Source organism: Bidens hawaiensis, unplaced genomic scaffold (assembly GCF_021521415.1).
Source record: "Bidens hawaiensis isolate Kalapana, Puna unplaced genomic scaffold, B.hawaiensis_p1.1 tig00035465_1, whole genome shotgun sequence".
In the NCBI taxonomy this organism is placed as follows: Eukaryota; Viridiplantae; Streptophyta; class Magnoliopsida; order Asterales; family Asteraceae; genus Bidens; species Bidens hawaiensis.
In genome coordinates this window covers 13,643-85,731 of record NW_027496166.1, presented here as the reverse complement: position 1 = coordinate 85,731, position 72,089 = coordinate 13,643, and the positions used below count along the sequence as shown (strand labels likewise).

General features: G+C 36.9%; 1 protein-coding gene and 3 pseudogenes across 2 annotated transcripts in view; 3 read left to right on the top strand and 1 right to left on the bottom strand.

The window, feature by feature from the left end:
- Nucleotides 1-18,661: 18,661 nt before the first annotated feature.
- Nucleotides 18,662-19,798, top strand: LOC143587367 (uncharacterized; annotated as a pseudogene).
- A 2,231-nt stretch (nt 19,799-22,029) lies between these two features.
- On the top strand, nt 22,030-23,314 carry LOC143587366 (uncharacterized; annotated as a pseudogene).
- Nucleotides 23,315-66,466: 43,152 nt separating this feature from the next.
- On the top strand, nt 66,467-67,780 carry LOC143587365 (uncharacterized). The gene is made up of 2 exons (XM_077068670.1): nt 66,467-66,689; nt 66,885-67,780. The coding sequence occupies exons 1-2, from the start codon at nt 66,467-66,469 to the stop codon at nt 67,625-67,627; spliced, it is 966 nt and encodes a 321-aa protein (XP_076924785.1). The 3' UTR covers nt 67,628-67,780.
- A 1,266-nt stretch (nt 67,781-69,046) lies between these two features.
- LOC143587371 (internal alternative NAD(P)H-ubiquinone oxidoreductase A2, mitochondrial-like) overlaps nt 69,047-72,089 on the bottom strand; it is a 3,089-nt pseudogene continuing 46 nt past the window's right edge. Inside the window, exons 1-7 of the transcript XR_013144879.1 lie at nt 71,524-72,089; nt 70,405-70,564; nt 70,255-70,320; nt 70,011-70,174; nt 69,701-69,815; nt 69,430-69,612; nt 69,047-69,342 (exon numbers count right to left, since the gene is read on the bottom strand). The exon at nt 71,524-72,089 is cut by the window's right edge and continues 46 nt beyond it. The product of XR_013144879.1 is annotated as an internal alternative NAD(P)H-ubiquinone oxidoreductase A2, mitochondrial-like (transcript). The remainder of the gene's footprint in view (nt 69,343-69,429; nt 69,613-69,700; nt 69,816-70,010; nt 70,175-70,254; nt 70,321-70,404; nt 70,565-71,523) is intronic.

The window sequence follows — 72,089 nt, the reverse complement described above, 5'->3', positions numbered from 1 at the left end:
AATTAGCAACTTTTAAAACATAAATTTTTAGAATGATAAGTATATGCAGGACCTGATATTTTTTTATCATATGTTTTTTTTTCATAGTTTGTGATATTTATTATTACTAACTTATATAGGATTAGTTTTAAAAGAGTAAGGTTTAATATAAGAGTTACAAGTGACAAAATTTATAGTTATGTATTAGAGAGTATTATAATTATGTATGTATGTTTAAAACATTAAGTGAAATTTTGAAAAATTAGTTATAAGTTATAACAACTTGTAGTTAATATGTAAGTCTTATTAACTTTATATTAAGATTGATGACTTGAGGTTAACCATCTAACAGTATACTTTTAATTTACAAGAATTGCTCTTACATCTAAATTTTAGAACTTTTTACAATACTAGCGCTAAACCCGCGCGATGCTGCGGCGACGACAATATGTTTAAATGATTTTTAGTTGTTACAAGGCATGCACTAATCATCATAAAGATAACAAATATCAAACCTATATGTAAGGCCCCGTTACCGGTTCCTCACATTTGGACGTTGGATTTACTCATCAACTTAGCTCTATTTTATCAGAGTTAATAAAAACATACGCAGAATATAAAAACTTTCATTAAACATTGCATATCAAATCATAAACAATTCTTAAAGCATTCTTCTTGTCTTTCAAAATCAAAACACAACTTATAAAACATAGCAGGTCTTCAGATGCCAGACTTTTATTCTTCTGCCATGTGTCCCGATCACGCCAGCTGTCGCATCCTACTCACCTGCGTGCATACTAAAAGTCAGCTACGCTGAGTGAGTTCTAGTTAATCATACATACATGCAATCATATATACTTACATACTTTCATTCATACTTTTAAATCTTTATTTCATTCTTACTTACCTTTATTTCTTTCGTTATAAAGATCATTACGCCCTACTTTCCTCGAGTATTATTAGGGCTTGGTCCCTCCTTCCTCGAGTATTATTAGGGCTTGGTCCCTCCTTCCTCGAGTATTATTAGGGCTCGGTCCCTCATTCCTCGAGTATTATTAGGGCTCGGTCCCTCTTTGTTACCATACAACCATACCTCATTTACATCCATTCATATATTGTACATATCATATTTTCATTCAACATAACATTCCAACTTGTCAAAACGTGCAATATCCGAAGATCGTTCACGTACTGACAAGCAATCATTCATACTTTTCACATATTCACGTAAGGCATACATTTAACACTTAGGATAAACGTATTAACAAACACATTGAGTATGCACACAGCCCCGAAAACATAACAAAGAAATGGGGCTAGAAACTCACCTGAACACGGTTACGTTCACCGTTAATTGTTAGTCCTCTCTTGAGTCGTGCACGGCTAACTGTATAACAATTACACGTATCAATCGACTATCGCTATCTATATTGTGTTTCTAGTTCACTTATAACCCATAACGAACGGGGGTCCGGGGGCAACGCCCCTGGCGGCGGGGTTCTAGGGGCGGCAAGTCCCTAGCGGGGTCCAAGGGGCAGAGCCCCTGGCTGGGGTTAAGCTGCTAGGTCAGCTTGGAAAAATTTTATTTTCAATAACTGTCTTAACACATTTTCCATTAACATTTTAAATTATTTTCTAAGTTGGGCTTGTCTAGTTAAGCTCAAGATAATGGGCTAGTTTATCTTAAATCAGATATGGGCTTATCATTTATGGACTTAGTTAATTCAGGCCCAACTGTCCACTATCTGGGCCCAACAGAGGACTAGGATGACCGAGAACTCGTATGTTGACCGAGAACCTTGGTTCTTGACCGAGAACCCTCATGGCCGAGAACTTGGTCACCGAGAACTCTTGGTGACTGCATGTTTGACCGAGAACCATACGGTTGACCAAGAATTCTCCCATTTGACCGAAATCTCAGGTCTGATGATCCCTGTTCATATTTTTCTTATCCATAAATCTTTTTTAGGCTCAATAACGATTAAGACTCGTAACCACACCTTTAATCACCTACAACTCAACCTCCTAAACCGTTTTTAGCATAAAGCTGGAACCTTTAACCATAAAAATGTCCATTTAAGCTAGATCTAGGGTTGTCTTGATGAACCGTATATAACCTTGAATCCTTTTCGTCCATTTTAATAATCAAGTTATCAACTTTATTCTCTATCTAGACCTGATCTAGTTTATGTTCAATTTTCAAGGCTAATCGTTCATAAAAATGTAACCTTTAATCGTAGAGAACATACCTTTTTGATGTTTCTAGGTTACGGCTAGTTTGGTTATGAACGTGGACTTGTTATCTTGCTTGTATAATTGAAGATCCAACGTTGCTATGATCGAATTAAGGTTTGGATGGTGGCCAGCGGCTATAGGAGATGTATTTGGCTTAAGTGTGTGTTTTAAGGTGTAGGCAAGAGTGTAGAATGGATGGAAATGGAAAGTTTTAGGGTTTAAGGGGTATTTATACTCCCTTAAGCCCATGGACCTAAGGCCCATCTTTCCTTTTTAGTTCATGATTATCTATTTTAATTAGCTTACTTATCTTTTCTTTAATGATTTATTATTTCCTTTCCAAATCAAGTAATCTCGATTATTATAATATAGAACACTATTACTTGAAATTTTGGGATGTTACACAATATTAAAAAATGATTAAAAAACATATTCATTTTTGAACATATAATTAAATGTACCTTTTTTCTCCTAAATCAATTAAGTGAGGCTTAGCCATTTTGTTGACATCTGTAATTAAATATTAAAATAAGTTGAATTCTCAAAAACCTTTTAAATGAGATAGCATAAAATACAATAATAAACATGGGAACCTCTCTTAAGAATATATAGTAGACAATAAAACTCGAAAAAATGGTTTCATAACCTTCAGTGTGTGCATATATGAAACATCAACCACTGACAAATCAAGATTTTTTTTCCCGTGGGGTTCACTGTTCGGGGTGGGGGGATCCCGCAACCCCACTACTTACGTCGTAAATTTAGATCAGCCCCTGAAATCAAATGTAACATCCCCAAAATTTTGATCCAAATTTGACAACTTAGGAAAGTTGAGGGATTAAAAATAATATATAAACAAGTCATGAGAAAATATTAAATAAGAAAATATAAGAAAAATAAGGAAATAAAAATATTTCCTAAGTTAAAGTTTTCTTACATAAAGAATAAAAGGAAACTCCATCCCACATGGAAGGATGTAAGAAAGTGGAAGCCTCACACATGGGTATAAATAAGAGAAATGGAATTCATCCCACATGGAAAGTGGTAAAGAAATGGAAGCTCTTTAAAAGAAAAAGATTTTCCACAGTAATATACTTTTATGAATATCATGCACCAAGTGGTCCTAGCGGATGGTGCGACGCGCACGTGCATGGGCTCGGGGTAGGACGATGGCGATGGCGACGGCGACGGCGACGGCGACGGCGAAGGGCGTTGGGCGCAATGTGGCGCTTTGATGGCGCACTTCGCACGCTCGCATCGTCGCGAGCCGCTTTGAGAGCCGCCTTAGTATTTTTGGACAACGAGAGTTAGACCAGATATGACAAGTTACTAAAGTACAGGGACTGAAAATGAAAAATAATTTCCAGAGACCCATCGCGCTACGCGATGAGTCTAAGGAGACGGCCATCGCGTACCGCGATGGGCCGTGATGACGCATCAACCACGTGTCACACTCTGGTGACACGTGGCAGCCGGGCATGACACGTGGCAGACGTGTCAGGCCACGTGGCACGATATCAGAAACGTACCCGTCGCGGTACGCGACGGTGTTGAAAAAAGGACCCATCGCGTACCGCGATGGGATCCAAATTTGGCTATAAGTAGAAGGGGGTCACGGCTCATTTTCACACATCACAGCCACTCTCTCTAGATTTACACTCTCTCTACCTTGGTTTGCGTGCCGACACCGTTTTACATGCCACCGACTCGACAATATCACCTCGTAATTCGTGCCAAAAACCCTGTGTTTTCCCTCGATGTGCGTGCCAACCAAAAGTAACTTGACATCCGCCTCGAAGTACGTGCACGACCCGGCGACACCTACATATTGCCTCGATTTGCGTGCCAAGGAAGGTGGATCAAGAACTCCTCGAGAAACGTGCATATAGAGTAGAAGTGCTGCCCGTATAAACTTAGGAATATCTAACTCCGAATACCCGTGCGAGGTAAGGGGTTCTGCCTAAGTTATTATTTTATTATTATAAATGGCTTAGACCATAGTCGAAGGTATAGCCCGAACCTTGATTACGATTAAATATAAAATGACTTTTCTTAAGCAAAGGTTATAGTCAAAATAATATTTCTTTATGACTAAGAAATATAATAAAAGAATTTATAGTTATGAAATTATGTTTCTTCTTGAAGAAGAAACTCAGTATTGACGTTTCTTCCTGAAAAAGAAACGTAACATATAATTGATATAATAAAGAAGAGGACTAGAGGTCCAAATGTTTTATATAAACAAATGATTTTATCAAGGTTGAAGTTATACCAAAATAGACTAAAGGTCTAAAGCTAGATCGATGATCTAGTTATTTATACAAATGTTATTCTTGTACTATAGGTCTGAGGTAACAAAACAAGAAGAAGAGAACAGAAAACAAGAATCAGTAAGAGAAACTGATTATAAACAGACAAGGTGAATACGCCCCAAACCTTTTATATTAAGTCATAATGTTTGCATAGGATTTACGAATCCTTAAAAAATTTGTGTACAATAATAATAAACGGACACTCTGATTAAGAGTATACATGTGTCTGGATCCAAACATACATGGTGACTCGGCATTTTCCCGAGGCCATGCATATCATCAACATGCCTCTGAAGGTCTACGGGACTATTCAGAGAAATGATATTATGTATATAATTAACTGTAGATGGTACTTAGGGTAATTTGATCCCAATGTAGTTGGGTGCCTAATGAGTAGTCACAAAGGTATTATTGTTGATTTCACAAAGGTATTGAAAAGATATTTTTAGTGTCAGCGTTATTCACCAGCTTTGTGCTGACATATTTTCCCACCATGTTACAGGGAAACAAGAAAGGTTAGAACAGACAAACAAGAAGGAATAGAAGATTGGAGTCATAGTCATTAGATGCTATCTGATGGCTCAGATATTTTATTTCAAAATAATATAAAGAGTTATGTTTTATAAAGAGATGTATTTGAAATATCAAACGGGTATTTAAACCCGAGCTTTTAATAAGTTTTCAATATAATAATTTTTATTTAAAGACTTCCGCTAAAATAAAACCCGCAACTCTGATTTATTTACAAAACAGGTACCAACTATTGGTCACACGCCTAGGCCCTAAGTGAGGGTGTGACAGGTTGGTATCAGAGTCATCAATCTTAGCGAATTAGGTATTTGATTATACCTAGGCTTTGATTAAGGATAAGTTTTGAAAACTTATTATATTGATTTTGATTCAAGCAACATAGATACTTAGTTAAAAAGTATCAAGAAATTATTCGAAACTAAATACGGATAAGATATAACAAATAAGATAGGAACGTCTACCTATCCCTAAAATTAAACCTCGCGCAGATGTCCGATCGTCAATCTAGAGAAGAATCCGTTAAGCTTCGATCTGGTAAAGGAAAAGGATTTATGGGAACATCTTTTCTCCCAATTCCTATATCTAGCGATGAAAGTACATGTCAAACAAAAATGGAGGAAGATTCAGATTCCTATGATTCTGACATTCCGCTAGCTCAAATAATTCCCAATCATAATAATATGGAGCAGGATCAAGTAGATCCAAGAAACCAATGACGCCAAAGGAAGAAATAATGACTTATCTGGAAGAATATCCTCGGGAATATTTTAATATTCCGGCAACTCAAGATTCTTACGTTGTTCGCACTTAAAAGGAAGAAACAATGGAAGAGATGGAGGTGGAGGAAAAAAGAAAAGGAGGATATCAAGAAAGATAGCAAGATTTAGAAATTAGTTATCCGTTGGAAGAAATAAAACCTTAGTAATTGTAAAGATTACAATTGTAACAAATAGAATGCACTTTTGTAACTATAATAAGATGAATAAAAGATATGTTTTGAATTCTTTGAATATTAGACTTATCTTTTAAAATTTTATTGTAGTATGTCAAGAGAAGAAAGTGCAAACTCTCACAACAGTCCTCCCAAGAAATCGGGAAACGAAGAAAACATTAATAATAAAGATATGAAATTCCCGCCCAATATAAAGAAGGAATTCAAAAGATGATTAAAGAAGCTATCAAAGACATTTCTATAAACCAAAGTCAACCAAAATCTAACAAGAGAAGTCGAAGTAAGTCTGTTCCTTCAAGAAAGGAAGAAGCTTATGATAGCTCTACGGCTAATAATAATCCAAAGAACAAGAAACGAAAGAAACTCAAAATCGGTGGATCTTCGTTCAAAGACTTCAAGTATTATGGACCAAAGGAGTTTCACAGAGATAAAGGAGCCATCACAACCATGAGATGGCTTGAGGAGATGGAAACAATAGTGATAACAAGTAAGTGTACTGATGAAGAGAAGATTCAGTATTCCGCCTTAATGTTTAAAGGAGAGGCGCATGAGTGGTGGAATGCTCTATTGATGAGCAAAGGGAGAGAAGTAATGTATAACTTAAGTTGGCAAACATTCAAAGGTTTAATATTAAAGAAATTTTGCCCAACTCATGAAATGGATCGAATTCAAACCGAGTTATGGAATCACAAGGTTATTGGCACAAATCTTAGGGAATATAACACTAAATTTCTAGAGTATTGCCGATTGGTTCCACATCTAGTAACTCCTGGATATAATGAAGTAACTCGTTATATATATGGGTTACCAAGAGAAATAAGAGACATGGTACGATCCAATATGCCAGAAACAGTTGATTCGGCTATGGAAGTGGTCGGATACTTAATCAACAATATGATAAGGAATCAAGAAGAAGAAAGGAAGGAAGACCAAGAAACCAAGAAAGCTAAAAATTATGAGAAGTTAGGAAAAGAAGAAAGTACTCCCAAGTCAGCCTGTAAGACTTGTGAAAAGAAACATACTAGAAAATGTCGACTAGAAAATACAAATAATTGTGCATACTGCAAAAGAGCAGGGCACACAATAAAAGAATGTCGAAAGAAGCTAGGAGTATGTTTTACATGTGGAGAAATGGGTCACTTTAAAACTGAATGCCCAAAAAGAAAAGCTAGTCAAGATTAATGAATGACAAGATCACATCAAGGTTGAAGTTATACCAAAATAGACTAAAGGTCTAAAGCTCAGTATAGACTTTCTTCCTGAAAAAGAAACGTAACATATAATTGATATAATAAAGAAGAGGACTAAAGGTCCAAATGTTTTATATAAATAAATGATTTTATCAAGGTTGAAGTTATACCAAAATAGACTAAAGGTCTAAAGCTAGATCGATGATCTAGTTATTTATACAAATGTTATTCTCGTACTATAGGTCCGAGGTAACAAAAAAAGAAGAAGAGAACATAAAACAAGAATCAGTAAGAGAAACTGATTATAAACAGACAAGGTGAATACGCCCCAAACCTTTTATATTGAGTCAGGATGTTTGCATAGGATTTACGAATCCTTAAAAACTTTGTGTACAATAATAAGAAACGGACACTCTGATTAAGAGTATACATGTGTCTGGATCCAAACATACATGGTGACTCGGCATTTCCCCGAGGCCATGCATATCATCAACATGCCTCTGAAGGTCTACGGGACTGTTCAGAGAAATGATATTGTGTATATAATTAATTGTACATGGTACTTAGGGTAATTTGATCCCAATGTAGTTGGGTGCCTAATGAGTAGTCACAAAGGTATTATTGTTGATTTCACAAAGGTATTGAAAAGATATTTTTAGAGTCAGCGTTATTCACCAGCTTTGTGCTGACGTATTTTCCCACCCATGTTACAGGGAAACAAGAAATGTTAGAACAGAAAAACAAGAAGGAATAGAAGATTGGAGTCATAGTCATTAGATGCTATCTGATGGCTCAGATATTTTATTTCAAAATAATATAAAGAGTTATGTTTTATAAAGAGATGTATTTGAAATATCAAACGGGTATTTAAACCCGAGTTTTTAATAAGTTTTCAATATAATAATTTTTATTTAAAGACTTCCGCTAAAATGAAACCCGCAACTCTGATTTATTTACAAAACAGGTACCAACTTTTGGTCACACGCCTAGGCCCTAAGTGAGGGTGTGACATCAACTTTCCCAAGACTCGAGTTTGCAATCTTCATAACAACCAAAGATTTAATGTCCACCCAGAGCCAACCCGTTTGGCTTACAACCCGTGATAACTCGAACACGTTTTAACTATCAAAGTCCTTGATCGTTGACCAAAATCAACAAAAATATTTAAAAAAATTATCTAAACTCCCCAAAATTTATACTTCTTTTAAAGTGAAACAAAATCATTTTATTTCATCCCATGCACATATATATTTGGTAAATCTTACATCGGAACGTCAACATAAATAAATGCGTCGTGATTATAAGGTTGAAATTTATTAAAATTTATAATTCAAAGATATAAAAGAAAAACAAAGAAAAAAGACTATATAGATGAATATATGGGTAAACTTAAAGGGATGGAAGAATAATTATTAATTAAACTTACAAAAGTTGAATATAGTTGAGGGGCTAAATTTGCAATTATATTTGAGGTTTATAAGTGCATATTTGAGTTGTACACTTATGCTTAATTGACTTGTACATTATCATAAACACCTCAAAATAAAATAAAATTTACACTGAAACGTTGACAAAATTAAGCACATTGCATTGGTAAAGTCGGTTTTTATTAAAACATAATATATTAAAAGATATAGAAGAAATAAAAATTTTAAATGAATATGTCAAATAAATGGGTAAAGTTAAGGGGGTTTATTTGTAACTACTTAATAAATTAACAAAGTTTTGTTGAAGTTAAAGGATCATAATTGTAAATACGTTCAAAATTAAATATTCTTAACCGATGTCTAAAATACTATATTACCCCTACATTTTCAAATTTGTATGCATTAAAGATTGTAATTTATGCAATAGTGTTTGTACTCTTAAAATATAAGAGGTCCTTCACTCATGCGTTATTTATAGTGTAGACGAATATAGTTGAGGGGCTAAATTTGTAATTATATTTGAGGTTTATAAGTGCATATTTGAGTTGTAATCTTATGCTTAATTGATTTGTACATTATCATAAACATCTCAAAATAAAATAAAATTTACATTGAAACGTTGACAAAATTAAGCACGTTGCAATGGTAAAGTCGGTTTTTTTAAAACATAATATATTAAAAGATATAGAAGAAATAAAAATTTTAAATGAATATGCCAAATAAATGGGTAAAGTTAAGGGGGTTTATTTGTAACTACTTGATAAATTAACAAAGTTTTGTTGAAGTTAAAAGATCATAATTGTAAATACGTTCAAAATTAAATATTCTTAACCGTATATGATGTCTAAAATACTATATTACCTCTCCATTTTCAAATTTGTATGCATTAAAGATTGTGATTTATGCAAGAGTGTTTGTACCTCTTAAATTTAAAAGGTTATTCACTCATGCATTATATATAATATAGATATAGATATACACGATAAACTAAAAAAACTTTTATCTTTTAACGAGGATGCAACATAGAAAATAGGCATTTTTATTTTTATTTTGTTTATGAATCGACCAAATGTCAATTAAATGTCAAATAAATTGACTCTTTTCTTAGGACGACAACGAGGCGAACCAAAGTACGAGAATTCAACGAAGACCACCGTCCATTAAATATCCAAAATTGGATAATGTAATTTTGCATGGGTAGTTAGTTACTTACCGGTTAAGATACCTAAAACAATATTAACTGGGTCAAGCTGATCCACTAATGTGTGAGTTAATTAAATAATATGCAAATTTATAAACAAAAAAAAGTATGTTATTTATAATATTACCGTCGATGTTATGTTTGATTTGTTTTAAGGTTTTTGCATCATCCTTGGACTTTTTGTATTATCCGGTAGGTGGTTATTGTAGATTTTTTTTGTTAATTAATAAATCAATCGTAATCATATTGGTGGTTACTTCGTTTTTTAGTTAGAAAGGAACACCAACTAACTAACTAGTATTTTTGTCGCAAAGTGTTAACAACTTAATCTTAAAAATATAAAGGTCAAACTAACTAGTCATTTGATCATAAGTCAGTTACATTTTTTGTTGGTAAAAATAGTTTAAGCATAACATGAACTCAGTCTAAAAATAAAAATCTCAAGGTCCAGGGTCAAAACTTCAAGAAATCATATTTGGAAGCAAAATTTTCACTAACAAATAGTCAATAGTAAAAGCATGAATCTCATGAACACTCTGTGTTATTCAATTGGTTCCGTCTTTGGTGTTAGGGGTGTTCATAATTTGATTCGAATTCGAATTCGAAACATTCGAAATTCGCTTCGATTCGAATTCGATTATTAAGATTCGAATTCGTTTTTTAAAAATTCGAATTTGATTCGATTCGTATTCGAGTATAGTAATCGAATACGAATTTATGATTTATTATTCGATTCGATTCGAAATTCGAATTCAAAATAATATATATATATATATGTGTGTGTGTGTGTGTGTGTGTGTGTGTGTGTGATTTTTTTGTTTGGGCCAAATCCATAAATAATAAATGTCCATTACAAAATCTTAAACCCAATAGCACATATCACTATTTTATATCCCACAATATTTGTATTTTAGTTTTGAACTTATTATCATATGGTATTTAACAACTTTAAACTAATATTTTTTTGTTTTATAATTATGATTTTGGTTTTTGAAAATTTTAACATATGTGAACTTGAATCAAATCGAATTTATTCGAATTCGGTTCGTATTCGATTCGAATTCGAGTTTCAAATACGAATCGAATCGAATTTCGAATATGGTATATAATACGAATACGAATTCGAATCGAATAGTTCAACTTTTAATCGAATACGAATACGAATAGTAGCAAAAAAATAAATTATTCAGATTATTCGATTCGATTAACTTGAAAATTCGTTATTCGATTCGATGAACACCCCTATTTGGTGTTATCTTGCCATGAACGGCTAAAGAACGTAACAAACGTCATAAAAGCATTGATTTCATGGGATAGTGACGTCGTTTGGTAAAATTCGCCATTGGACACGTAAATAAGTCAATGACAAAATAACTTTTTCAAGTAGTGCCAAAAAAACACCGTGATTTTTGCTTGAAAATTCCAAATATGTGTGCTTTTTTGTATAAGTTTTAGTTTTCTTTGTTTTGATTTATTTTGACACACATCATTTTGTGACCAATGTTTATTTATTTCAAAATGTAAGGCCATTTAGATAAATGTTTGATCAAAGTAACTATTTCTTACGTTTTCTTACTAAACAACTAAATCCATTTAGTATTCTTAGTCGCAGACTCATAGAGAATTACCTTTAGAATACACAATTCACAAAGTATTCATATTATGTATAGCTACAACAAATTGTTAAAGAAATAGGTTTTGTTAGGATTAGTGAAGGCCTTTGGGCCGGGTTCGTTGGTTAACAATTAGAAGACAAAAGGGGACGGCCCGTTTAATTATGGAGGATGGCCCATTTGATGTTTTCTTGGTCCCTAAGTCATTTAACCTAATTGTTCTCTATATATATATCATGGCCATGTATTGTAATCTTTGCACCGTGCTTAATAAAATACCTTAGTTGCAGCCCGTGGACGTAGGTTGCCTTGACCGAACCACGTAAAATCTCGTCTCTTATTTATTGCTTTCGTTTGAGCGTGTGTATTTGTGTTTCCGTTGGGTACCGACTCTGTTTAATACCTAACAAGTGGCATCATAACTTTGGCTCATTGTTAACACACTGTTTGTTGCACGGAAAACGATTCACATAGGTTTAAGTTTGCTCGATCGGTTACCTCGGAATTTAGCAAAAAAGGAACCGATTATTTTTTCTTTGACAATTGCGATATTCAAGAAAGGGTTTAATTACCTTTTTGTTTCTTTTGGGTTGTGCGTCGTTCAAAGCATAGCCAGTAATTAAAAGTTTTTGGGTTTAAAGCCTTGTTATTAATAAATGGTTTGGTGGCTTGATCTCTAGTGGTGGACTGATGCAAGAAACAAGAAAAGGAATCAAGTTATTTATCTTGGAGGGACGCAACAAAAGGTTATATATATATATAGGGAATGGTTCAAGAGAAAAATAAAATTACTGCAAGAAATGCGAGAAATGAATATAGGCCACTAGTTTTGTTTTAGGTTTTAAAAGCTTCAAGATTAATTAGGAAACTTTAAATGCATCTCTCTCTTCAATTAATATATCTATTAAATTAATATAACTAATCAAATTACTATAATTGAAAAATATTAAGAATTCATTTATTTTCTATTTAAATTTTTATCCTACACAAATACAATTTATTCATACGTAAAAATTTGTTTATATCCAAATTTCTTCCAACTCACTATATAAATAGTCATTAACACGTAGTTACATTGTGATAATTAATATAAAAAACTATTTTACATGTGTTAGCATTAAATATCAACAAAAAAAGTACAATATACACAAAAATATATCGCCTACACTTGTTCTGAGAATAAGAAAACATATAACATATACACAAAATTCATCATCAATAAAATACACACGCAGACGAAAACATATAACCTACACATGAAAACTTTATCCTACACAAATACAATTTATTCATACATTAAAATTTTTTTCTATTTAAAGCCAATTTCTTCCAATTCAACTTATCAATATCTATCAACACATAGTTACATTGTGATGAATAATACAAAAACCTATCTTACATATGTTTGCACTAAATGTGAAATATACAACCTACACAATAACATATAACCCACACTTGTTCTAAGAATAAGAAAACATAACCTACACACGAAAAACATATAACCTACACACGTGTAGGATATGCGTAAATTTGTGTAGTTTATATAATTGTTGATGTCGGATTTAATATGTAAGTTGTATGTTTTTTTGTATATTATACGTTTTTATTGCTCAAAACAAGTGTAGCTTATATAATTTTGTGTATGCTGTATATCTATTGTTTATATTTAATGGACACATTTGTATGACATTTTTTTGTTATTTATGAAAACTAAATTAGTTTTTTTATCTTTTTAATTATTTAAGTTAAATTATGTATGTGTATTAATTAATGAGAGATTAATTATGGTTATATTAGTTGTATTAATTGAAGAGAGAGTGTGCATTTATTGTTACATTTATATCTTTTTAATTTATATTTAAACTTTTAAAACCTAAAATAAAACTAGTGGTTCATATTCATTTCTCGCAGTAATTTCATTTATTTCTTGAACTTAAACATATATATATATATATGTTTAAGTTCAGGAGAGAAGTCATTTTCCTGTGAGAAGTGCGAGAAGTCATTTTAACCAATCACATAATTTTCTTTTAAAATCTGAATATTTTAATTAAGAGGTTATATTAGTATATATATATATATATATATATATATGTTTAAGTTCAAGAAAGAAGTCATTTTACTGTGAGAAGTGCGAAAAGTCATTTTAACCAATCAAATAATTTTTTTTTAAAATCTGAATATTTTAATTAAGAGGTTATATTAGTCCTATACTCATTTTCATTTTTGGTAACAGTTAGTTATTAATGGTAACAGACAAACAATTTATTTTTACCTATTATTTATTTATGTTAGTTTATTTTAATCCAAAATATGAATTATGTCTCACGAATTATGACAATTTAAAATTGAACCGTATCAAATTTCACAGATTACGTAAAATATTCAAAAATCCCAAAATAATCCTCAATTTCTAGTTCCCTACACCATTGTAGTTATTCCTACACTATTAGCTAAGTTAACCTACACACAGCTAACCCAAATCCCCTACACAAATATAGTCGTTCCCTACAAATTTTCAAGTGTCTTCACAAATCATGTTATCTAAAAACACATATATACAACACCTACATATATCATTATACACCTACACACAACGTAACTATAAACAAACCGATCATGATATTTCTACACAGCCTATAGTAATATAAAAAAACACATCAAAAGCCTTCACATATTAGCAATTACCTACACATCCAACTCAACAATCCCACGTCAACTTGCCAAATTGATATTAATAAAATACAACAAAATCAAAATCAAAATCAAAGAAACCCCCAAAAAGTTTTTTTTCTAATGACAAACACTAGTTTTTACCAAATTAGTAAATACGACAGCGACGATATCCAGAGTATAAGTTTTGATATTTTGAAAACGACACAATAATGTTTTTAGTTATAAAACTACAATTACACCATTGATTGTATGAAACCTAACCTTAGTCCTCAAAATTCTGGAAAATTGTATTGTTGTATACAATATTCATGAAATCTAAAGTTGGATGCCAGATATAAAAGACTAATTGAGATAATATGGTTTTTAGAAATCAAAACATTAAAAAAAAAGATCATGGAGGTTTGGTAAGGAAGAATATCGTGAGTGTAATATGTGGAGGATTTTTAGGAGAAAAAAATTAAAAAAACATGATTAAATGTATATGTTTGTTACATTAATTATCTACACACAAAGACCAGTATACCCTTTCTCTCTAAATTAGTACATATTTCTTTTCTAATTTATTACAAAAGTGCCATTATTAATATGGACTATTGATTACACACATCAATGGTCTAGATCTATTTCTTACACTTCTCGCAGTAAAATGATTTCTCTCCTGAACCATATATATATATGTGTGTGTGTGTGTTGTTTTGCTTTGCGAACGAGTTGATCGGGTTCATACTGGGTGAAAACTCTTTATAACCGCTCTTTAGGGTTTGGTGAAGAAATCTTGGTATTCATTGGGTTAAGGTTAGAGTTTTGTGTTTCAAGTTTTTTTTTCTGACTGTGATTATCAACCGGTAATTGGTGAATCGGGTTTTGTGAAGTTTAGAAAGGTTTAGGGTTTTGGGTTAGAGTATTGTTTATTGTTTTTTTCTCTGTTTTCTCGTTTGCGATGTCTGAAATGTTCGAATCGACAAGTTTGACATGACTAATTTTGCATGGTGGAAAATGAAAATAGAGGCGTTACTTGGGTAACATGATTTGGATATGGTATTGGAGGAAAAGCCGGATAAAATGGATAAAGCTAAAGAAGCAATTTGGAACTCAAAGGACAAGAAGGCTATAGGTAAAATTACATCGGCTTTGATGAAGAGTGTAACATTTAATAATATGAAGGAAACCACGGCTCGTGGTATGATGACAGCTCTGTCAAATATGTATGAAAAATCGTCTGCAGCCAATAAGGTGTTCTTGATGAGGGAATTGTTTATGAAAAGGATGCACGAGGGAAGTTCAGTCATGGGTCACATTAATGATTTCAACTCGATCATGTCAACGTTAGCTTCTGTTGGCATGAAGTTGGATAATGAGACTCAAGCTGTTATATTGTTATCTTCTTTGCCTAATAGTTGGTCTGGAACTGTAACGGCCATTACTAGTTCCACGGGGGCCGATGGTTTGACATTTGAGGGGGTCCGAGACATTGTATTGGGTGAAGACGTTCGCCGGAAAAGCACGAGTGGCGGATCATCTTCTGGTATGTTTTACGCTGGCAGGGGAAGGGAAAATAATAGGAGCAGTGAGAGTCGGGGTAGGAGTCGTCTAGAACTCGGAAGACTATGAAGTGCTGGAGGTGTAATGAAGTTGGACATGTTAAGAGTGATTGTCCAAACAGATTACACGGAAAGGCTGCTGAGGTGAACACTGCTGAATAGTTTAATGATGGCGTCAATGATGACAAGGCATTATTTTGTAGTGTTGATAGCATGGTGGACTCTTGGGTCATGGATTCCGGTTCTTCGTTTCATGCTACGCACAACGGGGAGACGATGGTGAATCTAAAGGTTGGTAACTTTGGGAAGGTACTTATTGCTAATGGTGATGTTCTTGATGTTACGGGCATGGGGGATGTTAATTTGGTAACTCCATTGGGAACCGTTTGGAACTTGAAGAATGTTAGGGTTATTCCATCGTTGAAGAGAAGACTTATCTCTATTAGTCAACTGGATGAACTAGGCATGGAAGTAAAGTTCGGTGGAGGTAAATGGAAGGTAACTAAAGGTAGTCTAGTTATTGCTCGTGGAAACAAATATGGTTCATTATACATGGTGGAAGTGCCTACTGAGGGAAGTATGTCCGTCTCTCAAAAAAACTCGGGTTCGCTGAGTCGAAGGGGCAAAATAAGGTTCAATTTGCAAGAGTAGAGCCTGGTGCCAAAGTGATTCAAGTTGAGCGGGGTCGGAGGTCTAAAACAGGTCAAGGCTTTGGTGACAGTGGGAGCGCGGGTTGTGTTCCGGGAACAGTTACAAAACAACGTTGGGTTTTGAAGACCGTTATTCCGATTGATAAAATCTCTTCTGAGGAACTCTTGCTGAAAGAGGAGAGTGATAGTGGTTCTCGGGTTATCTCTGGATCTGGTGGATCATGCGTATCATTTGAGATAGAGGACGGATCAGTTTTGGCTGATGAGTTGGGGCTCGGTGGAGCTTCAGCTGGCCCTTCTGGTACTTGATGTTGAAGGGGGTTGCTGCAACTAGGTGGTAAGTCTTAACTTGTTTATGGGAACTAAAAGCTTGGAAGACTTGTTAATAAAGATTACTGATATTACTGATAACTGGGTTGCTTTGTACTTGAATGGCGGGCTAGAGTTTATCGCAAGGCCTTCAAGTGGGAGATTGTTAGGATTAGTGAAGGCCTTTGGGCCGGGTTCGTTGGTTGACAATTAGAAGACAAAAGGGGGCGGCCCGTTTAATTATGGAGGATGGCCCATTTGACGTTTTGGTCCCTAAGTCATTTAACCTAATAGTTCTCTATATATATCATGGTCATGTATTGTAATCTTTGTACCGTGCTTAATAAAATACCCTAGTTGCAGCTCGCGGACGTAGGTCGCCTTGACCGAACCATGTAAAATCTCGTGTCTCTTATTTATTGCTTTCGTTTGTGCGTGTATGTTTGTGTTTCCACTGCGTACCGACTCTGTTTAATACCTAACAGGTTTATTTATGGCCCTCGACATTCTTTATTAAAATTTATTCTTTTATTTATACTTTTCTTATTTGATCATTGATACTTGGGGAAGATAGATTTATATGTTGACAACCGAACCATACTGTAAATAGCGAAAACGGACCAGGCCGGGCCGGTGGGGGTCAGGTGGTCCAAGATTGGTGTGGGTTGGGCAAGACTGGATTTAAGTGTCTGGCCTAAACGAATTATATGTCTTCTGATTCACATTTGAGATATTGAATTACTGGGCTGGTCATCGCATAAATGAAATGGATACAATAACAATGGACCCCAAACAAGGCCTTGTACATATTTCCAAATTCCAACATTAAGAACGCCATTAAGTTTAACAGTCTATTAAAAACATTAAGTTTAACAGTCTATTAAAAAGTTAGATCTACAGCTAGTTTTGCCATTGGTAGATAGGGTGGTTTGTTTGGAAAGGTAAGATATATTTATTAACTGTGACATAACATGAGAGAATGACTTTGCTCGTGAGAGATCAAGGCATCTATATCCATGGAAATTTGTAGGATATCAGAGGAACACACAAAGTGAGGAACTAGGAGCTAGTTTATGAGGGTATGTAGCGGTGGTCTTAGGGTAGCAAGCACAACCAAACACGCGAAGGTGCTCATAGGTTGGTTTTTGGCCAAAAAGGTTGGTAGTAAGGTCCAACTTATACACCGCTAGGCGCCAAGGACCAGCTTTAAACTACACATTGTTATCATAAGACAAAAATCCTTTCGTTTGGTAAGGTCTGACTTATATACCACTACAAAGTTTGTTCCACCTTTTACGAGTGACAACTAACAATTTGCATCAAATTTATTTAAGTTTTGCAGCTTTGGTCTTTCCAACCATATAACTTCAAGCATCGACATTTCATTCATCATAGTAGAATGCAAATCTATATTTAATTATTTGTATAACACATATATAAATATAATTTTTCACTAATTTGATCTAACCACATGCTATGGGTTAACCGCAACATGAAGGGGGAGGTTCAAACTTCAAAGTAATGATATTACCCCAGTTGTCCATGACTCCACGGTCCATCGTTGCTTTATCGGGAGCCAATTGGGATTCATCTCACATGAAGTGATTTATGAATTGTTAGATAAAGTTGATCATTATTGCTTAAATCTTGTAGAAAATCGCTATAAAATTATGAGTTTAATTAGCTAATTTATCATTAACGCTTTTTTTTATGCATAAAGGTCTTTTGCCTAGTGGTACCAAAATGTTGAATAAAACTTTGTTTGAAAAAAAAAGTGTAATTTAACAATAGAGTTTAAAATTATGTAAGTGATGCTTTTAAACCAAACTTGGCCAAACACGACCTTGCACCCCTTCAATATTTCAAAATTAGTTCAAGACTCGCCTAGTAGACATATATATATACAACTTGGACATTATCAATATCTTATATATATCATTTCAATTTCTTTTGTACTTTGCAAAATAAAATTTTAAAAAGCTATGAAGATGATATGCATTAAAACCCTACTCATAATTTTAGTTTTACATGCAATGTTGGCGCCAATGGTGACTGAAGCTGCAACTGGTAACAAGGTTAAGCAGCCTCCTAAACCCGTCAAACCCATACAAGAGCTTTTAACCTGCAAGAGCCATAAAAGCAAGTGTTTCATGAAACGTATCAAATGCCCCATAGAATGCCCGAAAGTTAAGCCAAAGAACCCGAAAGACAAAGCTTGCTTTCTTGATTGTTACTCACCCAAATGTGAAGCAGTGTGCAAAAGTAAGTGAACATAAATTTCATATTTTCAAGATTTTAAAAAACGTAACATTTTGGCATATCTACTTATGTGTTATTATTATAAATGAATGTGATTTTAGTTTTCATTTGAAATAAATAGCTAAAACCAAGGAAAACATAACTAATTAACGATGATATAATTTTATATCTAGAAGTTTGAAGTTTGAAAGTTAAATTATCTGTTTGCATTGGATAGCACGTAAACCAAACTGCAATGGACGCGGAGCTGCTTGCTACGACCCAAGATTCATAGGTGGAGATGGAATCGTATTTTATTTTCATGGAAAGAGAAATGAACATTTCAACTTGATATCTGATTCCGATCTTCAAATCAATGCACGTTTTATTGGACTTAGGCCTCAAGGTAGAACCCACGATTATACATGGATCCAAGCATTGGGTCTCAAGTTTGGTCATCATAATTTTACTCACAAGAACTGAAAAATGGGATGAAAATGTTAAATCACCAAAAGTTATCACACGATGGAATGGAAGTTATCATTCCAGAGGGCCATTCATCGGAATGGAATTCACCCAAAGGTGACATACAAGTGGAAAGGACTTCAACAACCAATAGTCTAACCGTCACTGTACCTGATATTGTAGAAATATCAGTTAATGTGATTCCAGTATCAGAAGAAGATAGTAAGATACACAACTATCAGATTCCTATAAATGATAGATTTGCACATTTAGAAGTACAATTCCGGTTTTTCGGGTTGTCATCTAATGTGGAAGGAATTCTTGGTAGAACTTACCTTCTTGATTTTCAAAACCCAGCAAAACCAGGAGTGGCAATGCCGGTGGTAGGGGGCAACGACAAGTACAAGGCTAGTTCACTCCTCGCGACAGATTGTGCCTCGTGCGTGTTCTCTCCTGATAATGTCAAGAATGAAAAATGACTCGCTGACGACATAATATGACATGCTAGACTGCAAAGATGGACACAATGGAATTACATGCAAGAAATAAGTCTATCAAGTTCTTTAATGTGTTCTCTCAATTTATGGTTCTTATTATATCTATATGATTGTAGTGATTAAATTGTATTTGAAATTAACGTGTGTTTCTTTTTTTCTTTTAAAAAGTATCATTATTTTTGTTTGTATTGATTGACACAATGAGATCAAATTATAAAATCTTTTAAAAGTTACATGCTTGGCGTTTTATAATACGGATTCCATTGAATAACAGAAGGAGAAAATTATGAAATGGGAATTAGTTTTGTTATTTTATCTAGAGATGTTCATTGTTTTGGGTTGGGTTTCTTTGGTTATGGAGTAATATTTTTGATCGAAGCAGAAAACTAAACCCAATCAAATCCAAGATTTGCATACAGAACTGAACTCTATTTGTGTCCAGTATCGCTTTCAAACTAAAAAAATATCTGAATTTAACATTCTCGAGATTTCTTGGTTCAACATTCTCGTCTTTGTGATGGATAAAGGTGTAACAAGGTATATGTAGGAAAATCTGTAGCCCAATATATGCAACTTTGATTCCACAATATTAACCGAATTGAGTTTTTCATAACAAAATTGAACCAAAATCTAATTATTTGATTCGTTTTCGTTTTAAACCCAAAGTCAAAACCAAATATGTCACGTGGTTCACTTGTGTACTATGTTTCGTTTCTCTTTATTCGGTAGGTAACGAGTGATGTAAAAGTTAATAAATTGTTGTTATTTAATGATTTTTAGTAACAAAATTATACTTTAATCTTGCATTTACAAAGATTTAAACCCACAACCTCACATTTACTTACAACTAAGTTTTTTTATTTAAATAATTATAAATAATAAAAATTTATAAGTTATTACATTTTAACTCATTTTATAAAAGTTCTCAACCATCAGAAAATACAAAAATTGAGTTAGTTGTCAAATAATTTATAAATAAAACGAAAGGAAAAAAAATAAATAAAGAAAGTCAATAGGGTAAATTATATACCGTTCAAAAAAAGGGTAAATGATATATTCACGAGTCGACCATAAAAATAGGGTCAGGATTTGCAAAATATATAATTATATTTAAAAAAATGTTAATTATATTTAAAATTAAAAATAAAATCCTTGTCACCACTTTACATCAACATAAAAGAAAAAAGATATCATCATTAAAAAAGTAAGGCTAAAAAGCATGTCCTATAATTTAAATAAAGCGGCTAGCATCAACATAGCCCAGGGAAGGGACCCTGGGCAGGGGAACAGCCTGATAGCTAACCTCTCTTCTTTTGGTGAATATAAAAGTTGAGTAATTAATTGGATTTTGTTTTTCACTTACATATTTTACTTAATATTGTGATTGTATACTTTTTGGTAGAAGATGCATAAAATAAAACAAAAGAACTTGTGTTTGTGTGTGCATGTGTTTGTCCTGCCACACATTTCATCACACTTGCTTTTTTGATTGGTTAGTTAATGCATCAGTGTCTATGTTGCACAACTTTTTTTTTATTATCCAACCTCTTCCATGTCTTAAGTGTGGCTTAAGCCCGTCGTTGATTCGTTATTTTCTTTCCTTGTCTCCTTGTGATTTATCAACACCCTTTTCCTATTGCGTTGAAACGTTTTAGACTTTTAGTTACACAAATTTTCTAAAAGATAAAGAAAACACCTTTTTTAATCAAAACTTCTAAACTTGTAGTGAAATTACTACGAATTTTCTCCACAAAGCAAAATGACTCTTGGCATTTTTACAAATTTATTTGTTTACATTTCTCTAGTTTAGTTGATCTTGAAACTATGGTGTTCTTCCTTAACGTTGAATATTTTACCAACTGGATTTCATTGGTCATTTGGTCTTGTATCATAATTACAAATAGGCCACATACTGTTGACAAAGTTTGATACTTATTTTTTTGGGCATGAATCCAATTGTCATAGCATATTTAAGAAATTTGGTAATAAAACATAATGTAGGGACGTATTTACCATATATATAACACAATTGACTTCAAGAAATCTTTAAAATCAAATTTGGCCAAACACAACGTTGAACATTTCAGTATTTCAAAATTAGTTCATGGCTCACATATATAGTAGGCTAGTAGAGTTGTAATATAGAGCCTGGACAACATCTAATTCTTATGTATACCATTTCCTATCTTATTTTGTAACTTCCAAAACCAGAAATGAAGATGTTAGCGGTTAAAACACTAGTCGTGATTTTACTTTTACATGCAATGTTGGTGTCAATGGTAACTGAAGCTAAATCTAGCAATAAGGTGAAGCGTGTTAAGCCTCCGAAACCAATAAAACCCATACAAGAGCTTTTAACTTGCAAGAGTCGTAGAAGCAAGTGTTTCATGAAGCGTGTCAAATGCCCCGTAGAATGCTCAAAAGTTAAGCCGAAGAATCCGAAAGACAAAGCTTGCTTTCTTGATTGTTACTCACCTAAATGTGAGGCCGTGTGCAAATGTAAGTAATAAAATAACTTTTATATTCTCAAGATTTTAAATACGAGTGTCATTTTCTTTTTTGTTTATGTCCTCTAACTATAAGTGACTCGATTTTAAGTCTTACTTATTTGACATAAGGAATTATAATCAAGGAAAAACTTAAGTGAGCGATAATATAACTTTACATCTAGAGGTTGGAATAATAAATTATCTGTTTGCATTGGATAGCACGTAAACCAAACTGCAATGGACCCGGAGCTGCATGCTATGACCCAAGATTCATAGGTGGAGATGGAATTGTATTTTACTTTCACGGAACGAGCATTTCAGTCTGATATCTGATTCTGATCTCCAAATCAACGCACATTTTATTGGACTTAGACCTGAAGGTAGAACCCGCGACAATACATGGATCCAGGCATTGGGTATCAAGTTTGGCCACCATAATTTCACCCTTGAGGCCACAAGGACCGCTAAATGGGAGGATGATGTTGATCACCTAAAGTTATCGTACGATGCAACAGAATTGCACATTCCAGAAGGACATACATCGGAATGGAATTCACCCAAAGGCGATATACAAGTTGAAAGGACTTCAACAACCAATAGTCTAACCATCACTATACCTGATATTGCAGAAATATCAATTAATGTGATTCCGGTATCAGAAGAAGATAGTAAGATACATAATTACCAGATTCCTTCAAACGATAGCTTTGCACATTTAGAAATACAATTCCGATTCTTTGGGTTGTCATCAAGTGTTGAAGGGATTCTTGGTAGAACTTATCGTCCAGAATTTGAAAATCCAGCAAAGAGAGGAGTGGCAATGCCGGTTGTTGATGGTGATGACAAGTACAAGACTAGTTCACTCCTATCATCAGATTGTGCACTTTGTGTGTTCTCCCCTGATAATATGAAGGATGAACATGATCCGCTAATGATGAATTATGGCATGCTAGAATGCAAAGGTGGAGCGAATGGAATCACATGCAATAAATAAGTTTATTTGCATTATTTTACACGTCTTTTGGATGGTTCTTATTATATGATTGTATTGATTAATTTGTGTTTAAAATGTATGCGTGTATTGTTTCTATCATTTTGTACTTGGAAATTGATTGGTGAAATCTTTGAATCAATGTCTCTTTCATTATTAGCTCTGTTTCATCTTTTAACAACATTACCAGATTCCTTCAAACGATAGCTTTGCACATTTAGAAATACAATTCCGATTCTTTGGGTTGTCATCAAGTGTTGAAGGGATTCTTGGTAGAACTTATCGTCCAGAATTTGAAAATCCAGCAAAGAGAGGAGTGGCAATGCCGGTTGTTGATGGTGATGACAAGTACAAGACTAGTTCACTCCTATCATCAGATTGTGCACTTTGTGTGTTCTCCCCTGATAATATGAAGGATGAACATGATCCGCTAATGATGAATTATGGCATGCTAGACTGCAAAGGTGGAGCGAATGGAATCACATGCAATAAATAAGTTTATTTGCATTATTTTACACGTCTTTTGGATGGTTCTTATTATATGATTGTATTGATTAATTTGTGTTTAAAATGTATGCGTGTATTGTTTCTATCATTTTGTACTTGGAAATTGATTGGTGAAATCTTTGAATCAATGTCTCTTTCATTATTAGCTCTGTTTCATCTTTTAACAACATTCGCTTTAAAATGGGAATCTTTGTCATGTGTCGGTTTCATGATTTTACAAACTGAAAGTTGAGTGTGTGAGTTTGATTTTGGCAAAGAACTAGATATTTATGAAATTCATGATATGTTACTTAGATTTTGAATAAAAATTAGTTCAAGAATTCCATAATGCCACAAATGTTATAAGATTGTCAAATTGATGATGATTCATATTGCCTTTCAAGTTGTTCCACTTTTGATTTTTTCTACCATATATTCCGTTGAATATATAGTTCATGGAGAAAAACATGATATAGTAACAACATTTTATTATTCATTATTGTTTTACTGTATATATTTAAACATTCTTTCTTTATGTATTTTTAATACATCCAAAGTTTCAATACTATTTCACTGTTATGTTATAGACACTTGATGCTCTTCATACCAATTACAGAATGTAAAACTTGAGTGATCTTCAAGTTAGAGATCATTGTGAAGGACTTAACCAGTTTTTATAGTCATGTTACTCTTTTTAGTGATCTCAAATAAACTTTTCACATTCAAAATTCACACTGTTAATGACTAAAAATTGAAATAATATCACTTTAATGATCATCAGTGCAGATTAAATGATAGATTTATATGTTTTTATTACACTGACATAAATAAATTTTTATTAAAAATAGAAAAATATTTGAGCAGGAAATTTTGGCTAATAATGAATCTCTAAGTGACACGTATCCGAGTTATTTTACTTTATTAGAATAGATAGATAGATATCACACACATACTAAATATAATAATAATATTATCAATCAAACAAACAACGACAAAAACCCGTCGCCCCAACCCCCTCTCCTGTCGTCCCTCTTATCGCCAGGGGGGGGGGGGGGTTCCTCTCTTTTGTCGCCCAAAATCGCCCCATTTTACCGCTTAATACACATAGCCTAATAGTTTTAGATGCCTATAAGAAATCACGTCAGCAGTTATATCAGATTTGTATAGTTTATTTTAAAATCATTCACGTTAGCTCTTACATTAAATTTCCACTTATATCCTTTAAAGCATTTGTTTTCTATTTTTCTTCTAAATTTTACATCCTTTTGAAATGTCCTTTTAAACATCACCTTTTACATTTATTTTTGTAACATCTTTAAAATTTTGGTCCAAATTTGATAATTTAATAAAGATAAAGGACCAAAAATATTTTCAAGATAATAAGAAAATAAGATAAGGAAATAAAATCATTTCATGTTAAGAAAATAAGAAAATAAAATTTTTCATAAGGTAAATCATACCATATTAAGGAAATGGGAAACAGAGAATCCATCCCACATGAAAGGATGGAAGGAAATGGAAGTATTCCACATGTGTATAAAAAGGAAATGGAATTTCCTTCCACATGGAAAGTAAGAAGAATTTGGAAGCTCTTTATAAGGGATGCGGTTTACATAATAAAATTCTTTTATGCTTAGCATGCACCAAGTGGTCCTAGCGAAGGGTACGAGCACCCGACGAGCACGGGCTCGGGCAAGGACGATGGCGACGGCGAAGGGCGATGGGCGCAATGTGGCGCTTTGATGGCGCACTTCACACGTTCGCATCGCCGTGAGCCGCTTGAGAGCCGCCTTAGTATTTTTGGACAACGAGAGTTAGACCCATACGTGACAAGCTACTAAAGGCAATGGACCAAGAATGAAAAATTGTATCCAGGAACCCATCGCGATACACGATGAGTCCAAGATGTTTTGGACAAAAATCTGCTAAGGATAATGTATCCAAATCTGTAATTGTGAGGTTTAGTGCTACGATAATAATGACTATATGAATGAAATAAGGATGAACACCGTGATTTGTTGCGAGGAAAAACCCCTTGATCTTGATTAGATCAAAGGAATAAAAACCCCGGATGATGACAAACCGTCTATCCCCACTTTATTAATATCGAAAAATGTTACAAATGGTGGAGATATTGATCAGTGTTACAATGAAAGCTAATTGTGCGAGCTGTGATAGAGAGAATGCTCAGGTGTGTGTGTATACAAGTATGTTTCTAATTGACCGTCAATCTCAATTATAAAGAGAAAAGAAAATATCAACTAACTAGAACTCCTACATTTACGCCACTATTCCCACTAGCCGTTTGTTCTTCATTGACCACATGCGGAAGTCGTCCAGTAGTGCAAGAATAGGATGACTTAGTCCTCCAGCCGTTATATCTATCAAACACAACACCATCCAAATACAATTATTAGTAAACATATAATACCAAAAATCCTTAATCCTTTCCAATATGGAACATATCATAAGGATAAGTGATCCATAAATCAATCAAGGATAGAGGATTCTCAGCATAAATTCCATGCCCTAACAATTGCCCCAAAAATGGCGGGTGTTTATGCTTTACAGCTGGAATTTTGAAATTTGAAATCCCTGTAAAAGATTAATCGATCAGAAGGTTGCCAGAGATAATTATTATCAAAACCCTTAATATTAATCATAATCACCTATATATGTGATCCCTTCAATTCATTTATAACCACATACTCCAGCCGTCTATCAGGTATCCTTCTCTCTCCCTATATTCTTATAATATTCTTTAAGATGTCCGTTGCTTCTTCATCTTCCCCCCTCTAAATGTTCTGACCAATCCTCCGATTCCGAGCTATCGGAGATGCAGTCTCAAAATCTGATCAGCAACCCGTCGATGGAGATCTACAAGTTTACAGATCCTGAGATCGACGAATTCCGGCCACTTTTTCCACCGGAAACCATTTTTCGGCCATATGACTCGTCAACTCGATACGAAATTTATTCTCAGACCTGGGTGTGCTTTTCGGCTTGCCCCTTTCTCATTGGTTATACATATCCTTTTCCTCCTTTTACCTAAAACTTCTTCGAATCCACCGGCTTGTCCTACATCTAGGCTATGCCCATGGTTTGGAGGATTTTAGGAACTATCGAAAGAATCATATAGGAGAGGAAGATCGATTTTGGCGTTCAAGAGTTGGCAAATCTGTATACCCTTATTACCCATGGCTCAAACCGGTTTTTGTTGAAATCTAAACCTCGTCAACCCAATCCAATTTCAAAAGTAACCCTAAACGATTCCTTTTGGAGGAATCAATTTTTCTTTGTGAATCGAGACTCCATACCCGGTGGGACTTATTTACCTTTGACTTGGGTTAAGAAGGGTAGGATCTTGGATCCTTAAACAGAGAGATAAACCGTGATAACTGTTCTAAATTTGAATAGTTATTCTTTGTTTACAGTTGAGAACTTCGCTTCATTGGCCAAGCTACCTGGAATGGAAGAAAGGGTGAAAAGATTCCTTGCCCTGGATACCGAAGTAAGGACTTTTCAAGCAAGATTCGTCGAAGCTTTTTACGACATCTCTTCAGATTTCAACATGTCAAGTAAGATTAACACTTGAATAATAAATACAAATAAATAAAATAAGATAGAATACTTATATGTTTTTTGGTTTGTGCAGGTGCTCAAACATCCCAAAAGTCTACCAACAAATTCTCCTTGGAGGATATCGACAACATGATCACTCCTCAAAGTATCAAGAAGGAAGCTTTGAAAGCAGCAACCACTTCCGAACCAAGAACCACTACTACCAGGGCCAAGTCAGCAGCTTCCAAGAGAAAGAGATCCTCTGAGCCCGAGACCCACTTCGATATGATCCTCACTGTAAGTATCCTCTATCCTGATTTCTTTGAATTTGAGGATCCAAAATGCTTCTAACTTTTACATAACTATTGGTTACAGACTGTGAATGCTTGCAAAGATCACTATGACAAAATTGTGAGCCAGATGAGCGATAGCCTCTCGGGGATGGGAAGTGCAGCGGTCGCAAAGGATAAAGCCATGGCTCAGCTCACCAAGGACAAGAAGCGGTTGGAGGATTATTTATCCACCGCCGAAGCCCAACACTAAGAAGAGGTGAAGCAGGCCACCGAGGAGGCAAAGATGTGGGCTGCCAGGTCGGTGCTGCAGGCAAGGATCAAGATGGCCACGGAAGCCAGTGATCCTGCTTTTGACAAAGCTGTCTGGGATGTGAAGAAGTGGTAGGTGGCTCTGGTGGCTTTAAGTGGTGAAGAGGATGTGGAGATGCCGGATGGGAATGAAGCTGGAACTAGCGGAGCCAAAGAGGTGGTGGAGAATGAGGAAGGAGCAGGTGCAGCAGAAGGTGACGAGGCTGCTTGAACGGGCGATGAAGGATAATGAAGGCAAGGCCTGAGCCTGTTCTTGTTTTTTCTTTTATTGATGTTTTTATGGATAATGTAGTTGTAATGGATAATAGTAATTAGGTTGAAGGATCAGTGATCCTTAAGACAATTTCAAGGGGTAGCAAAGGTGGATGGATCCTCTGTTTACAGGGATGAAGCCTTTGATTCCCATGTATTTATTTTCCTGCACTCTATGAATGGTTAGTAACACCTACTTAACCCGGGTGGATGGTCCATCTTTCGTATGGTGAAATCCGGATTAAGGATTTTGGGTAAGTCCAGGTGACTTCTGATTAATAATAACTTAAAACTTTTGACTACTTGCTTGTTATTTGTTATTCTGAAAATATGTTCAATATAGCTTTAGTCTTGTTGAAAATTTTAAGCATTATCCTTAAGTATAAAGCTTTAAGGATATATTATCCTTGTAAAATAATTTAAAGATTTTAAATCCTTAAGAAAAAATGTTTATAAGGGTCTTAGCCAAACAAATGTAAATTGACAAGTAGAAATCGTTCCATAAGGTCTTATTAGACCTAAGTTACCATAAGTAATGATCCTTAGGTGATCCTTGTAAAAGTAAGCTAAGGATTTCGGATCCATAAGTCTTGATCCTCATAATTGAACTTAGGACAACTTTCAAAGACAGTAGCAATGGCAAGGAGACTAATCCCGATATTCTTTCCCTAGCAATTGGAGGATTCTATTGATCCAGGACCTGTATGTAGACCAGGGCCTCCCCCGTTTCAGTTAAGGCCAGAAAGAATTATCTTACCTTTCTCTTCTGTCAGTTCCTTTCAAAGAAAACCAAGGATGAAGCTAGAATGTGGAGTACGGACTTATCATGCTTCCCAATTCCACTAGCATAAAAGAGTTTATTCAACTCCTGAGAGATTCTATAGTTCCTGAGCTACCCCATGATGAGAATGAGGGAAGAAGTCCTTAGCTATTCCTTTGGCCTATAATAAGAAAGGTCCATCAAGACTCAGAAATTACCCTCGAACTTTTCAATCCCTCTAGTAGAGAATTCTTAGCCTTCGTCTTAGAAACTGAGCTCTCACAAAGCAAGTCATTACTTATTGTTTACACACACTTTCTATTTTACTTAGCCTACTTCTTATCTGTTGCAAATAACTTATAAGATTAATTGGGGTTAGACCCATCAAACTGGGGACAACCCCACAAATAAACTGGGGAAAGCCCGTGTAACTTGTGACAAGCCCGTGAGCTGGGGACAAGCCCGAACTGGGGACAAGCCCAAACTGGGGACAAGTCCAAAAACTGGGGACAAGCCCAAACTAGGGACTGGCCCAAGATACGGTTGCTAACTGGGGACTTTCCCAACCCGGGATTTAGCCCAAACGTGAGATAACATGAAAATGTTATAAACCGGCAGTATAGTACGTCTACCATAAATCATAGGATCCTCCATATAGCCGAAGACAATGAAATTGTCAGCCACTTAGTGTGTACTGGTCCGCTGCCCCAGACTATACGTTGGATAGTGTGCACTCCAGGTGAGAGTGCAGAAACTCTAATTTATAAGAAAGGTGAAAACCTTTAAAACTTGGAAGATATGACCATCGGGGGTCATACCTTAATCGTGGGCTAGGCCAAGGGAAATAGTAAAGTACCTTAAAGGTGAAGGAGATGTGACCAACATCTTGATCATTGAATATCTTACTAGTATCCTGCATTGTTATTTAAAACTTGGAAAAAACAAATGTGAATATGCTATCCTTAAATTAATAAAAACCTTAAATGAATAAGTGATCAGATAGATATTACCAATTTTAGAATCCTTGATCCTATAAGGATATTCGATCCTCAGAGGATAAATGATCCTGATCAGAAATAATACTTCTTAAGGTGGATAGCATTCCATGCTCTTGGTAACCTGTTGTCTTCCATAGTGAGCAAATGATATGCCCCCTTTCATGCTTCCGACTCGATCAGATAAGGGTCTTCCCACTTGGGTGCTAGCTTTCCATCAGCCGGATTGGTTGTATTTGGAAGGATTTCCTCAAGACCAAATCTCCTTCTTGAAATCTTCTGATCCTTATACTTTTGTTGTATGCCCCAGCTACCCTATGTTGATATGTTGCCATTCTGATATTGGCCAGGTCTCTGAGTTCTTCCATAGTATCCAAGTCTTCGAGAAGGATTTCTTTATTGGCCTCAAGATCACGAATGCTTGTTCTGCTTGTAGGAACCACCATCTCTATAGGGATTACTGTTTCTGATCCAAACACCAATGAGAAGGGTGTTTGGCCTGTTGCATTCTTGGGTGTTGTCCTGTCAGCCCAAAGAACATAAGGTAGCTCTTCGGCCCACTTTCCTTTCTTGGATCCTAGTTTCTTCTTCAAATTGTTGATGATTATCCTGTTACTTGATTCCGCCTGGCCATTAGCTTAAGGATGCACTGGAGTAGAGGTAATCATCTTGATGCCCCAATTGTCACAAAAGTTACAGGTTCTTTTTCCGATAAACTAGGAACCATTGTCAAAAATAATTTCTGAAGGGATGCCAAATATAGTAATAATATTTCTTTTAATGAAGGATATCACCTCTTTTTCGCGGACTTGAACAAAAGCTTCTGCTTCTATCCACTTTGAAAAGTAGTTAGTCATTGCAAGCATGAACACTTTTCCTCGTGGTGCCTTAGGTAGCTTTCCCACAATATCCATGCCCCACTTCATAAAAGGCCATGATGAGGATATAGGATACATAGGTTCTGCTGGTTGATGTAGGATGTTTCCATGCCTTTGGCAAGCATCACATTTCTTTGAGTATTCCATGGCGTCTCTCTTCATGGTTGGCCAGAAGTATACTGTTCTTAGAATCCTAGAAAACAGAGCTCTATCTCCAGTATGATTACCACAATCTCCTTCGTGAAATTCATTGAGTACCTCTTGAATTTCAGGATCTTCGATACACCTCAAGTAGGGTCCTATAAGAGATTTTCTATACAAAATATCGTGTAATATAATGTATTGTGATACCTTAAGTTTGAAGGACTTAGGATTCTCCGTGTTTGGAATCTATCCAGTTTGAATGTACTTCTTGATTGGCAGGATCCAAGATCCTTGATTATTCGAGGATAATGGATCCCAAAGTACAATCTCTTTGTGAGTCGCTATCTCCCCAACTTCTTGTTCTCCTATTGCTGGCGAGAGTATATAGATGATTGAGATCTTCGTGTCTTTTGGAATTGATTTGGTGGAAACAGTCAGTTAAATATTAACTAAACTAAACAAGTAATAAAAACTAGACTTAAGACTCAACTACACAAAACACCGGCAAGTGAACCGGTCAATTGTACTAAATCTAAGTAAGTCCGGAATATCAAACCCACAGGACTCTAAAAATTTTGTTAATTAACTAATTAGACTCGACTTACGACACGACTATTTATTATTAATGTTTAAAGGGGGTTTTTAAAACTAAGATTAAACTAAGAAAGCAAATAAACAATTAAACAAAAAGCAAGAAATTAAACACAAGATCGAAAGCAATCAGAGAAGGAATCTACCTAGGTAAGAATCCCATGTATCAACAATCATCAAGCAATGGACACATAACATGATTATTGAAACTGATTTCTAAACGTATTCATCTAACAAACCCTAAGGACCATTGACTGAATCAAACGAAATCCCAAAGAATGAATATTAGATTATTAAGCAATCAGTTATATTGACTTCCTTACGGTTATCAAATAGGGTTAATTAATAGTATCTAAAGCAAGCAATCTTACGAAACACAAAACTCTAGATAACTTGATAAACTTAATATGACATCATGAACATGGATCAACACAATAAGCAAGAATATTGTCACTACTATCCTAGAATGCAATTGACCAAGACACATGAACAATTCCTCACCTTACAGCTATTGGAATTTAGCAGAACATTCAAAACCCTAACCAACTGTCAACTAGCTTCTATGATCTAATGGGCCCATTCAATCACAATAATCAAAACACCAAGTAATGATTAAACATAAACCCTAAATCTAAAGAACACAATCAAGAGATATAAGATCTATGTGAAGCTATACTTAACAATCAATCAAGATAATAAACATTTATATGCATCGTGAAAGCAAAAACAAGTCTTTTACTATTAAAATAACGAAACCATAATCAAAACATTAGTCCAAAGCAAGAATCAAGTCAACACATGTTCATCAAACTTAGGTAGACATGAAGTCTAGCCTAGAATCATTATTGAAAACAATCCTAAACAAGTATTAAAAACAAAGAGGAAAGACATGATAAATAACGAACAAGGAACAAAAGTTAGAGCGATAAACCCTTTGTGATTGATCCTTGAACACCCGGATGAAAGCTTGATGATCCTCCTTGATTCTTAGCCTCAAAACCTTCACAAACCCTTGGAAAATCGGCTCTAATAATGTCTAACTCGGCTAGGTTTGCAAGAAATGTTTATATAAGCGAGTAACGGGCTTGGACTTGCAAAGATGGCTGACCAGAAGGCCTAGGCGCCCCGTGAAGGCATATTGCCTTCTGCCTTAGCGCGACCCGGCGCCCTCCTGGGGTGGGATTTCGGATTTTTCTTATTTTTTTTGTTGTTTAATCTTGTTAAATCTTGACAATTATCTTCCTTAAACTCCAAGTAACACTTAGAACCTTCTAGAACTTGCTTCCCTTGTTTCTCCAAGCCACCACATATATGAATACATAACAAAACATTAGTGAAGTAATCATATAATCATTAACGAGCAAAACGAACTCAAACATATTATGAAATGATTGAAAGAATTGGATTTAACATGCAAGACACCAAAAGATTAAAAACACGATAAATATCAAATAAACTTGACTCAAGACCTTAAATAATAAAAGATTAACGAAACATGAATCAAACCGAACTCAAAACATTAAGTAAACATAACTTTACAAGGGAATCGAGATGTATAAATAGACGTATATCAGGAATCTTCAATATGAAGCTAAATTTGTCAAAGCATCTGCCCCAGCATTCTCTTCCCTTGATACCTGTATAATACTAAACAATTCGAAGGATTTTGCTAATTCCTTCACAATATCTAGATATTTGATTAGTTTTTCACCTTTAACAACATATGAGCCATTAAAGTGGTTAGCTATTAACAATGATCTATATATACTTGAAGATACCTGATCCTCATGCGTTTAGCTAATTGCAAACCTGCGATCAGAGCTTCATATTCTGCCTCATTATTTGTCGCTTGGAACTCACAGGCTATAGACTGGGGTAATATGTCCCCATGTGGCGATTTCAGTAGGATACCCAATCCGGTTCCTCTTACATTGGATGCTTCATCTATGAAGAGGATCATTGGTTCCTTCTAGTTGTTGGACTTCTAAATCAGCTTCCTTTTGCATATCACCGCTGAAATCAGCCATAAAGTCTGCCAGTGCTTGCGATTTGATGGCTGTTCTAGGCTCTTACTTAATATCATATGCACTCAGCTTCACAGCCCATTTGGCCTTTCTTCTTGACAATTCTGGTTTTCTAAGCACATTCTTAACATGATAATTAGTTCTCAAAATAATAGTATGCATTATAAAGTAATGTCTCAATTTAGTAGAAGCCATAATAAGTACAAGAATTAATTTTTCTAAATGAGAATACCTGGCTTCCGCATCCAAAAGACTTTTACTTACATAATAAACGGGATGTTGTTCACCTTCATGATCCTTCACGAGGACGGCACTTACTGCATTTCCTGAAACAGCTAGGTATAGATATAAGGATTCTCCATCCACAGGCTTCATCAAAGCTGGTGCCGAGGATAAGTAATCCTTTAAGGCTTTAAGCGCAACTTCATGCTTCTCCATCCACTCGAACTTCTTGTTTTTGCTAAGAATGTCTTAGAAATCTGTGCACTTCTCAGAGGATCTGGAAATGAATCTGTTGAGAGCGGCTATTCTCCCCGTTAATCTCTGGACATCCTTAGCATTCATATGGGATTTTATATTGATGATGGCTTCTATCTGTTTGGGGCTTGCTTCTATTTCTCTTTTGGTCACCATGTATCCTAAGAACTTCCCTGCCTTAACACCAAAATGGCATTTTGACGGGTTCAGTTTCATATTGTATTAATCTAGGATATTAAAAGCTTCTTCTAGATCTTTGAGGTGATCCCCTTCCCTTTTTGATTTCACCACCATGTCATCTATGTAGACCTCCATAGTCTTGCCTAACTGATCCTTGAACATCATGTTGACTAATCTTTGATATGTTGCCCATGCATTTCTTAGTCCAAATGGCATAGCAATATAACAGTATATGCCGGTAGGAGTCATGAATGTTGTATCTTCTTGATCAGATGGTTCCATCTGAATTTGTTGAAATCCAAAAGAAGCATCCATAAAGGTGAGCATCTCATGTCCTGCCGTTGAATCCACCATAGAATCTATATGTGGTAACGGGTATGGATCCTTAGGGGCATGCCTTGTTTAAATCAGCAAAATCGACACACACCCTCCACTTTCCATTCTTTTTGGAAACAACAACCACATTAGCTAACCATCGAAGATACTTAACCTCTCTTATCATACCGGCCTTAAGAAATTTTTCAACTTCTCCGTGTATGATCGTGTTTCTCTCAGGAGCGAATTTCTTTCGCTTATGATGGACAGGGTTAACAGATAAATCAAGGCCTAATTTGTGAGTAATTACCTCCTTGGAAATACCTATCATGTCTGAATGTTTGAAGGAAAACGTGGGCTTTCTTCGTTTTGGGAAGGATATTATATCCTCCTCGATCTCACTAGGGATACTGTATCCTAGGAACACTTTCACATCTGGATCCTCGGGATCCAAGGACACCTCCTTTATGTCTTTCTCTCGAGCTTCCAGCACGTCCCTAGGATGTTGTTGTGGTTGCTATACTATCGTTTGTTTAGCTGTTGGCTTCATTGATGAAGAATAGTAGTTCTTGGCTTCGACTTGGTTGCCATCTATTCTTACTACTCCCCAAGGAGTTGGTAGTTTGATGCATTGATGGTAAGTAGAGGCTACTGCCTTCATCCCATGTAGCCAAGGCCTGCCCAAAATAACATTGCAACAAGAAAGGTTATCTATAACAAAGAATTTTTTGTAAGAATTTAACCCTTTGATGTATATAGGGAGTTTGATGTCCCCCAATGTTTTCTTGGTTTCGTCACTGAAACCAACTAATAACTATGTCCTTGGGATGATCTCAGAGTCCAGGATATTCATCTTCTGAAGTACATCATGTTGGATGATAATGACCGAGCTTCCGCCATCAACTAGGATCCTGCAAACATAATGGTTAGCAAAAACAGAGTAACAATCAAACCGTCATGATGTGGATCCTGGATGTTTGATTTATCTTCTTCATCAAAGAAGATCCTTTTGTCAGTCGTCAAAGTGGTGGATATGACTGGTCGTTCTCCATTCTCCAACTTAGTCTCTTTGGCATGCCTTTTTGCTGAAGAGAAAGAAGTGACGCAGATATCTGAGCCACCGGAGATGAAGTTGATAACTTGTGCATATAGTGGGGGTGGAGTTGCTTTTGAGGACTTCTTCAGGATCCTGGATCCTGGACTTTTTTCTTCCCAATAGTTCCTTAAAATGGCCCTTGCTTAGGAGGTAACCAATTTCCTTCCTCAAGCCGATGCAATCGTCCGTCGTATGGCCAAAATCCTCATGGAAGGCGCACTATTTGGATTTGTCTCTGAAGGTCGTTGACTTCTCGTTCTTTCGAGGCCACCTTGCCTTCTCTCCTAGATCCTTCATGGTACAAATCAAGCCATGAGTATCTATAAAGAAACAATACTATGATATGCTTGGGTAATCTTCATCATCGTATCCTTCTTCAACTGCCCGAACGTTTTGATTGTTGAACTTGGAGTACGGATTCGAATTGTTGTTTCTATATGAGGATCCTTTATTCTTGTCAGGGGATTCTTGCTTCGTTTGAGCCCCTAACTGTTCCTGGATCCTTTTGTCATCTTCCAGCCGTATGAACCTCAGTGCTCTGTTCCTTACTTCATCCAAAAACCTGCAAGGAGTCATCACAAGATCATTATAAAAAGGGGAGACCCTCTGAAGTCCTATCTTGAATGCTTCAACAGCAGTAGCCATATCAAGATTGGGGATTTCCAGAGCTTCCCTGCCAAACCTTGTAACAAAATCCTTAAAGGATTCATCACTAGGTTGGATAACTCGGTATAAATCACTAGTTAACTTCTCAAATTTCCTACTATAAGAAAATTGACTGTTGAACAAGTTAACTAAATGAGAAAATGAAATAACGGAGTAAGGAGGGAGACTTAGCATCCATTTGAGTGCAGATCCTATTAGTGTGGATCCGAAACCCTTGCACAGACAAGCCTCCTTGAGCCTCCCAGGAACTGGATTGATTTCCAACCTTTCCCTGTATTGAGCGACATGCTCCTCAGGATCGGTGGTCCCATCATAAGTCTTCATGTTGGGGGTCTGAAATCGCTTTGGGATTTTAGCATCACAAATAGGTGGAGCAAATCTGGATAATTTGTGACTCCCTTCGGATATTTCAGGGATCGGTCGGACCACCCCTAGTACGCTGGATATCATATCCTTGAGCTTTTGTAGTTCCTTAGCCATAGCTTGGTTAATTATGCATCCAGCATGGAACCTTGGTTAGCATTTAAGGACATAAGATCATTCATGTTACCTCCTTGCTGCGTGAATGTCGGCATTCCAGAAGATTGGCTGAGGTAAGAAGCGTCTGCAATAGGAGTTGGTCCACCATAAGCTATGGTCTGCATAGGAATTATATCTCCTTCATGGACTTGAGAGGACCGTTGATGTTGAACCCCCGAGGATCCTTGATCCGGGAAAAATGATCCTTGACTATGGATGAAGGATCCTAGTGGTTGGGATTTGAAGGATCCTTGAAGATACAATCCGGAGGATCCTGGTTGGAGGATCAATGGCCCTTGCTGAAAGGTTGAGGATCCTTGAGTTGGTTGACCCATGGACCCCTGGTGAAGGATAGAAGATCCTTGCTAGAAAGTTGAGGATCCTTGAACCTGTTGACCCATAGACCCCGGGTTGAGGATAGATGATCCTTGCTGGAAAATTGAGGGTCCATAATCCTGTAGATTCATGGCTCCTGGTTGAAGGACGGATGATCCTTGAGTAGGTTGGGCCAAGGATATTGGAGTGTTAAAATCCAACATCCTAGGCATTAGATGAGTTTGATCCTCTACCAGCCTCTTAGTCCTCTTGAGGTCTTCTATCTCCCGAAGGATCCTCTGGTTAGTCTTGTTTTGTTGCGCCATGTAGGCTTTGACATGCTAAAACATATTAGAAACATCATTGTTAGTATTAACTACCGGAGTGGCAGCAATAGTTTTCGAGCTCTGGAAGACTGGTAGTTGCGTCTTGTTCCCAGCAGCAGTAGCCCTTGTTGTCCCCGTGATTGGAGGAGGAATCAGTGGCAAAGTTCTTAAGGAGAGAGGAACCGAAGATGGCATGGTTGATGAAGCAGAGGTTGATTGAGAGGCCATTGGAAGTGATATATGTAGTGAAAAGTTGAATATTGATAGGACATTTTCTGGATTATAGCACCAACTGCCCCACGGTGGGCGCCAAATTGTTTTGGACAAAAATCTGCTAAGGATAATGTATCCAAATATGTAATTGTGAGGTTTAGTGCTACGATAATAATAATGATTATATGAACGAAATAAGGATGAACACCGTGATTTGTTGCGAGGAAAAACCCCTTGATCAAGACCAAAGGAAAAAAAACCCCGGGTGATGACAAACCGTGTATCACCACTTTATAAATATCGAAAAAGGTTACAAATGGTGGAGATATTGATCAGTGTTACAATGAAAGCCAAGTGTGCGAGCTGTGATAGAGAGAATGCTCAGGTGTGTGCGTATACAAGTGTGTTTCTAACTGACCGTCTATCTCAATTATAAAGAGAAAAGAAAATATCAACTAACTAGAACTCCTACATTTATGCCAATATTCCCACTAGCCGTTTGCTCTTCATTGACAACGTGCGAAAGTCGTCCAGTAGCGCAAGAATAGGATGACTTAGTCCTCCAGCAGTTATATCCATCAAACACAACACCATCCAAATACAATTATTAGTAAACACATAATACCAAGAATCCTTGATCCATTACAGTCTATAACATATCATAAGGATAAGTGATCCATAAATCAATCAAGGATAGAGGATTATCAGCATAAATTCTATGCCCTAACACAAGAATAAGGCCATCGCGATACGCGATGGTCCGTTATGACTCAGCAACACGTGTCGCATCCGGGTGACACGTGGCATGGATTCATCATTCCACGTGTTTTTCTCCTGCCATCACAATACGCGACGACTTAAGGAAAGGGTCCAGCGCGTATCTCGATGGGACCCAGTTTCAGTTATAAATAGAGGGGTTCACGGCATACACTCATACACACCAAAACCTGTCTCTCTAAAATAATTTCTCTCTACATTGTTTTGCATGCCAATCTCGTAGTACGTGCCAAGCTCCGAAGTTCTGACATTTTAAGCTTCGATACGCGATATAGAGTAGGAGTGCTGCTCGATAAGTTTTAAATATCTAACTTCGAATACCCGTGTTAGGTAGGGGTTTTGTTTAAGTTATTATTTTAATACTATAAATGACTTAGACCATAGTGTGACAATCGTCAATTTCAGGTTAACCCCGTTAACTCAACTCCGTCAATTCAAACTTTAAGATCGTTGAATCTATAACGCACACTTCATTACATTTAAACTAGGGTTTAAATGACGCTTAACACTTACTACATGTGTAGTCTTTCGGGATTTGCACCGAAACGCAAACGAGTTGACGCGAACGATTGATAAATAAACGACAAACGTCAAAACACTAATTATGTGAGTATTATGTGTTAGATATATGTGTGTTACTTGATTGTTATGTGGAATGTTAAACATGAAACAAGAACCAACTAGTTTAGGCTAGAGATGTAACACTTGAAAGATTAGGGACTAGAGTGTAACTTGTATTATTATAAATATATCCTTAACTAAACCCTAACCTATTATTATTCTTTCTTCAAAAACCCGATCGGAACAAGCTCCCACCCCACCCTTGGCTGCCGTCACTTCCATACACACATTCAAGCCTTAATCAAGTGTTTAATCCAAGAACTAGGTGCTAGGAAGGTATAATTGATCATCCTTTATCTTCTTGTTGTTTGATTTTGATGTTTAATGGGTTAATCAAAAACCCTAGGCAGCCGATTTTCTTATGTATGTATGAGTTAACATGGTGGTTGTTGAATTCATGATGATTGATAACTAGTATTGATGTTGTTGCTTGATTGATTGTTGTCTTTGATTTGAGTTAAAACACAAACCCTAATCTTGTATGTATGGTGTAATTGAGTTGCATGGATAGTAGTATTAGTGTCTAGCATGTTATATGATTGATTTGTGATCCATGGCTAGTGAAATTGTTGAGTTTTGATGTGAACAGAATCTGGACAGAATGTATGTACGATGTTCAAGTGACTGTAACGAAGTGTAAACGTGAAAATTGGTTGAGATTGTGGGTACTGCAGTAAACTAGGTTGAGTCTAGTTTTCATAAAGTATAAATTCGTAATTTTTGGATAAGTGGAAGTATACTTTTATGATTTTACAAAAACGTGATGCAAAGCTGAGCTGTTAGACCTGCTGTTAGGTTATGTTGTAAATGTTATATCTCATGAACTACGAGACCAATTGGGTTGGTTCCACTTCTGGAAGTTGACTCATTGAGTTAGGAACCAAACCCAAGTGGTCTTGCATTTATTGGATTTTTCGTTTAACGGGAATTGCAAATAACATTCTGTTGCACATGAATCTGACTGATATGAGTTTGCTGTAATGTTTTGGTCATTATAAGAAAAATATGTGGAATAAAAATAAGATAAAATATGTTCTGGAAACCTAAGATATGTATGCTTCTGTGGTGATTTTTGGTGAATTAATTGAGACGTTATGATCGGTGAACTAGTGCAATCTTTCAAGTAGAAATTCTGTCATAACGAAACTAGCTGCTGAATTGTGTAGGAATGCATGAAATATGATAGTTTTTGTATAATTGTTGTATTTTGACCAAAATACCCTTGAGGGGAATAGTTGTTAGTTGATTGCCATGAATTGACCAAATTGCCCTTATGGGGAATAATGGTTAGTTAATCTTTGTTTGTTGACCAAAATGCCCTTACGGGAATAATTGCTAGTAAAGTATGTTATTAGTACGTGACACGAAAGTAATTGCTCACTCATGTATCGTATCACAATTGTACTTGCTTAAGTCACACACAATTCACAAACGAAACACGAAATCTGTTACGTGCATAGGTATTATGTGCCGAGTCTAGAGACTCGTTAAACGTACCGATACTTAGAAAATCTCTTTGTTATTTAGAACGCTAGAGAGTTTCTACGACGCACATCACTTGGTGATCTAGATCGGGATATTCTTCGCAAACAGTGAGTTTCACTTACCCCGCTCTTTGAACTGTTTTCAAACGTTTTTCACTTGGGGGAGATAACATACTCCGATAAACATATTTTCTGAGATAAACGCATATTTAAGATTTTGTTATAAATTATATATCACTTGTAAAGGCTAAGCGGCAAACGTAACATTTGAAGTCCCACACATCGGACCGGTTAATATTTGGAATAGCGAGTCACTGTTGAGTAGTACTACTGGGTTTGACAAACCCCACCCGACGTTAAGCTCAACTGGAGGTTGAGTGGGTGTAATTTTGGCTAACACTTACCATGGTCTGGATTGACCTGGTGACGGGCACTTGATAAACAGTCAGCTTCGGTCGCGAACCACTTAGCGATACTTGTTGTATAGATTAGCTACCTATCGATATATAATTTGACATAACACTATCTGGTAATGCAAAACACTTAAACGTTGTAACGTGGTTACACAACACTTAAACGTCGTAACGGGGTTACGCAACACTTAAACGTCGTAACGTGGTTACGCAAAACACTGAATCGTCGTAACGAGGTTACGCAAAACGCTAAACGATTTATCTTATTTAACTTGTGAACTCACCAACCTTGTGTTGACACTTTTAGTATGTTATTCTCAGGTAGCCGAGGCGGGCGCGCGGTTTAGGAGCATGCATTAATTGAAAACATCTTTATTCTGCAAACTTAATTTTAACAGTTACATTTGGTTTTAAGTCGTCCTGCGTGACGCAACTTTTGAATTAAGGTTTTACGCTTCCGCACTTACTTTCATTTAAACGTTTTTCTTTGGTTTGATTATAACTAATGATTCCGATCCTGCCAGTTCACACCCTCTGACGGTAAAACTCCGTTAGGGGATTTTGAGGGTGTGACAGATTGGTATCAGAGCCATTGGTTATAGCGAACTAGAAGCTGCATGCATACTAGACTATAACCGCGACGACCCATTAGTTAAAATGATACGCACTGCATAGGTTTGTGTAGTCTTGAAATCTTATTTCTTTACCTCCTTCACTCATACGCGCGCATATACACGGCTTACCTGTAAGGATGTCGACGCCATCGTCATCATCACCCGACCCGATGTCTCACGCCCATGGAAAGGAACCGCATCTTCCCAACTCATCGCCACCCCAAGTAGTCCCGGAACTCGAAGCTCTTGCACCGAAGAGGTACCGCTTATCCGGAGGCATGTACGAAAACGAAGTTAGCTGGGATTGGTACCCTAATATGATCAGACGTATGGTCTATCGTGAACAAGTTCCCCCGTTACCACACCCGAACCATCCTGCTTATCCCAACACCTTACCACCCATAACCGAACCTGTGGAGCGAGTTCTCGCAGCTGTTGTCTCTTGTTTAGAGCGTAACGTGGGTTTTATGCGCTCGGCGAGAGCGGATAATTCCCGGACTGATAAGAGATGGAACCGAAACTGAAGAGGAAATTTCCCGCCTGACAGCGGCAATGAAGGAAATGCAAGAGGCTAGTGATCAACAAATGAAGATTATGAGAAAGAGGCAAGCCGAGATGATAGACTTGTAAGAGCAACTCCAAGTAGCAAGGACCCGAACCGATATAGCTTTAGAGCGTTGCGATGTCTTACAAATGCAAATTGCTCAGAACGCAGCCGAACCTGAGGCAGAGCCCGAAGAGGAACCCGAAGAAGATCCCGAAGAGGAGCCTGAGGAGGATCCCGAGGAGGAACCCGAAGAGGAACCGGAGGAAGAACCGGCTGAGCCAGAGGCACACTCAGAGGTGTCCTCAGACGATGTGCAAATGTGCAAATTCTTGGATTGGAACTGGCTAACGCTATGAACTGAGAGGAGTTCAAGAATATGATGCGAGAAGAGTACTGTCCGAGAGAGGAGATTGCAAAGTTGGAATCTGAGTTTTGGTCATTGAAGATGGTGGGTTCAGAAATCGAAGCCTACACCACCCGTTCTCACGAGTTGGCTGTGATGTGTCCACGGATGGTAGACCCGCCGAGTAAGAGGATTGAAATGTATATTGATGGGTTAGCACCGCAAATTCAGGGCATGGTGACGTCTTCCAGACCAGCCACGATTCAACAAGCGATTCGGTTAGCTCACAAACTAACGAATCAAGCAGTGACCCAAGGTGCGCTACCACCTAGGGGTTCAACCATCAAAGCCCGTGACAACCCAAGTACTGACAACAACAGCAACAGCAACCCGAGCAGCGGAAAAAGAAAGTTTGACAACACCAGATCCTCATCCTCGAATCCCCCACAGCAACAACAACACTACCGCAAGCCCGAATTCACTCGAAGCTTCAACAATCAGGGTCACAACAACAATAACAACGGTAGCGGGCAGGGTTCGAGCGGATATGCTGGGAAATATCCGAAGTGCAACAGGTGCAACTATCATCATGCTGGCCCGTGTGACCGTGTCAAGTGTCTGAGATGCGGAAAGATGGGTCATCAGCCCAAGGAATGTAGAGGAGACCTAGCGGCGAAGAGTTCTCCTAAACCACCGATGACGACTAAGGGATGTTTTGAATGTGGACAGGAGGGTCATTTCCGGAAGGATTGCCCCAAGCTGAAACAGAATGACAATAATGGGGGTAATGGAAGTGGCAGTAATGGTGGAGGAAATGGCAAAGGAAGAGCGTTTGTGATTGGATCGGGTCAAGCCCGCAATGATCCGCATGTGGTGTCTGGTAAGTTCCCTGTAAACGATTGTTTTGCTTCTATTTTGTTTGACACTGGAGCTGATAGGAGTTTTGTGTCAAAAGCTTTTAGCCAACTTTTAAACCTTACTCCAACCCCGTTAGACGCTAAGTTTCCTGTTGAATTAGCTAACGGTAAAACTGTAATAACAACTCATATACTTGCGGGATGTAAGTTGAAACTGTCAGGTCATGTCTTTGACATTGACCTTATTCCTTTTACGCTTAGTAGCTTCGATGTCGTTGTCGGCATGGACTGGTTATCCGAGAACCGAGCGGAGATTATATGCCATGATAAGATAGTCCATATTACCACCCCTTCCGGCGAGATCATTTCGGTCCGAGGCGAGAGAAGCGGCATGACCACCAGCGTCATTTCCCTTTTGAAGGCACAGAAGTATCTACGAAAGGGTCATCCGGCAATTTTGGCGCAGATTGTTGAGAAACCCGCGAAGGAGAAACGAATTGAAGACATACCGGTTGTGCGAGACTTTCCGGAAGTTTTCCCGAAGGATTTGCCCGGACTCCCTCCTATTCGTCAAGTCGAATTCCAAATCGAGTTGACACCCGGTGCAGCACCCATAGCACGAGCCCCGTATCGACTCGCACCGGCGGAACTTCAGGAGTTGTCCACTCAGTTGCAAGATTTGTTGGATAAAGGTTTTATCCGACCTAGCTCATCGCCATGGGGAGCCCCTGTCTTGTTTGTCCGAAAGAAAGACGGGACTTTCCGAATGTGCATCGACTACCGGGAGTTGAACAAGGTGACGGTCAAGAACCGTTATCCTTTACCCCGAATTGATGATTTGTTTGACCAGCTTCAGGGATCGAGTTACTACTCGAAGATCGATCTACGATCCGGTTACCACCAGCTGAGAGTGCGCGAAGAAGATATTTCAAAGACGGCTTTCAGAACACGGTATGGTCACTACGAGTTTTCGGTTATGCCTTTTGGCCTAACCAACGCACCAGCCGTATTTATGGATCTCATTAATCGAGTATGCAAGGCGTACCTCGACAAGTTTGTGATTGTTTTCATTGATGATATTCTCGTCTACTCCAAGAACGAGACTGACCACGAAGAGCACTTAAGGATAATTCTGGAACTACTGAAGAAGGAACAACTGTATGCTAAACTCTCGAAATGTGAATTTTGGCTTCGCGAGGTTCACTTTTTAGGGCATGTGATCAACGAGAATGGTATCCATGTCGATCCCGGTAAGGTAGAGGCCATCAAAAACTGGGAAGCACCTAAGACTCCGACTGAGGTGCGACAATTCCTAGGACTGGCCGGCTACTATCGGCGTTTCATCGAGGGATTTTCAAAGATTGCTCAACCCCTCACCGCTTTGACTCACAAGGGCACTAAGTACAACTGGGGTGACGCGCAAGAATCCGCTTTTCAACTGTTGAAAACCAAGCTTTGTAGCGCCCCTATTTTAGCCCTCCCCGAGGGAACGGAAAATTTTGAGGTGCACTGTGACGCATCTATACAAGGTCTCGGTTGTGTGCTGATGCAACTCGAGAAGGTTATAGCCTACGCCTCTAGACAACTACGGGTTCACGAGAAGAACTACACGACCCATGATTTGGAACTCGGAGCTGTGGTGTTTGCTCTTAAGATATGGAGGCATTACTTGTACGGTACCAAGTTTACCATTTACACCGACCACAAGAGTCTCCAACATATCTACGATCAGAAGGAGCTGAACATGCGACAGCGTCGTTGGGTCGAGCTGCTTAAAGATTATGATTGTGCCATCAAGTACCACCCTGGCAAGGCCAATGTGGTGGCCGACGCCCTCAGCAGAAAAGAAACGGATAAACCCAGACGGGTGAGAGCATTGCAACTCACGATTCATGCCAGCTTACCCGATCAGATTCGCGATGCGCAACTGGAAGCTTTGAAAGATGATAATCTTCCATCGGAACTCATGCGGGGCATGAGCAAGCAACTTGAAACCAGATCGGACGGGGTCCGATATTTTGAGAACCGGATTTGGGTTCCACGATACGGAGAGTTGAGAACTCTAGTGATGGACGAAGCTCACAAGTCCCGATATTCTATCCACCCTGGCTCAGATAAAATGTATCATGATTTAAAGGCACTTTATTGGTGGCCGAACATGAAAGCCGACATTGCCACCTACGTGAGCAAATGTTTGACTTGTGCCAGAGTCAAGATAGAATACCAGAAACCATCTGGCCTTCTGCAACAACCGGAACTCCCAATGTGGAAATGGGAACACATCTCTATGGACTTTATTACGGGTTTGCCTAAGACACCGACGGGATGCGATACCATCTGGGTGATCGTTGACCGGTTGACTAAATCGGCACACTTCCTAGCGATTAAAGAAACAGACAAAATGGAAAGACTGACTCGAGTATACATGAAAGAAGTGGTGTCTAGACACGGAGTGCCTGTCTCGATCATTTCCGATCGAGATTCTCGTTTCACCTCGCACTTTTGGAAGTCGCTGCAAAGCGCACTGGGCACCCGTCTCGATATGAGTACAGCATACCATCCTCAGACGGATGGGCAAAGTGAACGGACTATTCAGACCCTGGAGGATATGTTGCGTGCATGCGTCTTAGATTTCGGAAAAAGTTGGGAACCCCACTTACCCTTGGTAGAGTTTTCGTATAATAACAGCTACCACGCATGTATTAAGGCAGCGCCGTTTGAAGCGTTGTACGGACGGAAGTGTCGATCACCACTCTGCTGGGCAGAGGTGGGTGATAGCCAAATCACTGGTCCGGAACTGGTACTCGAAACCTCGGAAAAGATTGTTCAAATCCGAAATCGCATGGCAGCAGCACGGGATCGCCAAAAGAGTTACGCCGACAAGCGCCGAAAACCTCTCGAATTTCAAGTGAACGATCGGGTGTTACTCAAAGTCTCACCTTGGAAAGGTGTGGTTCGCTTTGGTAAGCGAAACAAACTCAACCCACGATATGTTGGTCCGTACCGGATAACTGAGCGCATTGGTCCGGTGGCGTACCGACTGGACCTACCAACAGAACTCAGTGGCGTACACGATGTATTCCACGTATCAAATTTGAAGAAATGCCTATCTGATGAAACCCAAGTAGTCCCTTTGGAGGAACTACAAGTTGATGAACAGTTACGGTTCATTGAGGAACCAGTCGAGGTTTTGGATTGGGAAACCAAAACGCTCAAGCACAGCAAAATTCCAATCGTTAAGGTTCGTTGGAACTCGAGACGTGGACCGGAGTTCACATGGGAACGCGAGGATCACATGATGAAAAAGTATCCTCACCTTTTTGAAGGGCTAACCAAACACCGAAAACCGCGAAGCCCGGCAAACCGTCAAACATCACCGGAGGTATGAACTAAATTTCGGGACGAAATTTCTTTCTACTACGGGATGATATGACAAACTGAAAATTTTCTTATTTTTTTTTCAGACACTCATCATGACTTGACTCAAATTTTCGGGACGAAAATTCTTTAACATGGGAATGATGTGACAATCGTCAATTTCAGGTTAACCCCGTTAACTCAACTCCGTCAATTCAAACTTTAAGATCGTTGAATCTATAACGCACACTTCATTACATTTAAACTAGGGTTTAAATGACGCTTAACACTTACTACATGTGTAGTCTTTCGGGATTTGCACCGAAACGCAAACGAGTTGACGCGAACGATTGATAAATAAACGACAAACGTCAAAACACTAATTATGTGAGTATTATGTGTTAGATATATGTGTGTTACTTGATTGTTATGTGGAATGTTAAACATGAAACAAGAACCAACTAGTTTAGGCTAGAGATGTAACACTTGAAAGATTAGGGACTAGAGTGTAACTTGTATTATTATAAATATATCCTTAACTAAACCCTAACCTATTATTATTCTTTCTTCAAAAACCCGATCGGAACAAGCTCCCACCCCACCCTTGGCTGCCGTCACTTCCATACACACATTCAAGCCTTAATCAAGTGTTTAATCCAAGAACTAGGTGCTAGGAAGGTATAATTGATCATCCTTTATCTTCTTGTTGTTTGATTTTGATGTTTAATGGGTTAATCAAAAACCCTAGGCAGCCGATTTTCTTATGTATGTATGAGTTAACATGGTGGTTGTTGAATTCATGATGATTGATAACTAGTATTGATGTTGTTGCTTGATTGATTGTTGTCTTTGATTTGAGTTAAAACACAAACCCTAATCTTGTATGTATGGTGTAATTGAGTTGCATGGATAGTAGTATTAGTGTCTAGCATGTTATATGATTGATTTGTGATCCATGGCTAGTGAAATTGTTGAGTTTTGATGTGAACAGAATCTGGACAGAATGTATGTACGATGTTCAAGTGACTGTAACGAAGTGTAAACGTGAAAATTGGTTGAGATTGTGGGTACTGCAGTAAACTAGGTTGAGTCTAGTTTTCATAAAGTATAAATTCGTAATTTTTGGATAAGTGGAAGTATACTTTTATGATTTTACAAAAACGTGATGCAAAGCTGAGCTGTTAGACCTGCTGTTAGGTTATGTTGTAAATGTTATATCTCATGAACTACGAGACCAATTGGGTTGGTTCCACTTCTGGAAGTTGACTCATTGAGTTAGGAACCAAACCCAAGTGGTCTTGCATTTATTGGATTTTTCGTTTAACGGGAATTGCAAATAACATTCTGTTGCACATGAATCTGACTGATATGAGTTTGCTGTAATGTTTTGGTCATTATAAGAAAAATATGTGGAATAAAAATAAGATAAAATATGTTCTGGAAACCTAAGATATGTATGCTTCTGTGGTGATTTTTGGTGAATTAATTGAGACGTTATGATCGGTGAACTAGTGCAATCTTTCAAGTAGAAATTCTGTCATAACGAAACTAGCTGCTGAATTGTGTAGGAATGCATGAAATATGATAGTTTTTGTATAATTGTTGTATTTTGACCAAAATACCCTTGAGGGGAATAGTTGTTAGTTGATTGCCATGAATTGACCAAATTGCCCTTATGGGGAATAATGGTTAGTTAATCTTTGTTTGTTGACCAAAATGCCCTTACGGGAATAATTGCTAGTAAAGTATGTTATTAGTACGTGACACGAAAGTAATTGCTCACTCATGTATCGTATCACAATTGTACTTGCTTAAGTCACACACAATTCACAAACGAAACACGAAATCTGTTACGTGCATAGGTATTATGTGCCGAGTCTAGAGACTCGTTAAACGTACCGATACTTAGAAAATCTCTTTGTTATTTAGAACGCTAGAGAGTTTCTACGACGCACATCACTTGGTGATCTAGATCGGGATATTCTTCGCAAACAGTGAGTTTCACTTACCCCGCTCTTTGAACTGTTTTCAAACGTTTTTCACTTGGGGGAGATAACATACTCCGATAAACATATTTTCTGAGATAAACGCATATTTAAGATTTTGTTATAAATTATATATCACTTGTAAAGGCTAAGCGGCAAACGTAACATTTGAAGTCCCACACATCGGACCGGTTAATATTTGGAATAGCGAGTCACTGTTGAGTAGTACTACTGGGTTTGACAAACCCCACCCGACGTTAAGCTCAACTGGAGGTTGAGTGGGTGTAATTTTGGCTAACACTTACCATGGTCTGGATTGACCTGGTGACGGGCACTTGATAAACAGTCAGCTTCGGTCGCGAACCACTTAGCGATACTTGTTGTATAGATTAGCTACCTATCGATATATAATTTGACATAACACTATCTGGTAATGCAAAACACTTAAACGTTGTAACGTGGTTACACAACACTTAAACGTCGTAACGGGGTTACGCAACACTTAAACGTCGTAACGTGGTTACGCAAAACACTGAATCGTCGTAACGAGGTTACGCAAAACGCTAAACGATTTATCTTATTTAACTTGTGAACTCACCAACCTTGTGTTGACACTTTTAGTATGTTATTCTCAGGTAGCCGAGGCGGGCGCGCGGTTTAGGAGCATGCATTAATTGAAAACATCTTTATTCTGCAAACTTAATTTTAACAGTTACATTTGGTTTTAAGTCGTCCTGCGTGACGCAACTTTTGAATTAAGGTTTTACGCTTCCGCACTTACTTTCATTTAAACGTTTTTCTTTGGTTTGATTATAACTAATGATTCCGATCCTGCCAGTTCACACCCTCTGACGGTAAAACTCCGTTAGGGGATTTTGAGGGTGTGACACATAGTCGGGGGTATAGCCCGAACCTTGATTAAAATTAAGCATAATGTAACTTTTCTTAAACAGGTTATAGTCATAATGTTGTTTCTTCTTGATTAAGAAACGTAAGCATATACATACAAAGGGTATAGTCAAAATAGTATTTCATTATAATTAGGAAATATAATATTCATATAAAAAGGGTATAGTTAAATTAATGTTTTTTCTTGAAGAAGAAACTCAATATAAATGTTACTTCCTGAAGAAGAAACGTAGCATATAATTGGTAAATAAACAAAAGGACTAAAGGTCCAAATGTTTTATTGTCACACCCTCAAAATCCACTAACGGAGTTTTACCGTCAGAGGGTGTGAACTAACAGGATCGGAATCATTAGTTATAATCAAACACAATATTTAAAGTTTTCAAAACTAACAAGACATCAAGTCTTAAACGATATGCGGAAGCGTAAATTGTAAACCAAAAAGTTGCGCCACACAGGACGACTTAAAAACTCAAGTTATCAAGATAAAGATTAAAAGAAGTTTTTAAAAGCAATGGTGTTTAGCGAATGCATGTCCTATACCGCGCGCCCGCCTTGGCTACCTGAGAATAACATACTAAAAGTGTCAACACAGGGTTGGTGAGTTCACAAGTTTATGTAAATAAAGCGTTTGCGTTTTAGCGTTACCCGGTGTCTCATGCCCCTGGAAGGAACCACAGCTACCCGACTCATTACCACCCCGAGTAGTCCCGGCACTAGCAGCCCCTGCACCGAAGAGACATCGCCCATCTGGAGACATGTACGAAGACAACGGTAACTGGAATGGGTACCCGATTCTGATCGAGCGTATGGTTTACCGTGAGTAAGTTCCACCACTACCTCTCCCGGGCTGTCCTACATCCTTCAACACGCTACCACCCATAACCCTACTGATGGAACGCGCTTTCGCAGGTCTCACCTCCTGTTTAGAGCGTGAAGTGGGCTTTATGCGCTCGACAAGAGCGAATGTTATTGGATTGATAGGGGATGGAGCTGAGGCTCAGAAGAGAATTTCCTACCTGACTGAAACTATGAAGGAAGTTCAGGATGCTCATGTGCAGCATATGAAAGTAGTGATCAAGATACAATCAGAGATGATAGACTTGCATGAGGAAGCTAGAGACGTAAGAGGCCTTGCAGCAGAAGCTCTAGCTCGTTGCGAAGTACTAGAGGCGCGAATGGCCCCTAACGCAGCAGGACAGGAAGAGGATCCTGAAGAAGATCCCGAGGAAGAACCCGAAGAAGATCCCGAGGAGGAACCAGATGAAGAACCGGCTGAGGAGGAGGCACACTCGGACGCATCCTCAGACGATGACATCTAAGGAGGATAACACCTAGATGGAGGGCTTGTCTCCATCCAAACTTATATTTTTCTATAATTTTAAGGATTGATTTTAAATACTTATTAGCGGATACAATGGTTTTAATCATGAATTATTATTTGGATTATTATATGGTTGTGATGCGATGTTTTTATTTCTTTTTCTTTCTTTTCTTTTCTACCTTTTATTACGTGTATGGTGTGTTGCATATGAAACAGGGAGTTCATGTCTAACATTTTATGCTGTGATTCTAGGAGATGTCTGGAAGAAACGCTGGTGGTGGTCGCGGTAACATCAACATGACCACGGCGGAACTCCAAGCCTTACTACACGACCATGTGGCGGCAGCTCTAGCTGCGCATGTTCATAATCAAGCCGGAGGTCCAGCCGGAGTCTGTACTTTCAAGAACTATCTGGACTGCAAGCCCAATTCTTTTAACGGCACTGAGGGAGCCAAAGGTTTCCTGCGTTGGGCCGAGAAGTTAGAGTCAGCTTTTGAGATGTGTAACTGTCCACCAGCTAGCAGGGTCAAGTTTACTGCCGGAACACTGCAAGATTCCGCCCTCACCTGGTGGAATTCTAATGTGCAGATTCTTTGTTTGGAATTGGCGAATGCTATGAATTGGGAGGAATTCAAGAACATGATGCGAGAAGAGTATTGTCCTAGAGAGGAAATCTCGAAGTTGGAGTCGGAATTTTGGGCATTAAAGATGGTGGGTTCTGAGATTGAAGCCTACACCACCCGTTCCCACGACTGGCGGTGATGTGCCCGCGGATGGTAGATCCGTCGAGTAAAAGAATTGAGATGTATATCGATAGTTTGGTACCCCAGATTCAGGGTATGGTGACGTCTTCTAAACCAACCACTATTCAGCAAGCGATCCGAATATCCCACAAGCTGATGAATCAAGCAGTGGCATAAGGTGTGTTACCACCTAGAGGTTCCACCTCTAAAAACCCGTGACAACACCAAGTCCTCATCATCGAACCCTCCACAGCAACAACACTACCGTAAACCCGAACCCACCTGGAACTTCAAATACCAGGGTTCCAACAGTAACAATAGTGGCTGACAGGGTTCGAGTGGCTATGCGGGCAAGTACCCAAAGTGCAATAAGTGAAACTATCACCATGCTGGCCCATGCGACCGTATCAAATGTCTGTTATGCGGTAAAATGGGTCATCAGGCCAAGGACTGTAGAGGAGAACTTGCGGGAAATGGTGATTCTAAACAGCCTGCAACAACAAAAAGGGTGTTTTGAGTGTGGCCAAGAGGGTTATTTCAGGAAGGATTGTCCTAAACTGAAGCAGAATGAAGGCAACGGACGTAATAACAGTAACGGAGGAGGTACTAATGGTAGAGCCTTTGTCATTGGTTCAGGCCATGCCCGCAGAGATCCGAACGTGGTTACCGGTAAGTTTCCCTTAAACGATTGTTTTTCATCTATTTTGTTTGACACTGGAGCCGATAGGAGCTTTGTGTCAAAAGCCTTTAGTGAACTCTTAGACTTAACCCCAACCCCGTTAGATGCTAAGTTTCCTGTTAAATTAGCTGACGGTAAGTCTATAGAAACAACTCATGTACTAGCGGGATGTAAGTTGAAACTGTCGGGTCATACTTTCGATATCGACCTCATACCCTTTACGCTTGGTAGTTTCGACGTCGTTGTCGAAATGGACTGTCTATCCGAGAATAGAGCTGAGATTATATGCCATGATAAGATAGTTCAAATCACTACTCCTTCCGACGATATCATCTCGGTACAGGGTGAGAAGAGCGGCATGACAACCAACATCATCACCCTCATGAAGGCGCAGAAATATTTACGAAAGGGTCATTTGGCAATTTTAGTCCATGTTATTTAGAAACACGCGGAAGAGAAGCGGATCGAAGATATACCGATTGTCCGAGATTTTCCCAAAGCCTTCCCGGAAGATTTGCCAGGACTCCCACCCATTCGACAAGTCGAGTTCCAAATCGACTTAGCCCCTGGTGCGGCACCTATAGCACGAGCCCCGTATCGGCTCGCACCGGTGGAGCTTCAAGAGTTGTCCACTAAATTACAAGACTTGTTGGATAAAGGTTTTCTCCGACCTAGCTCATCACCATGGGGATCCCCTGTACTATTTGTCCGAAAGAGGGACGGGACTTTCCGCATGTGAATCGACTAACGAGAGTTGAACAAAGTGACGGTCAAAAACCGTTATCCCCTATCCCGAATTGATGATCTTTTCGACTAGCTTCAAGGATCGAGTTACTACTCGAAAATTGATCTGAGATCTGGTTACCATCAATTGAGAGTGAGCGAAGAATACATTTCAAAGACGACATCCAGAACTCGGTACGGTCACTATGAGTTTTTGGATATGCCTTTTGGCTTAACCAACGCACCAGTTGTATTAATGGACCTCATGAACCGAGTATGCAAGGCGTACCTCGAAAAGTTTTTTATCGTTTTCATAGATGATATCCTCGTCTACTCCAAGAACAAGACCGACCATGAAGAACACCTGAGGTTAATCCTGGAATTGCTAAAGAAGGAACAATTGTACGCAAAGCTTTCGAAATGCGAATTTTGGCTTCGCGAGGTTCACTTCTTAGGACATGTGATCAATGAGAGTGGTATCCATGTCGATCCCGGCAAGGTAGAGGCCATCAAAAATTGGGAAACACCTAAGACTCCGACTGAGGTGCGACAATTCCTAGGATTGGCTGGCTACTACCGACGTTTCATTGAGGGATTTTCAAAGATTGCTCAACCCCTCACTGAACTGACACACAAGGGTACTAAGTAAAATTGGGGTGACACACAGGAGTCTGCCTTCCAACTGTTGAAAACCAAACTCTGTAGCGCACCTATCTTAGCCCTCCCCGAGAGAACGGAAAATTTTGAGGTTCATTGTGACGCATCGATACAGGGTCTTGGTTGTGTGTTAATGCAACTCGAGAAGGTTATAGCATATGCCTCTCGACAGCTACGGATCCACGAGAAGAACTATACGACCCATGACTTGGAACTCGGAGCTGTGGTGTTTGCTCTTAAGATTTGGAGATATTACTTGTACGGTACCAGATTCACCATTTACACCGACCACAAGAGTCTCCAACATATCTACGATCAAAAGGAGTTGAACATGAGACAGCGTCGTTGGGTCGGGCTACTTAAGGATTATGACTATGCCATCAAGTACCACCCTGGCAAGGCTAACGTAGTGGCTGATGCTCTCAGCAAAAAGGAAAGCGATAAGCCTAGACGAGTGCGAGCATTACAACTCATGATTCATGCCAATATACCTGATCACATTCGTAATGCTCAACTTGAAGCTTTGAAAGACGATAACCTCCCATCAGAACTCATGCGGGGCATGGATAAGCAGCTTGAAACCAAATCGAACAGGTTCTGATATTTCGAAAACCGGATTTGGGTCCCCCGATACGGAGACTTGAGAAATCTGGTGATGGACGAAGCACACACGTACCGATATTCCATTCACCCTGGCTCAGATAAAATGTACCATGACCTAAAGACACTTTACTGGTGGCCAAACATGAAAGCAGACATTGCCACCTACGTGAGCAAATGTTTGACTTGTGCAAGGGTCAAGGTAGAATATCAGAAACCATCTGGTCTGTTGCAACAACCGGAACTCCCAACGTGGAAATGGGAACACATTTCCATGGATTTCATCACGGGATTACCCAAAACACCGAAGGGATGCGATACCATCTGGGTGATCGTTGACCGGTTGACTAAGTCTGCGCATTTCTGAGCGATCAAGGAATCGGACAAAATGGAAAGACTGACTCGCATCTACATGAAAGAAGTAGTGACTAGACACGGAGTGCCTGTCTCAATCATATCTAATCGAGATTCTAGTTTCACTTCGCACTTTTGAAAGTCACTACAGGGCGCACTAGGCACCCGCCTTGATATGAGCACAACATACCACCCTCAGACGGATGGGCAAAGTGAACGCACCATTCAAACCTTAGAAGACATGTTGCGTGCATGCGTGTTGGATTTCGGAAAAAATTGGGAACCCCACTTGCCCCTGGAAGAGTTTTCGTATGATAACAGCTACCACACAAGCATTAAAGCAGCGCCGTTTGAAGCGTTGTACGTACGAAAGTGTCGATCACCTCTTTGCTGGGCAGAAGTGGGTGATAGCCAAATCACTAGTCTCGAACTAGTACTCGAAACCTCGGAAAAGATTGTTCAAATCCGGAATCGCATGGCAGCAGCACGACATTGCCAAAAGAGTTACACCGACAAGCGCCGAAAACCTCTGGAATTCCAAGTGGATGACCAAGTTCTATTGAAAGTCTCACCTTGGAAAGGTGTAGTTCGCTTTGGAAAGCGAAACAAACTCAACCCACGATACGTTGGCCCATACCGGATAACTGAACGTATTGGTCCGGTAGCATACCGATTGGACTTACCAACGGAACTTAGTGGCGTACACAATGTTTTCCATGTATCCAACTTGAAGAAATGTCTTTCTGACGAAACACAAGCAATTCCTTTGGGCGAGTTGCAAGTTGATGAACAGTTACGCTTCATCGAAGAACCAGTTGAAGTTTTGGACTGGGAAACCAAGACACTCAAACACAGCAATATTCCCATCGTTAAAGTTCGTTGGAACCCGAGACGTGGACCAGAGTTCACATGGGAAAGCGAGGATCAAATGATGACAAAGTATCCTAACCTTTTTAAAGGGCTAACCAAGCACCGAAAACCGCGAAAGCCGACAAAACGTCAGAATACAACAGAGGTATGAATTAAATTTCGGGACGAAATTTCTTTCTACAGGTGGATTATGTGACAAACTGAAAATTTTTGTTTTTTTTAGACACCCATCGCGACTTGACACAAATTCAAACTTAAGATAACACGAACTGTAACGCATATCTCATTACATTTAAATTAGGGTTTAAATGACGCATGACAATCACTATACAAGTAGTCTTTTGGAATTTCACCGAAACACACACGAGTCGACTCAAACCGTTGGTGAACAAATGATAAGTATCATAAAGAAGTTGATAATTATGTGTTACGTTTATGTGCTACTTGGTGTTTACATGCATAATGTTAATTCATGTGGAAAATAAACTAACTTGTACTTGAAATTGATTAACTAGAAGGTTAGGGGGGCTAAGTGTAATATAATTAATATTATAATCAGATTATTACACAACCCTAACTCCCCACCCTCCCATATACAATTGGCCTCTCTCTATCTCTTCTCCCTCTTGGCGATCGTAACCCACACACACACACATACAATCTCTTTTTCAAGCTTGTTTTGAAGGATTCAAGGTTCTAGATAGGTAATTAACATCCCTTCTTGCTATTCTAATGATTTAATTATGATATTGGGCATGCTAATTAAAACCCTAAATCTTGAAAGTGATGATTTAAGATGAGTTAGGGTTTAATTGTGTGTTTATTGATGAATACTAGTAAATTGATAACTAGTTGTATGATTATTGATTGTTAATTGCATGTTTCTTGAAATTGAACTTTGAAGTAAACCCCTAATTATGTATTTAAAGTGAAATTGAGATGCATGGTTGGTGGATTATGCATCTAGAGGGTTGTATGTATGAGTTATAGTGCATAGGTTAATTGTATGTTGAGTTTTGATGAAAACTGATGCTGGACAGATTCTTGAATTCGTGTTTAAATGACTGTAACTCGATGTTAATGTTGTGTTTGGAAGTGATTATTGACTCTATGATGTAGTAGGTCGACTCTAGTTTCTAAAATGTCTGAATTTGTAATTTTTGGACGTGTAAAATTTAGTTTTTTTTTTATTTTACAAATCTCTTGTGAAAGCCTGATTCAGGAAGTCTGCTGGTAGATTGTTTTGCGATTAATATATCTCATAAACGACAAGACCAATGGGGTTGGTTCCACTCCTTGAAGTTAATATTTTGAGTTAGAAGTCTTACCCAGTTGGTATTGCATTAATTGGATTTACCATGTAACGGGAATAACAAATAATATTCTGTTGCGCATGATAATGACTGTTGTGTGTTTACTGTGATGTTTTGATCATTGTGAGAAAACCGTATATGAAAAAATATAATAAAAATATTTTTAGAAACCTAACTCAAGTGTGCTTCTGTGATGATATTTGGTGATTTATTGGACGTGTATTGATTTATTAAATAGAGTAATCTTGTCGAGTAAAAATCTGTCTGGATAAATTAGCTGCTGAATTACTTAAGTTAACATGAAAAGTGTATAGTTGATCGATGTTTTGCTATGTGTATGACTTAATTTCTCTTGTGGGGTTTAGTTTACTAGTAACGTACAATAATAACACTTGACACAATATTTGTTCACGCATGTAGCTTATCACCAACGTGTTTGTGTAGTCGCACTTGTTTCACAAACGAAACACGAAACGTATCTCATGCATAAGTTTTATGTGTCGAGTCTAGGGACTCACTCGTAGTATAAATACTTAGAAAATCTCATTTTTGTTTTTAGAGCACTAGTGAGGATTTTCTGTGACGCACACATTTTCTCGGATCTTTTTGTTATCTTTGCAAACAGTGAGTTTCACGGCCCCTTTTACTATTTTTAACGCTTTTATTAGGGGGAGATAACAAAAAGATCCGAGAAAAGGTATGCGTCACAGAAAATCCTCATTAGTGCTCTAAAAACAAAAAATGAGATTTTCTAAGTATTTATACTACGAGTGAGTCCCTAGACTCGACACATAAAACTTATGCATGAGATACGTTTCGTGTTTCGTTTGTGAAATAAGTGCGACTACACAAACACGTTGGTGATAAGCTACATGCGTGAACAAATATTGTGTCAAGTGTTATTATTGTACGTTACTAGTAAGCTATACACTTTTCATGTTAACTTAAGTAATTCATCAGCTAATTTATCCAGACAGATTTTTACTCGACAAGATTACTCTATTTAATAAATCAATACACGTCCAATAAATCACCAAAAATCATCACAGAAGCACACTTGAGTTAGGTTTTTAAAAATATTTTTATTATATTTTTATCATATACGGTTTTCTCATAATGATCAAAACATCACAGTAAACACATAGCAGTCATTATCATGCGCAACAGAATATTATTTGTTATTTCCGTTACATGGTAAATCCAATTAATGCAAGACCAATTGAGTTAGACTTCTAACTCAAAATATTAACTTCCATAAGTAAAAACAACCCCATTGGTCTTGTCGTTTATGAGATATATTAATCGCAAAACAGTCTACCAGCAGACTTCCTGAATCAGGCTTTCACAAGAGATTTGTAAAATAAAAAAAAACTAAATTTTACACGTCCAAAAATTACAAATTCAGACTTTTTAGAAACTAGAGTCGACCTACTACATCATAGAGTCAATAATCACTTCCAAACACAACATTAACATCGAGTTACAGTCATTTAAACACGAATTCAAGAATCTGTCCAGCATCGGTTTTCATCAAAACTCAACATACAATTAACCTATGCACTATAACTCATACATAAAACCCTCTAGATGCATAATCCACCAACCATGCATCTCAATTTCACTTTAAATACACAATTAGGGTTTTACTTCAAAGTTCAATTTCAAGAAACATGCGATTAACAATCAATAATCATACAACTAGTTATCAATTTACTAGTATTCATCAATAAACACACAATTAAACCCTAACTCATCTTAAATCATCACTTTCAAGATTTAGGGTTTTGATTAACATGCCCAATATCATAATTAAATCACTAGAATAGCAAGAAGAGATGTTAATTACCTATCTAGAACCTTGAATCCTTCAAAACAAGCTTGGAAAAGAGATAGTGTGTGTGTGTGTGGGTTATGGTCGCCAAGAGGGAGGAGGGAGAGAGAGAGAGGACGATCGTATATGGGAGGGAGGGGAGTTAGGGTTGTGTAATAACCTGATTATAATATTAATTATATTACACTTAGCCCCCCTAACCTTATAGTTAATCAATTTCAAGTACAAGTTAGTTTATTTTCCACATGAATTAACATTATGCATGTAAACACCAAGTAGCACATAAACGTAACACATAATAATCAACTTTTTTATAATACTTATCGTTTGTTCACCAACGGTTTGAGTCGACTCGTGTGTGTTTCGGTGAAATTATGAAAAACTACTTGTGTAGTGATTGTCATGCGTCATATAAACCCTAATTTAAATGTAATGAGATATGCGTTACAGTTCGTGTGATCTTAAGTTTGAATTAACGGAGTTCGGATTAACGGAGTTAACTTGAATTTGACGAGTGTCACATTTATATAAACAAATAATTTTATCAAGGTTAAAGCTATACAGAACAGACTAAAGGTCTGATGCTAGATCATCGATCTAGTTATTTATACAAAGGTTATTTTCGTACTATGGGTCCGAGGTAACAAAACAAGAATCAGAAAACAGTAAACAGAAATCAGTATCAGAAACTGATCACAAAAAGAAAAGTTGAATACGTCTTAAACTTTTACAAACTCTTTTAGAGTCAGAATGTTTACATAGGATTTTCAAATCCTTAAAACTTTGTGTTACAATAATAAGAAACAGACACTCTGATTAAAAGTATACATGTGTCTGGATTCATTCATACATTGTGACTCGGATTTCCCTGAGGCCATGCATATCATTAACATGCCTCTAGAAGTCTACGGGACTATTTAGAGAAATGATATTGTGTATATGATTAATTGTACATGTGCTTTGGGTAATTTTATCCCAATTGAGTTGGGTGCCTAATGAGTAGTCACAAAGGTATTATTGTTGATTTCACAAAGGTATTGAGAATATTTTACAACAGAGTCAACATCATTCATCAGTTGTGTGCTAACGTATTTTCTAACCAATTTTAAAGGAAAACAGAGAGGTTAGAACAATCAAACAAGACATGATAGAAGATTGGAGATGTAGTCATTAGATGCTATCTTGTGGCTTAGAAATTTTATATCAAAATATTATAAAGAAATATGTTTTCTAAAAGATAAGTATTTGAATTATCAAATGCATATTTAAACCCGAGTTTTCAATAAAATAATATTTTATTCAAGACTTTCACTTAAAAAAAACATATTTATCAAATAAGATTTATAAACATTAAATGGATATTTTACCCAATATTTTATATTAAAGACTTCCGCTAAACCAAACCCGCAACACTGATGTATTTACATAATAAGTACCAAATACTGGTCACACGCCTAGGCCCTACGTCGAGATTTGGTAATTTTTCATTGCCAATATTTTAATTTATAATATTTAAAATAATGGAATGTATTTATAACATATATAAATTACATAAATTACCTATTCTAATCAAAGAAAATAGTTGTTTCGGTTTTTTTTTAGAACTTGAATTTGATTGTTATATATAAAAATGAGTAATTTGAGAATGCAAATAAATTTATCGTCAATTTGTTGCGAGTTCAAAATGTTGAATCGAAAATGTCAAACAGATGAAAGCTAGAATTTTAAACATGAATCAAGTTTAAAATATATTTTCATTGACATTTTTGAAAATAATTAAAAGATTTGGAATTTGGCAAAGTGACTATTTCCCTCGACTATGAAAAAGTATGCTCAAATGAAGCAAAATATTCTCAAAATTAAATGAGTTAGCATGTTATTTTTATGTTGTTATTATGACAACGTCTAGAAGCCCCACCCCTCCCCTCAAACTTATTAAAATTATATCCATGTGTAGCTCATAAAAGCATAGTTCTTGAAGAACAATCGTTGTTACAATTTAATGTTCTCGTATCCTTATATGGGTGGTAAATTGTTAAACTTATCAATAAATGTAATGCTCCATCCATATTTAGGCTGAGTAGTCATAAGTACTATTGTTTTAGAAGGCTTATTTCCGAATTGATTCATAACCAAGATTCTATATATATTTATATATATATATATATAGCAATTCTGTAATGATACTCATCATATATATATATATATATATGAATTAGGATCATGTGAGAACCATATTTAAATTGAGAACTTTGAGAACCATTTTAAATCACAAAAAGAACCTTTTTTAAAAATAATAATAAATTATAAAACAAAAAAAATGCAAAAATAACAAAAGTAAAAGAATCAAAAAAAATTATTTTTTATCCTGGTTTCATAAAAAACATAAAAAAAATATTGGTTTAGCAAAATTATACACATATGTATAATACTTATTTTTTTAATTTTATACATAGTTATTTTTTAGCACATATGCACAATTAAGATCAATGATGATGTATTTATGTGTACATTATGTAAATCGTGATTAAATACAAATATACATGTAATTAAGTTTTTTTTATTTTTTAAAATTTTTTTATGAAACCGGGATGAAAAATAAAAAATTTTGGTTTTTTTACTTTTTAAAAATTTTTGTTTTATAACTTTTTAATATATTTTTAAGAGTTTTTTTTGTGGCTCAAAATGGTTCTCAAAGTTCTCATTTGCAAAAAGTTTTATTAGGATCCTCACTATATATGTACATATATAGAGAGAGAAAAGATGCAATACAATAATCCTTAACATACCTTAACGTACAAGAATACCTATATTCACGAAATTGATCCATAAAATCGCATCTCTAACATCTCGGAACCATCAATACATACCCAATTAATCATCGATTCACCGAAAAAACAGAATTGGATAGTTAATCGATCAATCTTTTACTTTTTTTTTCACGAAACCCGTTTTTGAGCGTTTTAGTTTTTGGCTGAGCGTTTTAGGTTATCGACTGTACATTTTGAGCGTTTTAGCATTTTTGCCTTACGGAGCCTTTAAACGCATCCTAGTTATCTCTATTTTCGGGGAAAACCCACCCGCTCAAAGGCCCACTGGTGGTAAAACCCGAACGCTCTCAGGATCGAACTAGAGATCACAAAGATCACAATCTTTCTTCATTGAGCCACTCATGTTCTTCCTAAAGTGTTGTCTGTAAAAACTGACTGAACTTGGATCTCCACTAAAACATAAGTTTCTTACACTACAGTACATTAAAAATGACTCATGCACGATTTATTTATTAAGTAATTTGTCACGTCTTGGTAATAAATGAACTCATCAATTTTGGTACTAAAATGCATTCTTGATGGAAGCTTTGGTTTCGAACATTTCCCTAATATTCACTATTCCCTCCTCACGGCTTTTAGACGATCTGTCCCATGCTTTCACCTTGGCCTTTTTAGCCACAATTGACCACACAGTTGTTCAACCTCATCCATCACATAGTTAGTATCAACACCATAATTGTAACACTTTAGAATATCTCACATAAGTCATGGATACATAAAATTTTTGTATGGGGGCAGAATACAGGTCGGCTGGGGGCGGTGGCGGAAGTGGGGCGAGGCGACGAGACGTGATGGTTGGAAGAATATGTGAAATCGGAGCGGTGTCTGGAAGACAGAAGTTGATTCACGATGAAACGATGGATTCAAAACTCAAAATTAAACAATTAAGATTAGATTTAATTAGCTTGGGCCTTGGACTTCAAGTTTTAGACTATGAACATTTTGACTAAAACAAGAAAGCTAGACTATATATCTATTAGACTAAAAATTAGAGCTTGACATTAAAAATTATGGATGGACGGCGGCCCACCCTTCTACACATACAAACCAAACATTTAACTGATTTAGGTGTTGATCTTGGGGTTTTATAGTATAACAAACCAAAAAAAATAAAAATTAGAAATACGAGTAAATAAAAAGTGAAAAAATAAAATAAGTGAGTTTTCATCTAATATTGGTGAAGGAAAAAAATGAATTTTTCCATCTTGATATAAATAAAAAAGTGAGTTATTGTTTACATCGTTAGATTATAAAACTTGTAAGCTCTTTATAAGGAAGATATCTCACATTATAATATTCTTATATGATAAGACACTCTCAGTGGTCATAGAGGAGGGTACAAAGCCCCCTACGTGCACGAGCTCGGGTAAAGTGCGATGGGTGCAATGTGACGCTTTGATGCACTTATTATTTAATACCTTCCTATCGCGCTACGCGGCAAATTGATATAAGCCTCGGCATGATACGCGATGAAGTGTAGTTATCCAAAAAACTTTTGTTTCTGTCACGCTACGCGACGGACCCGTAAGTAAACCATCGCGATACACGACATGAAGGTTACGCTGACGAGACACGTTGTCATCGCGATACGCGAACAAACCAAATTTCAGCTATAAAATGAGAGGAATCCAGACTTCATTTCCTCCTCCAAAATTCTCACGTCTCTCTCTCTCTCTCTCTCTCACTTTCATATATTAAGAGTATTGGTATAATACCATTGAGTAGTCGTAGCCAATTCATTCGAATGAAGCTTCGTACGCGAATCTAAAAGCTTCTGCCGAACAAGGTAAGAAGTTGTGCCATTGTATAAAGTTTCTAATCTCGTGATTATCGTTATAATTATCGGGTTTATACTAATCTAGACATTCTACATTGTGTTTAACTATGTGCTTAATACCAAGAAACTCTTTGTTTATAAACTTTCAATGTGAGACATTCGAGCTTTTATACAACTCATATTTTTGTGAGACAACTGGCTTTTCAATACTGTCATGATGATTTTTAAACTTATTAAACTCATGACAAATAGTCCAAATGCTTTCAAAATATTATCAAAATGTTTTCATTACATTACAGTAATTAAGTCTCTGTAGACTTACAAGATGGTTACTACTGGTATTTGTAAAATGTGTCGTTTATAAATGAATGTACTCAACAGTATTTCATGCTGATCATATATTTTTTAAACAAGAGACACATGAATGATGTCTGCGGTATTTTAGCTTAAATAAGTGGCTTGTCACTAGAATAAAAAAATGTGTTTTGTAAATTAGGGTTTATCCTTATAAAACTTATGTTTGTATATAAAAAAAAGGTTTTATTCCGAGTTTATGAAATAAGAATCATTGTGTTTTTATAACTCTAATCAATTTTCCTAACTACAGTCTTGATAAAATATTCCGCTACAAATCTATAATATATATAAACGAAGACATAAAAACCCTATGTGTCGCGATGTGGTCGCTCCCCCTTTTTTTGGAGTCACCAGATTTGCTTGATTTTTAAATGGAGACTTCTCATGCATTTGACCCGGATTCATTGGATGGTCTTACCAAACCCAGATATTCCTTAAACGGGTTATAACATCTCATTAAATTAAAAATTATTCTCACCAAATTATTGATGTAAAAATCCTATAAAATAGGATATACTAAAAATTAATATCTCAACGTTAGTAAAACTAGACCATTGTTGATCCCAAAACTAAAAAAAAGACAAAATTAAATTGACGTTCGGTCGGTTACCGTTACGACCGTTGTCGATCCCGATACTAAGAAAAAAAGAGTTTCGGCTGGTAATAATTATGCATTTTCATACCAAAAGTTTACCAAATTTCATGTTACATGTTACAATGGATTTCCCATTTGCAATAATGCCATATACCAAAATCAAAAATAGGCCCCATGCCCCCATAGATTTTGGTAGTCCCGGACTCCTAGTGATGAGGTTTGAACGGTTTTTTTGGCACGAATTCCAGTTCATCATGACATAATTAATAAATTTGGTAATAATACATAATGTAGTCATGTAGCCATGTATGTAATGCAATGAAACCCAAAGTAAAACAACACAGTGTATAGGTTGTCTTCGAAAATCGTTAAAAAAGTTTAGACCGAAGACGAGTATAAATCCCAGCCTTAAATAAATAATAGTCAAACAATTAGTCATAAATTTTATAAAACTAAAAATAAATAACCCTTAATTTTATAAAACTAAACATATAAATTACAACTAAACATAAATAACAATCAAAAAATTAATCTTTAGTTTTATAAACTAAACATATAAATAACAACTAAGGGAAAATTAACGTACAAATGAAATTAACGTGCTAATTTCATTTGTATATATAATTAGATACAAGTAGAGTAATTATGTAATTAACTTACTTGTATATATAATTACTCTACTTGATTCTCACAGTTAGCACGTTAATTTCATTTGTATTTGATCTAAACCCATAACAAGCAACTATTAGTTTAATGGCATTAAAATTCAGTATTCAGTCAAAAACTCAAAGACCTAACAATGGAGTGGCGACTGGCGTACTAGCAGAGGCTGGAGGAGGGAGCCAGATCTGGCACCAGCGAATTACTACAGGGTGTTCTGTTCGGCATTCGTTGCTTGTCTTAAGTCTGATCATCTCCTTTTCTTTATCTCGCCTCAGTATTTTGCCAAGGTTTTAAATGAGTTATTAGGATGGTTAATGGTTATGAACTTATGGAAATGTCATAAATTAATTCAAACACACTCGGTTTGACCTGGGTTGGGCTGGTTATAAACTCATGACTTATTAATTAGGATTTGGGTTGGGATGATGTTAGGGGGAAATGGACACTTATGAGTACTACCCATGCACCGCCTAATTATGTACTGCCACCTCATTTATACCATCAAGGTGCCCGCAAACCATAAAATCACTAGTAACACCTACCCATAAATACCTTTGAACTTTTTGTTTGTTTTTTAATTCTCCAATTACAATAAATGTCCTAAATAAACCTTTTTGTCATGAAATGGAGTTATACACCCTACCCATATAAGGTGGCAGCAGTGTTGCCATGTAGTTTGGAAGTCACGCACCATACCCATATCGGTGCCCCCATCTCCTCTTCTAACTAATAACTTATAATTTTACATTTTTTTAAAAAAATGTACATATATAAACCTTTTTAAAAAAATAAAAATTCAAGCATAGCGGGGTATTAGGTTGGTGTCGGTCAACCACCCTGCCATTATTGAGAGCCAGCCTTGGCAGTGTAACGTAACGTAATGAATGCAACACAACGCGTAACTACCTAAAATAAGATAATTAGAAAGTTGATGGGATATCGTGCACACCAAGAATTGTTCTTGTCATCGGTTCAGTTACAAGCTAATAGATTACCGAATGAACCCGAGCATTATCTGTCTCTATCTAAATCGGTGGAAACTTGCTATTGGATTGCATGCTCCTTTATTCAAGACTGCCAACTTGTAAATTAAAGAAACACCATAGGTTGAAGTCAGACGCTAGTCTATTTACAAAACATTGGTTGATATATAGCTACTTCAATAATCGACATTTTAGAACTTTTATCAAAAATAATAAATAAAATTTTCAACTGTTTCAAATAAGTACATGTACAACTTCAACATATATTTATTGTAATTAGAATTTGAATTTGGTGATGTAACACTTTTGACTTCAAGAAATTCTTAAAACCAAACTTGGTCTAACACAACTAGCTAGGAACATTTAAAATATTTCAAAAGTAGCTGAAACCACACCGAGTATACTTGTATATATAGAGTTTGGACATCAACTAATTCTTATACCATTCCATTTTTTGTTTATTTCATAATTTTAGAGATTTAAAATTTCAAAAACAACAAATGAAGATGTTAAGCTTTAAAACCCTACTCATGATTTTGTTTTTGCATGCATTGTTGGCGCCGATGGTAACCGAAGCTGCTTCAGGTAATAAGGTTAAGCGAGTTAAGCCTCCAAAACCAGTCAAGCCCGTACAAGAGCTTTTAACTTGCAAGAGCCGTAAGAGTAAGTGTTTCAAGAAGCGTGTCATATGTCCCATAGAATGCCCGAAAGTTAAGCCGAAGAACCCGAAAGACAAAGCTTGCTTTCTTGATTGTTACTCACCTAAATGTGAGGCCGTGTGCAAATGTAAGTAATAGTCTAACCTTCATTTTCCCTAGATTTTTTATATTTAGCTATCGTTTCAATATATATGCATTTGGTGTTATAATAAGAAATGAATATGCTTTAAAATCCTAATTATTTGGCACAAAGAACTAACTACAAGGGGAAAACATAAGTAGATTATATAATACAGATTTTACATCTAGATGGTGGAATGATCAATTATTTGTTTGCACTTGATAGCGCGTAAACCGAACTGCAATGGACCTGGAGCTGCATGCTACGACCCACGATTCATAGGTGGAGATGGAATTGTTTTCTACTTTCATGGAAGGAGTAACGAGCATTTCAATTTGATATCTGACACCAATCTCCAAATCAATGCACGCTTTATTGGACTTAGACCCGAAGGTAGAACTCGGGACTATACATGGATCCAAGCATTGGGTCTTAAGTTTGGTCATCATAACTTCACCCTTGAAGCCACAAGGACCGAGAAATGGGATGATAACATTGATCACCTAAAGTTATCACACGATGGAACGGAATTGATAATTCCGGAGGGCCATTCATCTGAATGGAATTCAACCCAAGGGGATATACAAGTTGAAAGGACTTCAACAACCAATAGTTTAACCGTCACTATACATGATCTTGTAGAAATATCAGTTAATGTGATTCCAGTATCAGAAGAAGATAGTAAGATACATAATTATCAAATTCCTGCAAATGATAGCTTTGCACATTTAGAAGTACAATTCCGATTCTTTGGGTTGTCATCTAATGTGGAAGGAATTCTTGGTAGAACTTATCGTCCTGATTTTGAAAACCCAGCAAAACCAGGAGTGGCAATGCCGGTGATTGGTGGTGATGACAAGTACAAGACTAGTTCACTCCTATCAACAGATTGTGCCCTTTGTGTGTTCTCTCCTTATAAAACAAAGATGAACATGACCCTATGATGCTGAAATATGGCATGCTTGATTGCAAAGGTGGGGAGAATGGAATCACATGCAAGAAATAAGTTTATAACATGTCTTTCTATTTTCGAATTGTTCTTATTATATATGTGTCTTCATTATGTATGTGCATTGATTAATGTGTGTTCAAAATGTATGTGTGTATGTATTGTTTCTTTCACTTTTGTACTTGGCAATTGATTGGTAAAGTCTTTGAATAAATGTTTCTTTTGATTAGTATGTTGCATCTTACTGCTGTTTTGCATATTGTTTCGGACAAAATTGTGAATTAGAAAAAAAAAACATACAAAATAAACTTTTCTAATAACTAAATCTAAGCATTTTTAAAGGTGGAGTTGTCTATTAAGGAACTATGGAGGGACCTTCTAAGAATAAATGAAAACTTACGAAGAAAATAATTAAAATAAATTGAACTTTCCACTTCTTCAATTATACATTTATACATGAATGATGATTCCGCCCATGCTCGAGTCTCTGCTCCAGCTTTCATAAGGAGCTAAATGTAGCTTGGACCAGACATGCATACTTTAGCTAATAATTGCTTCAAGTTTAATGTAGCTCACAAAACACATTTATTATATGAATATGCGTGGAACATACTGAAAGATATATACGCGAAATGGAAACAACAAGCAGACATCCATCAAATCCAACGACGGTAATTTGTCGAACACTAACATGTTTCAGCCTCATTGAAGATACTACTATACTATGTCGATTTACGACTACAAAGCTGATATTGATACTCTCCCTTGTTGGTTGATGAACTACCACATCCTATGGGCGCAAAAAAGCTAAGACAGATCATCAAATGGCAAAACCATAGATGCTGACATGCTGTCACTACCCTGATAGATTTGCATACCATACCAATGGATGTGCCAAAATTACATCAAAATAAAACGATTAGAAGTAGTTTCAACTTTTGTAATATTTTTAGTTCATGGAATGTTTTAATCTATATAATAATATATAATGTTTTGAGTTTAAAATTTTAAAACATAAAATTTCCCTAAATTTAGAAGATTTAAATATTGTTATTATATTAAATAATACAAAATTAAAAGGTTAATAAATTCTTCTAATAGATAATGTAATTATAAAAAATAAAAATAAAAAATAGTGATTATGTGAAACTGTAAGAATGTTTACTAAGATGCATCATTGAAGAGAAAATTAATGTTCATTTATGTATATGTTAGCTTACTGCAGGTGTTTCTGAAAATTAAGCAAAACCATGAGAGGCAAAGCAAGTGATGACAAGTTCACTCCTATTGACCGATGTGCCCTTGGAATGTTCTTTCATATTAATATCAACGATGAACATGAGTACATGACTCGCTAATGATGGAGTAGCGCATCCTAGACTGCAAAGGAAAATGGAATCACATGCACGATAAGGTGAAACGCATTATTTAATGTCTTCTTAATGGTTGTTATTATGATCATCATCATATTGATTAACTCGCGTTCAAAATGCTTCAAACTACAATACCAGTAACAAAAATTCATAACTCTGAAGCTAATGTAGACTAACTAATTCATCCAATTCTTGTATTATCTCTCCCAAAGACCAAGGTTGTCGCCCAATTGATCATGACATATAGCCTGTTCCTCCAACTCAAAACACGTGTCAAATAAGCAGACCGCCAAATCAGCCAACTCGAAAACCCTGCCATCGCCACCCCCTTTGCATCCTGTAGTAAACAAGATAATAAATGCTTTATTCAACAATTTATACACAGAAATGGGGCAAAAAATGATATTATTATTATTATAATTACCTTTGTCTGACTAAGGTCAACAAGTGCCTTATACCGCCCAACAGAAGCCATGCTTCCAAGATGTTTATACACAAACGGATCTCCAAGATTGACATCATTTGCAGAACCTGCCTTTCCAGCATTTTGCTTCCCAAGCTTTTTGTTAAACAATTCAACAAGATACTTTCCTTGTCTTTCAGCAACCTGTTGTTTCACATTAAGCATGTTTCACTAGTAAAAAAATGTGTCTTTTGACTTTTAAAGTCAACCTGAGTCAAATGAAAAGTTAAACCTGAGCTAGAGCAGGAAGGACTGGCCTTCCTGTGTGTTCAAGAAAACCAGCACAGTCTCCAAGTGCGAATACATCTTCAACCGAAGGAACCCTTAACCACTCATCAACACCAATCCTGCATATTTGAGAAAAGCTTTCTTGTAATTATTCTAAGGCGTAAATTTCAGCCCCGTTTTCTAAAAAAGGTTTAATCTTTTGTATTACGGGTCATAACTAACATGGTGAAAAATTAACCATTTAACGGGTGATTTCTTGATATATAGAGCTCCAAAATAGTATAATTTTTGGTCCAAAGCGAGAAGAAATTTACCTTCCACCATGAGACTTAGGTAGATTTAGCTGTTTTGTAAACTCAGAGGGACCCACACCAGTTGACCTCACCAAAAGTCCATAAGGTACAACACTCCCGTCACTAAGAATAAGCTTTTTCGCGTGCACCTCTATAACAACACCTCGAACAAGACGTACACCATACTAATATGCAACTTATTGTTAGATATAATTAAAATTTTCAACTAAAATATCAGTTTTTTCACTCATCTTCATAAAGTTACCTTTGTCAAGTGTTTTGTAGCGTATTGGCGAAGTCCAACATCAAAAGACGACAAAATTTCATTTGCCTGTTTTCGAGAGAGAGAAACATAAATAATCATACTTAAACAGAAAACATGGAATTACATATATGAAACAATGACAATAATTACCTCAATAAGAGTGACACAAACATAGTTTTTAACATGTGCGTAACGTTGATAAACATCTCTCACTATAAAATCACTCAATCACCACTAAATTCAACTCCAGTTGGACCTCCTCCAATAACAACACAGTGCAACATTTGCTCCTTCTCTTCCTCGGATATGCCTGAAAAAGTTGTTTGACCCGTTAAAGATAAATAATAACTTGAAGTTGGTAACTTCAAAATTAAATGGTAAAACTAGTTACCTGGAGTTTCAGAAGAAAATATGTAATTATTGTGTTTTATCTCTATGGGTTTAAATGGGTATGATATAAAAATAAGTTAAACAGGCCAAACGAGACAAAACAAGCTTTTAGTGGATTTTTGATGCATAAATACTAGGGGTAGCTATTTCTGCCATGATCTAAAATACGACTGGAACACGACACGAAAGTAATTAGGTTTTGGGTCAGCATCTCTAGGGTTGATTTCTTTAACTCATTTAGTTAATAGACCCGTCAACCCATTTAGTTAACAAGTGACCCGACAAGGACGGCCATGAGGCAGGGCCGGGTGGTCGACCAACCTCGGCCCAACACCCCAATAGGCCCGAATATTTATTCTTTTTTGAAATTATATATATGCTTTTTTTTAAAAAAATATGTATTTATAATGTTTAAACCAAATTACTTAAGGCCCAAATCTTTTCTTTCACCTTTGGCCCAAAATTTTTCATGACTCTCGGAGATGGCCCTGTGACCTGATAACCCCTTTATGACCACTTTTTTACAACCACCAACTCTGATAACAAGTTTACAACTTGGTTATCACCCGCCAACCCGTTTGGCACATTTAAAAATGTGGGTTAAATGGATTGTGTTCAGGTTACACGATTTAAGTGTTTTTGACACAAACCAAAACATGGGTCGTGCTCGGGTTGAACAATTCAACCCGAGACAATTAACACCCTTCATATCATTATTGAAATAATATATTTTTGTAGTCATAAATGACAAATTATAATTCATAAAAATGTGAAATTCAGGACAAAATGTGCATCGGGCAAACCCAATTCGTCATGACCCATACCAAAAGTTACCTATCACCCAACCTAACCGCCCATTTTGCCAACTCTAGTCAAAACATGAAAACCTTAAGTTGCTTACTTCATGTTTGTCTGTATCAACGGATGTGCACGAAGCAAGATAAAAGTAGGAATTTGGATCCTTAGCCAAAGCTGTTTGAACGCGCACAACGGGCTCAGCAACAGACCGAAATTCAAGAGTTCCAACACAAGTTGATGCTAACAAAGGTGTGAAAACCATGTGATTCCTAGGTGAAATGCAAATAACATTGTACATTGAGGTATCGATTCCTTTAAGGAACCTACATGCTGCCCATCCAGTACCAAGAACAACAACTCTAGGTTTATCACCCGGTTTAGTAGCCTCAAGATTACCATACCGAAACTTCTCGCATTTTGAATCAGAATATTCCTCGGTCACCCTCTCGGCATGAGCAAACCTGTATCCTTGCATTGCCCGTGTTCCCCTGCTTTCAAATTTCATGTGATCGGTTTTTCTTACGGTTTGTTGGTACAGCATCCGGTCAACTGTTTCAGCTTTGGGGTTAAAAGGAACATCTTTTGGAACTTCTTTTTCTGTTAGGCAGCGGTTAATGGCATATGTTCCTGATGATTGTTTCCAGTTT

Bases quoted from the DNA above. Each gene is read 5' to 3' on its own strand.
- LOC143587365 (XM_077068670.1), top strand. From the start codon at position 66,467: ATGGTAACCGAAGCTGCTTCAGGTAATAAGGTTAAGCGAGTTAAGCCT. The intron at 66,690-66,884 runs GTAAGTAATAGT...TGGTGGAATGAT, and splicing joins ATGTGAGGCCGTGTGCAAAT to CAATTATTTGTTTGCACTTG.